Source organism: Pipistrellus kuhlii, unplaced genomic scaffold (assembly GCF_014108245.1).
Source record: "Pipistrellus kuhlii isolate mPipKuh1 unplaced genomic scaffold, mPipKuh1.p scaffold_m20_p_7, whole genome shotgun sequence".
Lineage (NCBI taxonomy): Eukaryota > Metazoa > Chordata > Mammalia > Chiroptera > Vespertilionidae > Pipistrellus > Pipistrellus kuhlii.
In genome coordinates this window covers 76624517-76696008 of record NW_023425573.1, presented here as the reverse complement: position 1 = coordinate 76696008, position 71492 = coordinate 76624517, and the positions used below count along the sequence as shown (strand labels likewise).

Here is a 71492-nt window from a genome sequence, read left to right as displayed (position 1 = left end):
TATGCCGAAAGACAGCCTTATTTGACTAGACTTGGGAAATTGTGAAAGCCTCTGTGGTCAGCTTGGATGAGGTGGAGTTTCAGGGTGGAGCCTACAGCCTTGGCTTTCTTTCAGCCCCGCCATATGAGATTCCTGGTCTCAGTGTTCCTCAGTGTCCTTTGGTACTCACTGCAAGCACCTCTGAGAGAAAGATGCCCTTGAGTTTCTCCCGCTGCCAGACAGTCTAGTCTCTCTCCCAATGAGCCCCAGAACTGGGGTTCAGGGAAGTTGGAAGTGGGATTGGAAGTGGGGTTCAGTGCATTCCGGAGCTTTTGTCTCCTTCCTGTTAAGACAATCCAGCAGCACAGTCAACAGTCTGTCCTCTGCATGACAAGTGCATGCCTCAGGGACTCTGCTTTTCGCTGCTCCCCTGTGTTTCTGCCTTACAGCCCAGATTCCCTCCGTATGAGCCTGGGTCCCCAGGGTCTGGCCTAGAATTGGGTTCAGTGCAGTCAGAACTGAGGCTCAACACAGTCCGGAGCTTTTGTCACCTTCCTGCTAGGGCAATCTAGCAGCAGAGTTAACAGACCATACTCTGTGTGCAATGTGTGCTCCTCAGGGACTCTGTCTTTCGCCGCTCCCCTGAGTTTCCATCTTATAGCCCAGATTCCCTCTGTATGAGCTTGGATCCCCAGGGTCTGGTCCAGAACTGGGGTTCAGTGCAGTCAGAACTGGGGTTCAGCACAGTCTGGAGCTTTTATCTTCTTCCTGCTAGGGAACTCCAGCCAGGCACTCAGCCTCCCCCTCCTCTCCAATTTCATCCTCTCCATGTGAGCACACCGTGTCTCTGTACCTTAGGCTTTTACAGCTCCTCTGATTTTCCTTCTGGTTTTCTCTTTCCTCTAGTTGTAGAATTTCCCATCAGTCAACTTTCCTGTAGTTCTGGATAATGTCCATTTAGTATTTTAGTTGTATTTTTTATATTGTTGTGTGAGGCTGCAGTTAGGTGTTTACCTATGCTGCCATCTTGGTTTCTCTGCTTTAGGTTTATTATAGCACTGTGACATGATGTCTTTTGTCATTTGGGGAAAATTGCTGACCATAATTTTCCAGTGTCCTTTCTACCCAATGGAGCCTCCTCTCCCTCAGGGAGTCCTATTGTGACTCTTAATTTGCTTTCACCAGGCTCCAAATGTCTCATATATAGTCACTGTATTTTGCATCTTTTTCTCGCCATGCTTCAGTCTAATCATTTTTATCTATCTGATTTCCAGTTAATGAATTCGGCTATGATTTTATTGTCTTTTATTTCTAGAATGTTCATAGAATCTTTGTAATCATTTCCTGATAATAGTCTCCTTTTTTCCAGCTAACTCCTTGAACATATTATTATAGAGTTTATGCCTAATAAATCCAATACCTGTATTTTCTAGGGGTCTGTTTGTGTTGTTTGATTATCTATTTTTAAAATGTTTAACATAAAGTGCACAAATATTGACTATACAACTCAAAGGGTGTCTAGATATAACAGTGATTAATAATATATAAAGTTTTAACAAAGTAATAAAAATAGAAAGAATCACCCCAACAGAACACAGGCAAAGAATATAAACATGCAATTTAAAAAAAAACAAACAAACAAACAAAAAAAAAAAACATGCTATACAAGAATGGGTCTGATAGATGTGCAGGCCCACATTTAATCAAGAAAAATGCAAATTAAAATAGCAATAAGATGCTATTTTTATACATTGCATTAAAAATTACAAATTGATAAACATCATTGATCTATGATAGTGAAAAAGACTTTCATTACCTATGGAAGTAGGAATGAAAAATTTTAATTGGCATGTATCTCTTGTATTTCCAATTTATCTACTTTTTGATTCAGTGATTTCATTTTAGGACTGTCATTCAAAAATTTTCACAAAAGCAAAGATATATTAGCTAATAATAACATTAACATTTGTTGACAACTTAGTATATGCTGATACTGTTCTTAGTGCTTTATATATATGAACTCAAATAATTCTCAAAATAACATTGACTCAATAAATATAGCCCAGTCTGAATAATAGCTGAAGTTGGCAACTAAAGATTAAATGGTGCATAGTGCTTGTTTCTGCCTCAAACACTAGGTAAAATAAGCTTTTTTAAAAATGGCTAAATGGAGGCTACCAGGCATAGATCAGAAAATGTTGCCCAGGTGGTTTAAGGAGGTGTGACATGAAACAAGTGGATAAAAGCCACGGGCTAGACAGGCCTGGCTCCTACAATTTGATAACCATGTGGGAAAGATTTTGCTTCCTTCATAACATTATTTTCAGTCACCTGCCATCTCTGTGTGCTCTCCACTGTGCCTACTGCTACAGGCTGAGGGAGAACTACAAGAACTAGACTTAGTCTGTCTCTCAGAGATATTGGGTAGGAACACTGTGCACTCTTCTCCAGTTGCTCAGAAAAGGAGCCCTGCCCAAATATCGAGGCAGCACCTACAGCACTCTGCAGGGACTTCCTGTCCAGTGTTCCTCTCCTGTGCACATCTCTGCTCTTCTTGATGGCGATTCTATATCTAATTCGTCTCTGCATCCTCCGTGCCTAGTACAGTGTCTGGCTCACAATGGACAACTAGTGAGTGGCTGTGAAATAAATGAAAGATTGGATCCATGAATGGATAAATGAAGGTAAGTGCATGGTGGATGGGAGGGTAAGTGAATATCTCAGATATAGGGCTAAACCTTTCCTGTTATATATAGACTAGGGGCCCAGTGCATGAATTCATGCACCTTGAAAGAAACTCTGGGCTGTGAGGCTGAGGTGGGCACAGCGGTGGATCTTGGCCTCTCCTACATGACCCCACTCGGCCCCTCCCTCAAGGGCCCCCAGACCCCTGCCTGCCAGCAGCCCCATTTCCGCCAGCCCTGCTTATACCTGCTGATGGCACAGAGTGAAAGAGGCTGGCACCAACAGTGGCTGTGAGTGGGGCCAGTGCGAGTGGCAGTTGTTGCCCCAATTATCCCTCAGGAGCAAGGGAAGGTGGAGATGCCCTCAGGGCGATCAGGGCCAGCAACCACCACTCGCACTCACTGACAGCACCGAGTGATCAGGACAGGTGCCGGGCACTGGCAGTGGGTGCAAGTGAGACCAGCACTGGCAGCAGGTGCGAGCACAAGGCAGGACCCCAGTGCAGGAGCAAAGAATTTTTAGTAACCACCAGAGCCTCGCCCCCTCACCTGCTCCACCGTCCCGTGTTCCACGTTCTGCCACCTGCTGCCAACACTCACCATGTTCCCTGCGCACCCTCTCATGGTCAGCGCACATCATAGTGACTGGTTGTTCAGTTGTTCAGTTGTTCCGCTGTTCGGTCTATTTGCATAATAATGTTTTATATACATAGATAAGAGAGTTGCACTAGAGAATATCTAAAGTGTATTGTCCTGCAACCGTTTCTATATTCTGATCTAGCTATTTTCCATCCTTTAGATTTCAGTTTTGTGGAATTTATTTCTACTCTTTAAGCTTCACCAATACAAAGAAAGCTATAATTAAAATGGTAATGTTTTCCTTAACTGCTTTTTCTCCTTTCAAAGCAGACAGATCTTTTGTACTTCCTGTTTCATGTTTCTGAGAAAGCAAACACTAACAGACTCAGAGATGAATACAGAATATCTGTTTATTGTCCTATTACATCTTATCTGAAAATAAAATCTATTTCATGTTTATCATTTAGTATTGTTGCCATAGTCAATGAAATCATGATATGTTTCAGACTGTCATTGCCAGCAATTTTAAACACTCAATCAAAGCTTCGAGGTGGAACAGTGAGAGCCAATGACGCGTCTAGCAGTGTGGCTCCCCGGAGCATGCTCTCCCCACAGCGGAGGGCTAGAGGCCAAGAAGCTGAGCCAAACCATGCAAACACATTCCAAGCCTCTGCTGCGGTGGGGCTAAGGTCATGACCACTCACATTCCACCGGCCAAAACACATCCCATGGCCAAGTCCGTCCACAGAGCAGGGCCCTGCTGGGGAAGGGAAGGATAAGCATTTGTGGGATGATAACACAAGTTATCATAGGGGGTCATTCCGAGTGAATCCTCAGACGTTAACCCCTGATGGGTAACAATAATAAGAAAATGAGTCGTCACTTATTGAGTTCCTCCTATGCCCCAGGCACTCCTATTTTTTTAAATGTATCTTTACTGTTGAAAGTATTATAGGATCCAGAACATGGCAGCAGGCAGGACTGGAGTGAGGGTGAGTGTGTGTGGGTGCGAGAGTGGGAAGGCATCTGTTTGTGGGAGTAGGTACCAGGGCTGACCAGCAGACCCTGAGTGATGGATGAACAGATTACTCCAACAAAGGTTTCTGTAAAAGAAAGGGCTAAGGGACTCTCTACTTCAGTCATAAAAGCAGTCCTGTTCACCTGCCTCACTGGCTTTTTACTGTAACAACAGCTGAACTCAAACTAACCTTTAGATACAATCAGCAGGGTAAGCATCCTTGAGAAAGTATATACTTCTACAAGGCCAGGTCTTTAAAGACTAAACATAAAGATTCTAGCAAAACACCAGGACTTGTTTGGAAAAGTCAAAGCAGGGGCTGCCGGCTTCAGCAAGGTCCCCTCAGAGGCCCCCGACCTTTCAGAGAATCCTCTTCACAGACCTTCCAACCAAGTCCTGTGCTTCCCCACAAGCAGGAGTTTAGGGCGGACAGGGGTGCTCCAGATGGAGGAACTGTCACTGCAGAGAGCTGCTCAGCCAGGCACTTCTCTCCATTACAGGGGAGAGTGCACTACCTTGAGGGAGCTGCAGGGTCCTCTGTGGAAGGAGGCTGTGGGGAGCAATCCTGCCCCAGCAACCCTTGGCCACTGGTAGACACTCACAGCCCCACTGCTGAGGCCCAGAGTCCCCAGACACACAGACAAGTCATACTGGCCCAGTTGGCCTGAACTGTGCTCCTTGGAGGACCTGCTCGCTATCTTGACTGGCAATGCACAGGGTCTGCCTTTGCTATGTTGGTGAATGGGGCACCTGTTTGGCCCTGCCTCCTCCATAGGGAAGTGACAAGCTGCCTCCTCCCATTTTGGCTAACAGGGCACCTGACCGGACACCTCCTCTGCAGCAGAGTGCCCAGCTTGCCCTAACACTTCAGTGAGCACAGTCAGTACCTGACTGGCCCTGCCTCCTCCACAGGAGAGAGACAGGTATTTCTGCTTCATCAGCAGCAAGTACTCAGTCTGCCCCAACCCCTCTGAGGACAGAGCAAATGGGGAACCAAGCCTGCTCCCTGCATCAGCAGAGCAATACCCAGCCTGAACCTCCTACCTCAACACTGGAGCAGCTGACCCGACCCATCACTCTAACACAGGCTACTCCTGGACACAGGGACCTGCCGTCTCAAAGCAGCACCCTGACCGAGTATCCCTGGACAGCAGGTCCCAATGCCTTAATGTGGTGCGCCCAGCTCTGCCACTACGAATTGATGCCCCCAAATGCATGGGCCTGTCATCATGGCCCACTGTGTATTACCCAGCAACCCTGGACAAATGGCCCCATTGCCTGACACTGCCCAGGAAATGTGACCTGATGCATGATCTTCCAGAGACCGGATGTGCCTAACCCAGTGCCAGAAGATCAGGTGCACTGCTGTGACCCAGTGGCACCAGTCACCTCTGAACACACAGAACCACCATCATGAATCTACCCATCTCAACTGACTCCTCAGACTACCAGACTAAAATGGGAAGACAAAGAAACAATCCCCAAATGAAAGAAAAGAAGGAATCACAAGAAAAGAAACTAAGCAAAATGGAGGCAATTAATCCATCAGATAAAGAATTCAAAATAATGGTTATAAGGATGCTCAAACATCTGAGTGAGAATAACAAGCAACTTAATGAGAATTCTAAGAAGCTGAATGAGAAATATACCAACATGAATAAAAATCAACTGTAATAAAGAACAATATGAAAGGATTCAGCAGTACACTAGAAGAAGGTGAGGACTGAATCAGCGTGTTAGAACTCAAGGAGAAAAAAAGCACCCAATCAGAGCAGCAACTGGGGAAAAAATTAAAAAGCAGGAGGAGAGTTTAAGGGAGATTTGGGACAACATGAAAGGAACCAACATCGACATAATAAGGGTGCCAGAAGGAGAAGAAGCTGAGAAAAGAATAGAAAACCTGTTTGAAGAAATAATGACAGAAAACTTCCTTGACTTGGTGAAGAAAAAGCCACACAAGTCCAGGAAGCACAGAGAGTCCAAATCAAGATGAACCAAAAAGGACCCCCACCAAGAAATATCATAATTAAAATGGCAAATGTTAAAAACAAAGAAAGAATCTTAAAAGCTGTCAGAAAGAGACAGAAAGTTACCTACAAAAAGAACTCCAATTAGACATCAACCGAATCCCAATAGAAACACTTCAGGCCAGAAAGGAGTGGCATGAAGTATACAAAGTAACAAACTCCAAGGGACTACTTGAATCCAAGACTACTCTACCCAACAAGAATACCATTTAAAATTAAAGGTGACAAAAAAAGACTAAAGGAGTTTATTACCATCAAACAACTGATACCAAAAAAATGCTAAAGAGACTGTCGTAAGAGGGAGAAATAAAAAAGAGGAAGTAACACAGGCATAAAGAATAAAAATGGCAATAAATAAGTACCTATTAATAATGACCTTAAATGAAAATGGATTAAATCTCCAATCAAAAGATATAGGGTAGCTGAATGGATAAGAAAATAAGAAACCCACATCAAAACAAAAGATTCAAACAGAATGAAAGAGAAGGTATAGAAAAACATTTTTCCATGTAAATGGAAATGAAGAGAAAAAAAAAAAAGCTGGGGTAGCAATACTCATACCTGACAAAATGAAGGCCATACCAAGAGACAATGAAGGCCATCTCACAATAGTACAAGAAGATATAACTCTGGTAAACATATGCACACTGAATATAGGAGCACATGAATACATAAATTTCTGGAGCATTTAAAGGGTGAGATTGACAGCAATACAGTCATATTAATAGTAGATGACTTTAAAACACCACTGACATCACTGGATAGATCTTCTAGACAAAAAATTAACAAGAAAACAGCAACCCTAAATGACACACTAGATCAAATGGATTTAATAGACATTTATGGAACATTTCACCACAAAGATACTGAATATACATTCTTCTCAAGTGCTCATGGGACATTTTCAAAGATAGACCACATGCTAGGGCAAGCCTCTACAAATTCAAGAAAATAGAAATCATATTAAACATCTCAGTTCACAATGGCATGAAACTAGATACCAAATACAATAAAAACACCCCAAAACATTCAAACACACAGAGGCTAAATAGCATGTTATTAAACAATGAATGGGCCACCAATGAAATCAAGGAAGAAATAAAAAACTTCCAGGAAACAAATGAAAATGAACACATAACAACCCAAAGTCTATGGAACATAGCAAAAGCAGTCCTGAGAAGGAAGTCCTGATAGGCACTGCAGGCCTATGTCAAGAAACAAGAGCAACTGCTAATAAAATATCTAAACTATGACTTAAAAAATTAAAAAGAGAACAACAAGAAAAGCCCACAGTAGAAGGAAGAAAATAATAAATATCAGAGCAGAAATAAATGACATGAAGACAAAAAAAAAAAATACAAACGATCAATGAAACCAAGAGCTAGTTCTTTGAAAAGATAAGATTGATGCACCTTTAAACTGATGCTCATCAAGAAACAAAGACAAAGAATTAAAAACAAATAGTCAGAAACGAAAGCAGTGAAACAACAATGGACACCACAGAAATTCAAAGAATTGTAAATAAATACTATGAACAACAATATTCCAACAAGCTGGATAATGTGCATGAAATGGACAAATTTTTAGAAAAATACAACATTCCAAAATTGAATCATGGAGAAGCAGAAAATCTGAATAGTCAGATAATTTCTGATTCAATATAACCAGTAATCAAAAAAACTTTCAGCAAACGAAAGCCCTAGCATAGAAGGCTTCAAAAGACAGTTTTAACAAACATCGAAAGAACTAATACCTACCCTCCTCAAACTATTTCAAAAAATCCAAGAAAATGAAATGCTTCAAGCTCTTTTTATGAGGCCAGCATTATCCTAATTCCAAAAACAGATAAAGACTACAAAGAAAGAAACTTACAAGCCAATATATATAATGAACATAGGTGCTAAAATCCTCAACAAAATATTAGCAAGTCAGATTCAGCAATACATGAAAAAGATCAGTTCTAGCTGGTTTGGCTCATTGGCTAGAGTGTCAGCCTGCGCACTGAAAGGTCAATTCAGGTCAAGGGCACATGCCTGGGTTGTGGGCTCGATCCCCAGTAAGGGGCGTGCAGGAGGCAGCCGATCAATAATTGAAGTCTCTCTCTCTCTCCTTTCTATTCTTCCTGTCTGAAATAAATATTAAATAAAAAAATCATACGCCATGAAGAAGTGGGATTTATTCCAGGGATGCAAGTTGGTACAATATTCACAAATCAATAAATATGATGCACCATATAAAGAAACTAAAAGTAAAAAAAAAAAAAAAAATCACATGTTCATATGAATAGATTCAGAAAAGGCATTTGACAACATCAAACATACTTTTTTTATGAAAACTCTCAGCCAAGTGGGAATAGAGGGGTCATATATCAACATATTAATAGCCAACATCATACTCAATGGGCAAAAAATAAAATCATTTCCTCTAAGAACAGAAACAAATGGTCTGCTTTCACCACTCTTATTCAACATAGCACTGGAAGTCCTAGCCATAGTGATCAAAAAAGAGGAAAACATAAAAGGCTTTCAAATTGGAAAAGAAGTTGTAAAACTATAAATATTCTCAAGTGACATTATATTGTACATAGAAAATGCTAAGGATTCAACCAAAAAACTGTTATATTTAATAAATGAATATGGCAATGTATCAGAATACAAAATCAACACCCAGAAATAATTGGCATTCTTATATACCAATAATGAACTCTCAGGAAGAGAAACTAAAATGTAATGCCATTTACCATTGCACACAAAAATTAAAATACTTAGGAATAAGCTTAACCAAGGACCTAAAAGACCTTCACTCAGAAAACTATAGAACATTGAAAAAAGAGATAGAAGGGGATATAAACAAGTGGAAGAATATAGTGTGTCAATGAATTGGTAGAAATAACGTCACTTAGATGCCCATACTAAAAGAGGCAAGAACATACAAGGAAGTAAAGACAGTCTCTTCAATAAACAGTGTTGGGAAAACTGGTCAGACACATACAAACACATGAAACTAGATCACCAACTTACACTACACACAAGAATAAACTCAAATGAATAAAATACTTAAATGTAAGTCATGAAACCATAAAAATCTTAGAGGAGAATATAGGCAGTAAAATCTCAGATTTCTCACATAGCAATATGTTTATGGATACATCTCCTAGGGCAAAGGAAACGAAGGAGAAAATAAATAAATGGGACTACATCTAAATAAAAAGTTTCTGAACAGCAAAAGAATCCATTAAGAAAATGAAAAAGGAACCCACTGAATGGGAGGACATATTTGCCAATGATGCATCTGATACAGGGATAATAACCAAAGATTATATATGTATGTATTCATACAAGTCAAAAAAAGGCAAACAAATAACCCGATGAAATAATGGGCAGAAGACCTGAATAAACATTTCTCCAAAATGGACATAGAGATGGTCAAGAGACATGAAAAAATGCTCACCATCCCAAATCATCAGAGAGATACAAACTAAAAGACAATGAGGTAACACCTCACACCTTCCAGAAAGGCTGCCATCAATAAATTAACAAATAGCAGAAACCGGTTTGGCTCAGTGGATAGAGCGCCAGCCTGCGGACTGAAAGTTCCTAGGTTCGACTCCGGTCAAGGGCATGTACCTTGGTTGTTGGCACATCCCCAGTAGGGGGTGTGCAGGAGGCAGCTGGTCGATGATACTCTCATCGATGTTTCTAACTCTCTATCCCTCTCTCTTCATCTCTATAAAAAATCAATAAAATATTTATTTAAAAAATAAATTAACAAACAAGTGCTGGTGAGGATGTGGAGAAAAGGAAACACTGCTGGTGGGAATGCAGACTGGTATAGACACTAGGGATTCAGTATAGAGTCTCCTCAAAAAATTGAAAATGGAACTGCTATTTGACCCAGTTTTTCTACTTTTAGGAATACATCCTGAGAAGTTTTTAACACAAATCAGAAAGAAAATATGCACCTCTGTGTTCATTACTTACAATAGCTAAGATTTGGAAACAGTTCAAGTGCCCAACAATACATGAATGGATAAAAACACTGTGAGAAACTTGCACTTTGAAATACTATTCAACTTTACAAAAGAGGGATCTCTTTCCCTTTGGGACAGCATGGATGGACCTGGAAAATATTATGCTAAGTGAAATAAGCTAATCTGAGAAAGACAAATATCAAATGATCTCACTTACTTGTATATTAGTTTAATGAGTAATTTAATGAGTAAAATAAATTAACCAACAAAACAAGACAGAAGTGAGGATGCATGGAACAGACTAACATACCTCCAAGGGGGTTTGGGGTGACGAGAAGAGATAAACCAAAGATCTTATATACTTGTAGGCATAGCCCATGGACACGGGCAGTAGGAAAGTGAAAACATGGGGTGGTGGGTAGAGGTTGGAAAGATGGAGGTAAAGAGGGGAGGAAAGGAGAGATATCTGTAATACTGTCTATACACAGATAGTCCTTGGGTTACATTGGACTCAACGTATGTTGTTTTATGGTTACGTCACCATCTCCCATTTATTTATTTAAAAAAAAAAAACACAAAAAAAGTTCTGTCATTTTGACATATGTCCATATGTGCTTTATATTTTTAATTATTTATTTACCACAAGTAAATGTCAGGAATTGTTATCTTTCTTTTAAGTTTTTTTACTGTTTCACTTCATTACTGCTGTGTATGTGCTCCATGTGAATGATAAGTGTTTATGTAGGTGGATTCCAACTTATGGCAAAAAATCTCTTTATGTTGTGCTATAAGAACGGATCTCCAACATAACAAGAGGACCTACTGTATATAAAAGTCCAAACAACCGAACAACCAAATGACCTGTTGACTGCCCGCTATGACTGCACTGACCACCAGGGGACAGATGCTCAACACATAGAATTGGGCTCTCTCCTGTCTGGATTGGCCCTGCAAGGATTAGGCCAAAACCAGCTATCCAACATCCCTCCAGGGGTCCCAGATTGTGAGAAGGTGCAGGTCAAGTAGAGGGACCCCAATGGTGCACAAATCTATTTGACCTCAAAGTATTTGAATTTTTTTTATTGTTTTTATTGTACTTTATTTCTAATATTATGCCATTGGGATCTGAAAAGATGCTTGATATGATTTCAATCTTCTTGAATTTGAAGAGACTGTGCCTGTGTCCCACAATACATGGTCTGTCTTTGAAAATGTCCCATGTGCACTTGAGAAGAATGTACATTCTATAGCGTTGGGGTGAAATGTTTTGAAGATGTCAATTAAGTCCATCTGATCTAGTTAGTCATTTAGTAGAGTATTAAAATCCCTTACTATGATTTTATTGCTGTAAATCTCTCCCTTGATATCTTCCATCAGTTTTTCTTTTATTTAGCTGCTCTTCCATTGGGTACATATGTTTACCAGAGTGATACCCTCTTGTTGTATCAATCCCTTTAGTATTAGAAAGTGGCCTTCCTTATCTCTTGTTATGGCCTTCACTTTGAGGTCTACTTTGTCAGATGTGAGTATTGCTACTCTAACTTTTTTCCCCCCCATTTCTGTTTGCCTGAAAAATATTTTTCTGTCCCTTCACTTTTAGTCTGAGGTGGCTCTCTTGTAGACAGCATATTTATGGGTCATCTCTTCTTATCCATTCAGCCACTCAATGTCTTTTGATTGGAGCATTTAGTCCATTAACACTTAAAGTTATTATTGATAGGCACTTGTTTGTGGCCATTTTTATTATTTATGCCTGTGTTCCTTCTTTCCTTTCTATTTCTTCTTTTTACAACAGTCCCTTTAGTATTTCTTGCATTGCTCTCTTGGTAATGATAAACTCCCTTAGCCTTTTCTTTGTCTGCAAAGCTCTTGATTTTCCCTTCAATTTTGAATGATAGCCTAGCTGGATAATGTTTTCTTGGATTTAGTCATTTGTTTTGCATCACTTTGTATACTTTGTTCCATTCTCTTCTGGCCTGATGTGTTTCTATTGAGAAATCATTTGGTAATCAAATGGGAGATCCTTTGTAGGTAACTCTCTGTCTCTATCTTGTAGCCTTTAAGATTCTCTCTTTGTCATTAATGTTTGCCATTGTAATTATGATGGTCTTGGTGTGGGTCTTTTTGGGTTAATCTTGTTTGGGGCTCTCGGTGTTCATGTGACATTTTCTTCCCCAAATCAGGGAAGTTTTCTGTCATTATTACTTCAAATAAATTTTCTAATCCTTGCTCCTCTTCTTGTCCTTCTGACACCCCTATTATATGTATGTTACTTCTTTTAATGCTGTCCCAAAGTTCCCTTAGGCTCTCCTCCTGCTTTCTAATTTTTTTTTCTCCAATTACTATTCAGATTGGGTGTGTTTTTCTGCCCTATCTTCTAACTCACTGATTCAGTCCACTGCTTCTTCTAGTCTATTGTTGAAACCTTCAATTGTGTTTTTTATTGTAGCACTATCACTTTTTATTTCCTCTTGATTCTTACATAAGTTTTTTTATTTTCTCATCCATCAGGTTTATGAACTGTAGTACCCTTACTCTGAATTATTTTTCTCACATACTACATGCCTCTGTTTTATTTAGTTTCTTTTCTGGTGATTCCTCCTTTTCTTTCTTCAGCGCGGCGCGGCGGGGGTAGGGGGGGGGGGCTTTTTTCTTTGTCTCCACATGTTTGCTGTCTCTTTTTGGCCCTGAGCACTCTGCTTGGGGTTTGAGAGATGGAAGATTCTATCAGGGCAATGGTCCAGAAATTGTTAGCCCAGAGGATGGGTCTGGCTTGAGTCTCATGCCTTTATCATCTCTGCTCTGAGTTATATCTCCTTATCCCATAAATCTGGTCCCTCAGTTGTCTGCTTCAGATGCTCAGGGTATTGGGAGCATGTGCATAATTCCTCTGGTGTACAACTTCCTGTGAGGACCCAAAGCCCTCTGGCATGCAATTCGCTGTGCGGCCCCAGTACTTGTGGAGGGTGACACCCTAGGTCCTTCTGGAAGTGCACTTGCAGCATGGTCCTGTGACCCCTGGCTGGGCCACCACTTGTTCCAGGTCACTCCTGGGTGACCATCCCATGGGCTGGGAAGAGGTGAGTGCAGGTTGTTCTGGGTTGCAAGTCAGAGCTCCCCTATGGCCTGAGAGGAGTGTGCACTGGGACACTCCAGGTTGCTCCAGCAGCAAGACCCTGGGCTAAGGGTGGAGTGGGCTCTGAGTCACACAGTCCTCACTTACTTATAGCCCAGAGTGAGATGTGCACTGGGTTGCTCCAATTTGCTCCTCCTCAGTGTGGAGCAGGGGCAGGTTGCTCTGGGTAGCTGAGAGTGAGGTGCACATTGGGTTGCTCTGGATGGCATGGCAGAACTCTTCCGGGGGCCAGTGGGAAGCAGGCACAGGTTGCTCTTGGTCACACAATCAGAGTTTCCTTGTGGCCCTGAGTGAGGCATGCACTGGGTCACCCCTTCAGGCTGGAGTCCAGTGGGCATGAATTGCTCCAGGTCACCCCAGCAGGGTTTTCCAGGGGACCAGGGAAGAGCAGACCCCAGTTGCTTTGGGTTGCATAGTCTGTGCTATCTGGGAGTGGGACGTGTTCTGGATTGCTCTGGGTTGCCCCAGCAGCAGGTCCTGGGGTTCAGGATGGAGTGGGCACTGGGTGGCTCTGAGTCATGTTGGCAGCACTGCTCTGGGTTCCAGGGTGGAGGTTGGAGCCCAGGGCTTGCACTCAGGGCGGGGGTCTTGGAGCTGGATTCTAGGATGCTGGGTCTCAGCAGGGTGGTGGGAGGCCTGGTGTAGGAGCTTGCTCTGTTGGCACATACTCCTGCAGACGTCTGGGAGCCTACCACTCACTGTCAGGGCATGGTGTTGGTTCCACGTGTGTTATGGCTGGTAAGCAGCAGTTCTCTAGGTGTCCTCTGCCCCTCCTTATTGAAAATTGTCTCCTCAGCTGTGTCTAATTTGCTAATTCAGGGTGGATGTTCTCCAATTTAGTTTTTTTTTTTTTTTAGCCTGGTCCTAAGAAGAGGTGCACTGCTGTCTATTCATGGCCATTTTCTCTTCCTGACCCTTCTTATTCTTTATGCCTGTGTTCCTCTTTTTTTAATTCTTTATTGTTTAAAGTATTACATATGCCTCCTTTTTTCCCCATTGACCTCTCCCCAGCTATTCCCACCCCTCTACCACATGCCCTCATCCTCTTACTGCCTATGTCCATGTGTTGTGCTTATATGAATGCATGCAAGTCCTTTGGTTGATCTCTCATACCCCCTACCCTGTGTCCTTCTCTTTCCCAAATTTCTTTCTCTTACAACAGTCCCTTTAGGCTTTCTTACAGGTCAGCTTTGGTGGTAACAAAGTATTTTAACTAAGGTTTTTTGTTCAGCAAACCACTTTATTTTACTTTCAATTTTGAATGATAGCCATGCTAGATAGAGTAGTCTTCAGTTCAGTCCTTTGGTTTGGTTTTCATTACTTTGTATTCTTCATGCCATTCCCTTGTGGCCTGAAGTGTTTCTACTGAGAAGTCAGCTGACAGTCTAATAGGAGTTGTCTTGTAAGTAACTTTCTCTCTCTTGCAGTCTTTAGGGTCATTTCTATGTCTTTATTGTTTGCCATTTTAAATATTATGTGTGTTGGTGTGGGTCTTTGGGGCTTCTTCTTGATTGGGGATCTCTGTGATTCCTGAACTAAGTGACTTTTTCCGTCACCAGGTTAGAGAATTTTTTGCCATTATTTCTACAAACAGATTCTCTATTTCTGTCTCAGTTTCAGCTCTTTCTGGTTCCCTTATAATGCAAGTGTTATTAACTTTCGCATTGTCCCAAAGCTCCCTTAGACTCTCCTGCTTTTTTTCTTTCCATTTGTTGCTCTGAATGGGTTTTTTTATACCTTGTCTTTTAATTCGCTAATTTAGTCCTCAGCTTCTTCTCATGTACTGTTGAATTCTTCCAGGGTGTTCTTTATTTCAGCTATGTCATTCCTCATTTCCAATTGATTCTTATTTATTGTTTCAAGCTCTCTTTTCATGTTGGTATAGCTCTCATTAAGTCCCTTATAATTCTCAGTAAGTTGCTTGTAGTTCTCACTGGTTTTTGAGTACCCTTATTATCATTACTCTGAATTCTTTGACAAATTGCTTGCCTCCATATCATGTATTTCCTTTTCTGACAATTCCTTTTATTTCATTTAGGGTTGTTTACTTGCCTTTCCATTTTTGCTGTCCCTTGTATTTGTATTTGATCAAACTGCTATGCCTCCGACTTTGTGGGGTGGGCTTATATAGTAGGTGTTTTATGGGACCCAGTGCTGCAGCCTCTTAGATCTCCTTGGCTGGGTGCCCTGGGAAAGCCCCTTACTTAAGGTTTTTTAGTTCTCCTGCTGAAGTTATTAGCTTGAATACTGTTGTCCCTCTGTGGGTGGAGCCTCCTCCCAGGCTGTCTGACTATGTGGCTCACACCCGACCACATCATGAGAGCTGTTGTGCAGGTGCTGACCAAACAGGACAAAATGCCACACAACAAAACATGAAACAAGCCGAAACCGGTTTGGCTCAATGGATAGAGCGTCGGCTTGGGGACTGAAAGGTCCCGGGTTCAATTCCAGTCAAGGGCATGTACCTTGGTTGTGGGCATATCCCCAGTAGGAGGTGTGCAAGAGGCAGCTGATCAATGACTCTCTCTCATCGATGTTTCTAACTCTCTATCCCTCTCTCTTCCTCTCTGTACAAAATTAATAAAATATATTTTAAAAAAAAACACATGAAACAAAAGAAACAGCACAAAAGCATACAAAGACCCTGATAGCACCACATAAGTAACCACCAGAGAAGAGAGAATTAGGAAAGAGAAAAGAGAGCAAGAATGATAGTAAAAGAAAGAAAAATATGTGAGGTGGGAACAAAACAATACAAACAGACAAACAAAAGCACAAACAAAAAAAGGGGGGGGGGGGTGAAATATGTAGACACAGATCAGAAATAAAGAAAATAATAAAGCAGTTGGGAAATATGAAAAGGAAATTATTTACAATAAAGGAGGAAGAAAAGAAAGGGAAAAAAACATTTTGAAAAATAAAATAGAGGAGAAAGCAGATAGACCTACAACAAGAAAAGGAAAAATATGGCAATGCAGGAGAGAAAGTAAAGTGGGGGGAGGGTGAGTGGTGAATGAGTATTGAAAAACAGAAAAAAGAGAAAAAATTCAGTAGGAAAAGGGAAGAGGAAAATCAGATATATGAACAAAACAACAGAGACTAGAATAGTAACAAATCAATAAAGTAGACAGATAAAGAAGATTCAAAAGGAGAAAAAGAAATGAAGGAGAAAAAAGGTTGTAATGGGGAAAAAGAAAGGAAAAGGGAGAAAAAGAGAAAGGGAAAAGTGAAGGTGTGTTCCTTTCTGAGTGTGCTTGCCCCAGGGCTTCTCTCTTTGGGACCTACTCTCCTGGGCTTCCTCAGAGTAACTTGCATGCTGACCACTGTCAGGCCCTGCCTTCCCTCTTCTGCAAGCTTTGCCTGTTAGCCAGCTGTCAATCTTCATCACCAAAAGTCTGTTTCTGAAAGGGCCTTAGTGGGGAGGGGCTGTTTGGCTTTCAGGGAATGTGGTGGGTGTGTTTTCCTGTCCCAGAGCTGCTCCTCTGCACGTGGGCAGAGGTCCTGGGTGGGGACCAGCGGGGCAGCTGGAGACATGGAGCTCCTCTCAGCTCCCCTTGTGGGGGAAGCACCAGCTGGTGCCCAGGACTGTGGGGCTGACAGCCCCGCCCCCGATCCAGGCACTGATGCTCCTGAGACCTTTCAACCCTTAGGCTTGGCCTCTGTGTCTGTTTTCTCTGAAAAGCTTCAGTGCAGGGTGAGGCATGAGGCCTCCTGAGGGTGGGTGGGCTGTATTCCCTAGAGAGAGGGTTTTTCCTTCTCCTGCCCTGTGGCTATGGGGAGCAGCCAGCCCCTCTCAGGAACAATGGCCATTTTGGTTTGGGGGCTGTGACTGCATCCTCCTGGCTGCTGCTTTTCCAGGTCTCCCTGCAATGCTCCCCACCCCAGTCTCTCCTCAGGCACCCAGTCCACATCTCCCTCCCTGCACCAAGGCCCTGGTGAGTAGCTGCCAATGAGGAAGCCTGTCCTCTGGGTTAAAAACAAACAAACAAAGACACAAACAGATGAAAGGAAACTGGCTTTCTCCCTGCCTGGCTCTGGCCTGCCTACTCCAGGCTCCTCCATGGCCAGCAGCCCTGCCTCTCTTGGTGGATATTATGGGGGCCATGGTCTCTTCTTTGTTCTGGTGCTCTGGGCTGTGAAGCCCAGCCTGCGTTCTGGGCCCTTCTCTGAGGGAGCAGACCCTCCCTTAGCCCAGTGCTCCTGCCTCACTCTGCACCTGAGACCTGTACCCTGGAAGCTGGGTAAGCTCCTCCCCAGACCTTGCCCATCTGTGTTCTCCAGGTGTTTTCTGTCCTTCTGGATATGTCTCCTCCTCAGCAGGAACCTAGCTAGTAATTCCAGGTGCATGTTCTCCAGTTTAGGTGTATTTCCAGCCTGTCTCCAAGAGGATGTGCACAGCAGCTCTGCCTAATCAACCACCATTTTTCTCCTTCTCCCTGTCACTATTATTTTGATTTTTCACCACAAATCTAAGGTGAGAGTTGGTATGCCCACGTTATATTTGAGAAGCTACAAATCAAAGAGAGAAAGTATCTAGTCCAATGTCACCAAGTTCAGACCAAGTTCAGACCAAGGCCTTTCCAGCAGCTCATCTAACTCCCCATGAGCACTTTGTAGTTTTTTAGAGTGTGCAGACAACTGTCATCTTATCGGATTTATTATTTATTTATTTATTTATTTATTCATGCCAATTAACAGCACAATGAAATGCTCTTCACAGCAGACAGAGTAAGTAAATTTGAAAGACTCCAAAATACCAAGTGATTGGCAGGTGTATAAAAAAAAACTCCACACCCCACTGGTGGCGATGGAATCTGGCACTTTGGAGAACAATTTGGCATCTTCTAAGTCGAATGCATGCTCTATTACTGCCCAGAGAGCCACCTCCTCCTGAGTAGTGTGTGATGTGCATAGATGTTGACCTCAATGTAGACATTGACATACAGACAAACAAGTAAAACCAAACAATCTCCACTAGAGAGGACTAAAGAGGAAGGAATGTCACTAGGGAAAACCAGGCTTTTGGAAGAGCAAGAACATGAAAGTAACATTTAGCAAAAAGGTCACGGAACACAGTCCTGCTGGTAGGACTGAGTTTTGGAGCACCTGTGGAAGGTTTTGGAAAGTCGGGGAGAATGGGTGATAGTCTTCCAGTAATGATTTAGGAGCTGAGTGGGATGAGGGAACTGGGAAGCTTGAACTTGGGTGGTGGCTGAAGAGAAAGGGGTGCCCACGGATAGTATTCTGTAAGGTAAACCAGGAGAAGGCAGGGTATCATTTGTACTCAGAGCTTCAGCTGGACTTGCCTGGATGCAGTGCTCAGAGCCAGCCATGAACTGATCACAGACACTGAGACACTCCGCCTTAAGTCACGCTGTGGGCAGAGCTGGGCTGAGACGGATCTCAGTATGTTTCTTTGGCACTGCCAATGTGTAGTTTTTTGAAACAAAGTCAGGGATATAAATGAATTGCTGCTAATTTCATCTTCTTAAGTCAAGCCCATTTTCTTAGCCAGCTATCTTCTTGATATTTTAGTTTTCGGCTTGCTAACAAAGTGTCCTGATTTCACCTGGTAAGGGCTCATCAGAAGAGCGTCCAGTTGGGTTAGAGTCTCCAGGTATTTTCTATCCTTCCTTGATATGTCTTGAACTTGGGTGGTGGCTGAAGAGAAAGGTCTAACCGTTAGACCAAAGAAGGCCCCAGTACCAGGCAGGAGGACAGAGAAGTCCGATAGCTGCTCCACAGCCTCCCCTTGCCACCTCCCTCTGTGGCTCTGTGAGGCCATGACCCTCCAACACAGCCACTGTCAGGAGGCCCCACACTGGGCCCTGCCCAGGCCCAGCCCTCATAACCTGTTCCTCCCCTGCACTCTAACCCTGAGCCTGGTGTTCATCCTAAGATACCAGACCAGCCCCTCTAAACTCTCTACAGTCATCCTTTTCTTTAAATCCTCACCTGAGGATATGTTTTTATTAGAGAGAGAGAGAAAGAGAGGCATTAATGTGAGAGATAAACATTGATCTGTTACCTCTTGTACACACACCCACCAAGGATCAAACTCGCAATCTTGGTATATGCCCTGACGGAGAATCAAACCTACAACCTGTACAGGATGATGCTCCTCCCAACCAGGCTGTTCATCATTGTCCCTCCAGGGTCCTGACTAACCTCGCTTTATAAGAAATGGTAGCACATTAGCATTGGGCACCAATTCCTTTCCCCTCCTTCTCCAAATGGTGAGTCGCATGATTGTCTTTGTAACTCAGCACGATCCTTAGGGCAGACAACCTTGATGCCATCGATATCTCAATGCCCTCTGTGTGAAGTGAGAATACCCACATTCTTCCCTTTTCTCAAGATCCCCCTTCCCCCTCTGTCAGCTAGGACTTGCGGACCAGGATCTGTAAAATGTCATTGTTATCAGAAGCTGCAGCCAGCAATCCTAGCTGTCATTGTTTGTTTTCTCAGGCTTGTTCAGAACAGGAATACCAGCTAGCCATGGGTTTGTGTGGTCGCTAAGGAACTGTTCCCATTGCAGAGCCCAGTGGTGTGGGAGGGTTGTGTTTCCTGTTCTTGGGGTCTCCATTTCCCAAAAGAAAGTGCGCCCCGACTTGTGGTGAAATGAATGATCGTTTCTCATACTAGTACTTCATCAGTAGCTCAAAATCGTGCTTCCTATTCAGACCATGACTTATTTGTGTAGTTTTTTGTTTGCTTTATTGGGCTTTTAGTCAACATTTCTTTTTTCCTGGAGGGGTAGCAAAGTGTGCATTCTCACCACATGTTCAGGAGTATCTAGTTCCTCAACCCTCTTGCCTCCTGCAACATATTATCCCTCCTGACAGCTTCCATCCTCCAGAACTGAGGGAAAGCCCTGGAACCTCCCTGTCTGCCCTACCACCGCACCCACCATCCCTGGACCCACGGCTCCTCTGGCTAGGCATCTGCCTTGTTCTGACAAATTTTTATTCTCCAACAGCTTTCTCCTCTGTAAGAAGTAAACATTTTTAGTCTTTACATATCCAAAGATATCTTTTTTTTCCCCTAAGACCATTGATTTTTTTTTATTTTATTTTTTTGCCAAGTACAAAATTTGAGGTTCAAAGTCACCCTCAGCCTGTTTCATAGGCTGTTTGACTTCATTCTTCTGGTGGAAGGCACCCTGCCGCCCACCCACCACCCACCAGGCTCTCAAAGCCTTTAAAAATCTTCACTTTACCATGTTGTTCTGAAGTTTCATAACATGTAAACACCGTTTTTAAGCCCTTCCAGTCCGCAGTCCTGTGGCCTTCGGCAGCTCTGCTGTTTCCTTCTCTTTGTTCCTCTTTTCTTCTTCATAAGATTTGTATGTGATTTTCTATTCCCTCTTTGAGAAGTTCATAGTAGTTGGCCTTTCTATATCATCCTTCGTTTTTCCCCTGTCTTGTTTTGCTCTTCTCTTGTAATTTCTTTAGCCTTAATTTTCAAGCTTTGGATTGAATTTTCATTTCAGCCACTGTATTGTTTCAGGAATTCTTTCTTATTCTTTTCTTTTTCATAGCACACTACTCTGATTTTATGGTTTTAATATTTTCTCAAGTCTCTAAGCATATTAAAGTTTTTCCTTGTCCCTTTGTTTCTTTTAAGTTCCCTTCTTAATTGTTTCTTTCACTGGGTTAGTGTGCCCTTTTCTCCCACGCTCTCCTTCTCCTGTCTGACTAGGTTGTCGTATACACTCATCTCTCCACGCCTGCTGATTATCCAAAGAAGCTAAGGGGCGTCCTCTTCTGCCGCCTAAACCCATGTCTCCAGGTGGCCCTTCACCTGGAGGAACTGGCTGAGGGGCCTGTGTTTCAGGGTGACGCTGTTTCTGCTTTAGGATGAGTGGGAGGGGCTTCCTGACAGCCAGATCCCAGCAAGAGGAGGGCTTTGCTGAAAGAGACTCGCCCAGCGTCAGCAGCCTTGATTCTCTTGCAGTTTCTTCATTACCTGAGAGACATCCACACATTTTTGTCCCTAGAGGCAACTTCTGTGGCCAGCTTGACATTTTGTACCCAAAGGTGGGTAAGTGGGGATGGGTTGTCCTCACCCCAAATGGGCCTTCATCCCCACCTTCAACCCCCGACCTCCCACCTGCCACCTCTGAGCCCAGGGCCCTGTGGCTCTGAGGGGTTTAGCCTTTCCACTCTCACCCTTCACCATCCTTCCTCCCCCCACCTTTACCCACCCCCACACACACACCAAGGCTACCCTGCAGCCGGCCTCGCCAGCCTTCCTCTAGGCTGGAGCCTCCATCTCTCTATTTCTTCCCTTTAACCTGCTCTCCCTCATCCAGCCTCCAGGAATTCTTGAACTATCCTGCATATAAGCCTCTTCACTCTGTGAGTTTTTCCTTTTATTACCTATCCATTTAAAATATCATTGTAACGGCCTGTTGAAAGGCAGAAAGTACAACATAGGCTAAGTCTATTTATTGTCTTGAGCTATACATTGGAAGAAACAGACACATGAGAACACTACATGAACACACTATGGTCCTGTGACCTGTGCATGGCCAGCCCCATCTGTAGGAGGGCAGTTACATCTGCTTGTGACCATGGCACACTGTGTGTGTGTGTGTGTGTGTGTGTGTGTGTGTGTGTGTGTGTGTGAGTGTGTGTGTGTGTGTGTGTGTGTGAGTGTGTGTGTGTGTGGTTCACAGCATAGTTTTGCAGTTTTCTGAGTGAGTGCTGGGAAGCCTTAGTCTTTGTCACCTTAACCAATGGGTGGGCCTCCCTGGCACCTGCGCCACCTGCAGAGCACATCTCCGTTGACCTCATTTGCACCTGAGACTAATGGAGGCAAAGTCCCTCAGCAAAGTGGCGAGTGGTGAGCCAGGAATAAGCATCCGTGTGGGCCACATTCCCACCCTGCTCTTTCCTTGCCCAGATTGTCCTGGGACTAAGTAAGATAAAACATGTGGGACTCACAGAAAGTCTGGCAGATGAATTACCGTTCCAGCTACCCCTTCTAGGTCACAGACCTACACACCCCTCTTCCTCTCTCCTCAGGGAAAGAGGACAAAAGCCACAGCAAAGCTCTCGGGAGGAAGTGGCCTCCTTCCTGTAGGGGACTCAGAGTTCAGTTGGTAGCAGCTGAAATGCGAATTTTAGTTCAGTTTCCACACCAACAACTTGTACCCAAAGGAGAAGGGCTGTGATCCAAACACACCTTCCGGGAAGTTGGCAATGCACTCGCTAATTAATGAGATTTCCATTTCTCTGCGCGTTGATGGGGACACGGGGCAAGGCTTTCTCCGCAGCTTCCTGCCTGCTCCCCTGTGCTCAGGGCCACCAGCCTGAGCAGCCCAGGCTGAGGGTGGCACCAGGGATGGCTCCAGGGCCTCCAGGCTGCTGGAGGGATGCGAGGAGAACTGGCAGAGATTTGGGTTTGGACAACCCGGGCTCATATTTGAGCTGTCACTGAGGAGCTGGGGAGCATGAGCCGTTCCCTCACCTCTCTGTTCCTCAGTTTCCTTTTTTACAAAATGAAGAAGGGAAAAAAGGAAAACCAGACAAGCAAAACAAAGCCCACTTCCCGGCAATGGAATGCCCTAACATCGCAGCAAGCACACAGGGTGGGCAGTGCGGGAGGCCTGGGTCCTTCTAGGTGCTCACTGCTAGGTGCTCGCTGTCTGTGCACTCCAACCCCTGCTGGGATGCCCACCTCACATGCCTCCTGAGGCTCAGAACAGCAAGCAGCATGGGCTGAGCAGTAAGCAGCGTCCTTCTTCAGACTCACTCCTCTTCTCTGCCTGAGATTCAAGCCAGCCCTCCCCTGACATTTGTCCTTTCTTGCTTCCTTCTTCCTTTTCTCCAGTCTGAGGCTTCCTCACTGTTCCAGTCCAGTCCACAGCAGGCCGGCTTCAGTGCTGTCCACCATGTGTGCCCCTTTGCCTATGTCACATCGGACCTTCCCAGAACCCTGCCGGGAGGTCCTACAGGTCCCCAGACTGCCCCTCTTTCCTCAGGGAGACAGTGGGTTATGAGATAGCCAGAGGCTAAAAGATGTACCCCCGAATGAGGTGTCCCTGGAAGTTAGGGCCCCCAGGAAGCTCTGGCTCTCACAACCTCATCAACTGGCCCTCCTCTGTGCCCCGCACACTGAGCACCAGCCTTTGGTAACAAGCAGAGGAGAGGGGCCGGCAGTTCAGTCCTGGCCGCAGCACTAGCCCTGCTGCCTCTCAGCCTCAGCCTCCTTACTCACAGCTTCTCCTCAGGGAGACCTGGTGCTGCGGGAAGGGAGGGCTCCAGGCCAAGGCTGCAGGGCCGGAGCCCCCAGCCCCTGGAGCCCAGGTCTCTGCTCTTGGCTTCCCTGGACCCGCCTCCCCATGCCCCTCGCACTCTCCGCACCCACAGCCTGTGACAGGCTGTTGCTTCTCTCCATGACTCTTAAAATATGCATAGCCACTTTTTGGTTTTCTTTTTTAAAATACATTTTTATTGATTTCAGAGAGGAAGGGAGAGAGAGAGAAACATCTATGATAAGAGAGAATCATTGATCGCTTCCTCCTGCGTGCTCCCCACTGTTGATGGAGCCCACAACCCGGACACGTGCCCTTTACCTCTTGACTGGAATTGAAACCAGGACCTTCAGTCCGCAGGATGATGCTCTATTCACTGAGCCAAACTGGCGAGGGCCACAATTTGATTTTCTTAAAAGAGCTGACTTGCCAATGGATAAGTCTAACTCGGCCTCTGTACTCACACACAAGAACAGGAAAATGTCCAAGGAAAATACATTCGCAATACACATGAAAAGGTGGTATTGTCTTTTGTGTATAAAGCGTTCAAATAAATTAATAAGAAAAACATTAACCATCTCTGACTGAGGAAACAGGAGGAACAAAATATTCACCTGAAAGAATTTGCAATTTATAAATGAGCCTGACAGTATACTCAACCTTGCTAGTAATCAAGAAAGTACAAACAAATAATTTCAAATGTTTGTCATCTACATAAATTATTTTTTACTTAAAATCTAATACTTAATTCTGACAAGAGGCTCTGAAGTGAGCATTGGTACATCTCATCACTGATTGCTGAGAATACAAACTGCTGCAGCCACAACCCAGGAATGCATCCAAGTTTGAAACACTCCTAACCTCTGACCCAGTAATTACATTGTTGGATCGCAGGCTAACAAAAAAACATGAAATACAGGTATTTACGTTCACATGCTTTATAATGCACAGTTTAACTGGCAAAGGAAAGGAAACAATTAGGTAATTACAACAAATTAAAGAGCTTCTACCCTTCCATGTGGGAGAATGGCTGTGGCATAATGTTTGGTAGCAAAAGCTCAGCACTCAAAAGCGTACATTTAGGAAAATCTCAGTTGCATGAAGCAAATTTCCCAAACACATACGCCAGCTTGAAATAAACATCCCTTATGGTGCTGGAGATTATGAGCAGTTGTTGGGTTTGTTTTTCTTCTCTTAATTTTCTGCACAGAGAGCACCTGCTACTTTGATGAAGAGCAAAAGTTTTAGCGATCCCACCCCCACCTGGAGAGCTCACAGTGGGAAGACAGAATCCCTCCCAAGAGGGGCAGCCCTGGGCGTGTTCCTTTGGGAGGAGAGAAGGCAGCTGAGACCCTCCCCGGGGCAGCACCTGCCGGCAGTGCTTGGGAGGAGCACACGGTTCCCTGGCTCCACCACCTCTCACCCCTCGGAGGGCTCCGCAGCTCATCCCCGCCTCCTGTGGCCCCACAAAGCGCCAGCGAGGCCTCAGCCCTCCCTGCAGCCTCGGCAGGCTGTCACTGCTGCCACTCAGGCCACTCACTTTTAACAATGGGCCTTGACAGTATCCTCTTGGTCTGTCTTTATGGGAATTAAATGAGACAAGAACCATTTTATTGTTACAAAATATAGCTGAGTTCTTTCTACTCCATTAATAAATACCCAACACAGAAACACACTAATGATGCATTTCAGATAAATATAATCTAGTTTTTCTTAGAATTATTTACCTCTTTAAAATAGCCTTCATTTCTGTAAAATTAGACACTTCCATGGTTAAATCTCCTAAAATATATCGAACATTTCCCTACTAGGTAAACTACTCCCTCGGTGGTATTTACCTTCTTTGCAGAATGGCCTGAGGTCCTTACTGTAACCCAAGGGCGTCCCTGGTGAAGAGGGGACCCACTGCATACTACCACGAGCCCCTGTGCCAGGGAAGACACTGTAGGATCCCGTTCATTAACTGCTATCTGATGTACTGCTACCCACCACAACCTCACCTCGCAGAAGGCTCCGGTTCCGTAGATGAGAAAATGGAGGCTCAGAGAGGTTCATGTTGAAGGGCACCCAGCTCCAAGGCAGCGAAGCTAAACCCAGACGGGGCTCCTGGAGCCCGACGCCCGGCTCCTGGCCTGCCCGCGCCATCACACCCGGTTCCTGGCTGGGCCCAGGGCTCTGGCTGGCAGAGAATGTCACTTGGCTCTTACCTCCCATCTCTACAGTTTGTCCAGCTTTAGACTGTGGTCAGTTAGTTGCTTTGGTTTTGGGCATCCTCTCTCTAAGGAATTCTTGTTATGTTTTGGTGTTTTTAACCTGTCCTAGTCTGAGAAATTAAATACTTCTTCTGGTTGTCAAAGGCCATGGGCCGTCAGTGAGCCTCTGAGATGTCCTCCCATGGTGAGCTGTGACCCCGGGGATTGTTCTGGGTCACCCCGTGGGTCTTTGCCTGGGTCACCCCGTGGGTCTTCCAGCTCCCCAGCGGTATTTCTGGTCACTGAAGTTGTTTAATGTAGGAACTCTGACCCAAGGGATATTATTACCCAGCAGCATGTGAAACTATTACAGTCATTGCTGCTGACTTCTTCAAGCGGCTTTCCTGCGCCGCCGTTTAGAGGCACTGTCTGTGAAACTCTGGAAGGAAAGGTTCTTGTCTCCATGCCACAGACAAGGAACGCAGACACCTCCAGGCACAAACCCATGGTGCCCACACCTGCCAGGGCGTTCTGCACGCAGTTCCCTGGAAGTCCGCATGGGCATGGCCCGCATGGAAGACTTAGCAGCCATTGCGGTGCTTCCTTATAGAACTAGAGACTTATGAACACGCTCCCACCGTCAGACAGTCCGCACAGGGAAGCTGGAGCTGGCCCGCCCGGGGGGTGCTGGGCAGGCACCTGGGCACCTCCAGGGTAGCCTGCGTGTCCCACAAGGACCCTCCCACGGACAGACGCACACCTGGTGCTGACAGTGGAACCGCCCGGGGTTGCCGTAGGGAAGGGGGTTCCCAGCGGTGCGTGGGGGACTGACTGCTGGGTAAACCGCACGGAAATCCCCTCCTCAGGGAGGCTCAGAGGTCAGAGGGGAGAAGTGCAGGGTGTCTCCTGGGGCTGCGACTTAATACCAGGGTGACAGTGTGAGGCCCCTTCCTTTCTCTGGGCGTGGAGAATGCCGCTACATTTAACACCACATTCTTTTCTTCCTTCCTTTCTTTCTTTCTTTCTTTCTTTCTTTCTTTCTTTCTTTTTTTTTTTTTTTTTTTTTTTTTTTTGCGGGACGGGGTGGGGGGGCGTGGGGGAGGGAATTATACCAACCGGTGTGCCGAAACCCAAGGGGAGTGTTTCGTTGTCTAAGTAAAATGGATTTTCCACAAACTTCCACTCTGCCCGGAAGCCCAGACGAACGCGATCCAATGAAAGCCCATGGCCTTTGCCGGCCATCCTTTCTGCTGTGAATCCTTCCCAAACGTTAGTGGTGCATTGGGACAGCGCCCCCTAGGGGCCACAGGCAAGAACGCCCCTGGCCCGGAACCATAGGCGCGAGGGGCCGCCCCCGGGGCAGAGCAGCCAAAATGCAGGCAGGTCTGTCCCTACTTGGTCACCGTCCGCCCAGGCCGGCAGCCCGTCCCATCGGGAGTGTCCCGTTCGAGGGGAGCCCTCAGCCCCAGCCCCGCGCCGCCGGAGCGGGGCACCTGGAGTCCGCGGGGGAAGAGTTCCCAAGTGGGCGGGAGCGCATTTTTTTTAAAAAGGGTGGAAACCCCACCAGCCGAGTGTGCAGAAAAAGTGAATGAAGTCTGCCTGTCTGGGCCGCAGCCCCTCCCCTCGGCCCGCGTAGAGCAGCCGACCCAGGGCCGCTTCCTCTGGCCGCGGAGGGTCCGCGCCGGCCCCGCGCCCCGCCCCGCCGGCCCCGGCCCCCGCCGCCGCCCCGGACCCCGGCCCGCCCATGAGCAGCCTCAACGCCACCACGCCCGGCCGCCCCGGTGAGTACCCGGCTCCGGCCCAACTCCGGCCCAACTCCGGCCCGGCTCCAGCCCGGCTCCAGCCCGGCCCGCACAGGGCGCAGCGGCCCAGGACTCGGGGCACGGCCGTCCCTGCCGGACTGGGGGACCCGGTGCCCGCCGGGCTCAGGCCGAGCCCCGCGCCGTCCCAAGGCTCGCAAAGCCCGGTCGCAGGGAGGAGCCCCCTGTCCCGCGCCCGGAGGGACCTGCCCCCCACCCCCACCTCCCCCTCCACCCCCACCCTGGAGGGGGACTCGGGGCTCCCGAACCCTTGCACGGGCTCTGCGCCCTCCGCTCCGCACCCCCCCCCCCCCCGCTGCACACACACACACACACACACACACACACACACACACACACACACACACACACACACACACACACCGGCGCGGGTCCTGCCTGCAGCCCCGGCCTTGGCGCGCACGGTGCGCCGGGGGCCTGGAGAGGCCTCCGCTCGCCCTGCCATCGCGCCCGCCCGTGTGTTCTGTGCGTGCAGGTCGGGGAGTGTCTGGCCAGAACTTTCCCCTAAAACAGTAAGTCGGTGCCTCCGAAGAAGCGCGGAGGTTAGGCACCGAGAGGAAGGCAGGCTGTTGCTGGGCCGCCCAGGCCGGACTGGGCTCCTTGGGAGAAACCCGGGTCAGCCCCCACCCCCATACTTGCTCTCAGGCCCTGTCCGGTTGGGGAGGGACTGAGATGGGGAGGGAGTGCTCCCTCCACCATGACTTAAGTGGTTGTCACTTCCCACGGCTGCTTCTTTGGGAAACCCGCGTGTTGTTGGGGACAGGAAATCATACCCCCTGCCAGTCACAGGGGCTGCCCAGAAACATTTCTGGGCTGTCCCACGCCTCCCCGGGCTGAGCAACAAAAACTAAGCATGTATTTATAAAAAAAAAGAATGAATGTGTAGCCCTCTTACCCCAATCCTAGCCCAGGCCTTAGAAATTGTGAGGGAATAACCTCCTGCGAATAACCTCCTGCGTCTATAATGTAACCATGTCAGTCATTAATATAGTAACAATACGGCTATTGGTGACACCTGTCCGTTGGCTGTGAAGGCTGAGGGGCCAGGTCTGTGTCTGTGCTGTGGCCTCTGTGCACGTGGTTGGCTCAGCAGGGCCTGGGCACGCACAGGGCGGGTCACAGTGGGAGCCTGGCCGCCTGTATCGCATCCTGTGTGCCACTCAGTAGCCACGACCGGCCCGAGGCAAGCACCTTCGTAGCCACAGTTTTATCGTCTGCCAAATGGGAACATAAGCCGTTCCTCATGGGGTTGTGAGAATGCAGTGTGTCCGTGGCTCAGCACAGAGACTGAGGCATGAGAAGTGAGATACATGTCCGGAATCTTTGTTCGTGTGGAGACTGTGGATCTGTTAGTTCATGTGTGTCAGCATGTTTATGTGTCTTAGAGTATGTGTGCATTGAAAAGTTCATACTGGGGGAGGGGGGCGCCGCGCTAGGATTTGGGGACAGAACGCCTGTAATCGTCCGGGTCAGGTGCTGAGGGAGTGCAGGCCTGCGGACAGGCCCTGTGGACAGAGGCCAGGCCGCCTGCCCCAGAGCTCCCCAGCCCCTCCCCCAGCAGTGTTCTGGAATTCAGGTTTCAGACCTTGACCAATGGCTGCAAACACTGCCCTCCTGGAACGGATGGGGATGCAGCCCCCACTTGCACACCATTCCAGATTTCCCTCGGGACTGGTTTTCTGGCAGGCTCTCCGCTGAGGGAGAACCCTGGGCCTATTGCTTGCTGCTAACTGGGGCAGGATGTCTCAGTTTACATCGCTGTTCCTCTGAACTGGAGGTCAGAATGGAGAGGACCCTCTACCCCCCACCACCCCGCCCCCCCCGCCCACTCCCCACCCCTCAGGCCGGGCCTGCCCTACCCAGCTAGGCTCCCAGCAGCTCAGAGGCCACAGTGATGGCAGTGAGTCTGTGCAGAACTCCACGGCCTTGCCCTTGGATGAAAGAGGCCGGCGCTCAGTAAGGAGAGGGCCAGGTTTGCAGCCCGTGGAGAATGTGCTGCCTCAGAGACAGAGCAGGAAGGATGGCAGCTAGTGCCAAAGGAATTCCATCTCAGCCATTGCTCTACCCTCCTGGCATCAGTGGAAGAGAGCCAATGCCAGGTGACCCTATTCCACTGGGCCTTTCCAAGGGCGCCATGCCTGGGCAGCTATTGGGGGCTGCAGGGGCCCCGGGAAACAGGTGTGGGGGAGTGAGCACTCCGGGTTTGCAGTGGGAGCACATCAGCCCATCTACAATGAGCAGGAAGAGGCCCCTTACCAGGCCAGGGGGAAGGTTGGCAAACCAAGTCACTTTGCCTCTTTGGGTGGCAAATGCTGTTGTGAGGCCCCAGCAAAACACCTTCTAGAAACTGAGCAGACACCATGGGCCAGCAAACACAAGCTCAAAGCAAAGCAAATCGAAACAGTGAATAGAGAGCGAATGCTGGGAAAAGGACACCTCTGCCCGCCTCCAGGCAGGCAGGCGCCTTACTGCTTTATCAGAACCCTAGGACCGCTGCGTGTGTATACAGTTACTCTTCATTCTACAAAATGAAACGTATTCTGTGTGTCCTGCTGCGTCTCGGTTTTTCTTAAGAATCGATGTGAAAGATTACACCAGTTCCTCCTCAATGCACCTTGGGGTTGTGTACAGTCTTAGGTTGACTTTTTTCTAACCAGGCACAGTTCTGCCATTCGGTTTGTAAGTAGAGTTGTACGTGCATGTGTTCGCATACGTTCAGGATAAATCCCCCCAGAATTTAATTTCTGGGACAAAGTGTGTGTAGCTTTAAAATGTTGATAGATATGGAAAATTGCCCTCTAAAAGATCACGTGATTGTGCCAATGAAAGTTGCCCTGACAGGTGAGGCTGGGCGGGGTTTTGTGCCCCTGGAGGACAGTGTCTTTCTTCTTCAGGGAAAGTGCCTCTTCATGGCCTTTCAGGTTCCTGTCAGGTTCCTGCCCCCGTGGGAAATGCCCCAGAGGTCAGTGAGGTGTCCTCCCTCCCGTGGCGAGCTGGTGGTAGAGCAGGGACCCGGGTCCCCCACATGCTGTGGAGTCGCCTGGGTTGACCCCACTCCCTCACTGGCTTTGGGGAGGTCCACAATGCCTCAGAGCCTTGGTGTCCTCTCTGTACATGGGAGCAGTAGCGGCCCTTCACAGGATCACGTGATGGGCAGGGAATAAAGCTTGGCCCCGAGCCCGGGAGCGTGGTATCTGTGGCTGTTGTTGGCTGACGTTATCACTGCAAACCCTGCCTGCAGGTGCTGGTAATCTCCGCCTGGCTGCGGACGCCGCTGTTTTGTTTTGATAAAGTAACAGCACCACATCACATGCCAAGTCCTGTGGCGGGCCTTGCCCCGGTCACCCCGCAGCCTGGTCTCCCCGGCCTTTTCTTACCTGTTTCTCTCGGAGCTCGGGGGTAAGGCTCCCCAGAACAGAGGCCTCAGCCAGGCTGGGGACACCAGAGTTTCCGAGGCCAACCTGAGGGGGCATGAGGGCACAGTGGGCCTGCTGACCCCGTCCCTGCTGCCCTCCACCTGGGAGCCCACCTGGCATCACGGCTTAGCTTTGCACCAGGGAGACTGTGGCACAGGCACTCAGAGCCTGCCAGGCAGCCATGCTCTTCCTCCAGGCCTGTGGTCCAGCCTCGGCTCACCACTGCCCGCCAGGCTCCCTGTCTGTGGTCAGGCCTGAGCCACACAAGGCCAGCTGCTCTCCACCTGCCGTGCCAGCCAGCTCAGGCTTCTCCGAGCCTCCTCCACGGCCCTCCTCGTGTCCAGGCCACCTGCCTCCAGGGCTGCATCCTCATAACTGCCTGCTTCAGCCCCACACCATTCTCTGGGCCCTCCCCCGCCCCGCCCCCGCACTCCCCACCCTACCCTCCACATACACAGGCAGCGCCTGCCCAGCTCATAGCTGCGTGTCACTTAGGCCACCTCCCGTGCCCTCCCAACACAGAACCACCCCCCCCCAGGGCCCTGGGGACACTTTTCAGCCCCGACAGACTCCGGGCCTGCCCGCCTACAGGATTCTGCCCTCCAGGGTCTCCAAGACTCACCTGCCGCCGAGGGGGCCTGGCACAGGCTGGCGCTCAGAGGGTGACATGGAAGTGAAAGGAGTGTCCATTCCACAGGCCGAGGCGCCTTTTGGAAACCGGACACGAGAGTTCCTAGTCCCGGCCTCAGCTCACCTAGGGAGTTCGTGAATAATACACTGAGATGCACAGAAAGTCAACCCAGAACAGATTCTACAACATGCAGATGGGCCCCAGCACTCCCCCCCTCAGGGGGCCCACCCTCACCAGGTTTAACGCTCTGTTGTCACCGTCTTAAAATGCTTAAGTTTGGAAAGGGGACTCACATTTTCATTTTGCATCGGCCCCAGAAATTCTAGCTTTTCTTCTTTGGGTAAACGGGTAATAACCATTTCTGCCTCAGGGTGTGTCTGAGGACCGGAGGGGTCACCCTGGGTCAAGTCCCCAGCACAGTGCCCCGTACACCTTCCTCACTGGACTCGCTATGCCTCGAGGGCACCCAGAATGAGAGCCGGTGCCCTCCCACTGCCCCGTTCCCTTGTTCCCAGGCCTTCCCTCTGGCAGCCCATTTGAACCCAGAGAATAGCACCCAGCAACAGCATGGCACAGTCTGCCCAGGTCCTGAGGCGGGACCAGGCCTCAGTCCCGCAGGGGAGGCAGCCAGCAATGGCTGCGGGAAGCTGCTCCCCCCTGAGCCCTGAGCTGCCTCCAACCCGCCTGCCCCTCATGTTTCTATCAAAGAAGGGCTGCAGTGAGTGCGAGCAGCCAGGGAGCGCGTGAGGCCCAGCAGCTCAGTCTCCTTTTTGTGACTGTCTCCTGCTCCACGGGGAAGAGAAGACACTTTAAAGACAGAAGAGAGTGAGGGATGGAGGGAGGAAGGGAGGGAGGGAGGGAGGAAAGGAAGAGAAGGAAGTTCCAAGCTGTGCAGACAAAGCCTCATCTCCACAGAGAGCCATGTGGGTCCAGGATTCACTGAATCCCCTCCCGCTCAGGGAAGGACCCTGCCACTCAGTGGCCTGTGTGATAGAGCTCCCTGGATCAGCCCAGGGCCTTCCCCTCCAGGGCCTGTCCCTGCACACGGGGCCTTCCCCTCCAGGCCCTGTCCCTGCACACGGGGCCTTCCCCTCCAGGCCCTGTCCCTGCACAGGGAGCCTTCCCCTCCAGGGCCTGTCCCTACACACAGAGCCTTCCCCTCCAGGGCCTGTCCCTACACACGGGGCCTTCCCCTCCAGGCCCTGTCCCTGCACACGGGGCCTTCCCCTCCAGGCCCTGTCCCTGCACACGGGGCCTTCCCCTCCAGGCCCTGTCCCTGCACACAGGGGCCTTCCCCTCCAGGGCCTGTCCCTACACACGGAGCCTTCCCCTCCAGGCCCTGTCCCTGCACACGGGGGCCTTCCCCTCCAGGGACTGCACACAGAGCCTTCCCCTCCAGGCCCTGTCCCTACACACGGGGCCTTCCCCTCCAGGCCCTGTCCCTGCACACAGCCTTCCCCTCCAGGGCCTGTCCCTGCACATGGAGCCTTCCCCTCCAGGCCCTGTCCCTGCGCACGGGGCCTTCCCCTCCAGGCCCTGTCCCTGCACATGGAGCCTTCCCCTCCAGGCCCTGTCCCTGCACAGGGAGCCTTCCCCTCCAGGGCCTGTCCCTACACACAGAGCCTTCCCCTCCAGGGCCTGTCCCTACACACGGGGCCTTCCCCTCCAGGCCCTGTCCCTGCACACGGGGCCTTCCCCTCCAGGCCCTGTCCCTGCACACAGGGGCCTTCCCCTCCAGGGCCTGTCCCTACACACGGAGCCTTCCCCTCCAGGCCCTGTCCCTGCACACGGGGGCCTTCCCCTCCAGGGACTGCACACAGAGCCTTCCCCTCCAGGCCCTGTCCCTACACACGGGGCCTTCCCCTCCAGGCCCTGTCCCTGCACACAGCCTTCCCCTCCAGGCCCTGTCCCTGCACATGGAGCCTTCCCCTCCAGGCCCTGTCCCTGCACACGGGGCCTTCCCCTCCAGGCCCTGTCCCTGCACACGGGGCCTTCCCCTCCAGGGCCTGTCCCTGCACACGGGGCCTTCCCCTCCAGGCCCTGTCCCTGCACACGGGGCCTTCCCCTCCAGGCCCTGTCCCTGCACACGGAGCCTTCCCCTCCAGGCCCTGTCCCTGCACACGGAGCCTTCCCCTCCAGGGCCTGTCCCTACACAGGGTGCCTTCCCCTCCAGGCCCTGTCCCTGCACAGGGAGCCACTGGCCACAGCCCATAGGTGCTCCCCCTTCCTGTCTCTCCCTCAGTCCCACTTTCCTTCCCCCTGGGACTGCCATTGAGCTCACAGCGGCCTCTCCCAGAAGAGCCTCCTCTCCCCTCCCAGCCACCCTCCTGAGCTCCATGGTGGCTGGGCTGCTGGCAGGCCCTGGGGCGCCTGCCGTTTGAGTTGTCACCCTGAAGGTCCCCATTTTAGTGAATTAATTTTAGTTATGGCCGGAAACCCAGAGGAGTCCATTTTTTATTTCCTTCAATTTCACAATCTCTTTTCCCCCTTTTCTACACATTCCATAAAGTGTCCTGACCCCTCTCCTCCTCTGGTGACACCTCTCCACTCTCGCTGACTCAAAGCTCCATTTCGACTAAGTTATCTCACTTCACCCTGAGCAGCATGGGAGGCATTCTTATCTCCGTTCTGCACGTGAGGACCGAGCCTGAGGGTGAAGGTTCCTAGGAACCAGGCCGGCAACCAGAGCTGCTCGCAGAGGCGGGTCTCCGGGGAGGCCCCGGCCGGCTCTACCTGCACTCCAGGCGCCTGGCTGGGCCTACGGTGCTAGAGACCCACAAAAGCATGTGCTTCCTTTAAATTCGGAAAGGAAAAGTGAACCTTTAGGACTAAGCGTTATGTTTTTTACACCAGTGCCACTGTAAGAAACAACTTTTAATAACTGGGGAGAGAAGGGACCGGTGAAGGCCAAGCACCAGGCCAGTGAAGGTCACACTGCGGCCCATCCAGGCCACAGAGCCTGAGGCCTGCTGGTCCCCACACTGTGGCTCTTCCACCGGACCCTGCCTGCTCCCCGGCTCCGCTGCCTCCGAGGCTGCCCCTGCTCCAGCCCCCACACTCCTTCCCCGGCTCACACTCCTTCCCTGCTCACACTCCTTTCCCTGCTCACACTCCTTCCCCAGCTCACACTCCTTTCCCTGCTCACAATCCTTCCCCAGCAGCCCTTCCTGCTCACACTCCTTCCCTGGCAGCACTTCCTGCTCACACTCCTTCCTGCTCACACTCCTTCCTGCTCACACTCCTTCCCCTGCTCACACTCCTTCCCCTGCTCACACTCCTTTCCCTGCTCACACTCCTTTCCCTGCTCACAATTCTTCCCCAGCTCACACTCCTTCCCCGGCAGTCCTTCCTGCTCACACTCCTTCCTGCTCACACTCCTTCCTGCTCACACTCCTTCCTGCTCACACTCCTTCCCCAGCAGTCCTTCCTGCTCACACTCCTTCTCCAGCAGGCCTGCCCAGTGTGTGTGACCCCTGGACTGGCCAGACATCTCTCTCTTTCTTTCTTTCTTTCTTTCTTTCTTTCTTTCTTTCTTTCTTTCTTTTTCTATCTTTCTCTTTTTTTCTCTTACTCTCTTGGCTTTTAAATTCATATTCCTTGTAGAAAGATGTACCCAGACAAGGGGAAGGATGAGGGGGATGCTTTCTCTGGATCAGGGTGATTTCGGGGACCCCCAGGTGAGGGTGTGGAGACCACACAGAGGGAGGCCAGGCAGAGACAGAGACGGGGCCTCAGTGGGAAGAGGCCCCGCCCAGGGAACAGTGTGGAGCTGCTGGAGCGGCCGTGGTCGCTCTGGATTGGGGTGCAGGGCCGTGTGTGGGTCCTCGCCCAGGCCCAGGCAGCCTGGTGAGTGGTGTGGGGCTACTCCACACCCACGGGATGCACATGGGACAGGGATGTGATATGTTAATGCCGTGGCAATACTGAAACTGCCACTCACAGCTCATTCCCCAGGGCCTCTCTGCACACTGGCACTGCCAGCCCTGAGCTGGCCCTCCACAACCGGGACAGGCCCACCATGACGCAGGGGCTGGCCATGACCCGGCCCTCTGCCCACTCCATGCAGCCTGAGGTCACTCTCCTGGCCTCAAAGAAACAACCTTTCTCTGTTCCCTCGCCTCTGCCCCTTGTGCTGCCTCTGCCTCTGCCTCCGCCACCCCCACCTGTCGGCCCAGCAGCTGCTATTGAAATGCTCAGAGGCTGGGGGCCGCTGGGCCTGCAGGTCCTCAGCTGAGGCCAGCCCCCACGCAGTTCCTGTCCGCTGGGCAGGCGCACACAGGGCACCGCGGGGAATAATGCCCCACAGTCTGGGACCGCCTCCACAGAGCGGCAGCTGTCTGTTGCTGAGATCTCCCATGCGGGGCCTGGGACCGTAGGCGTTACACTTCGCTGGCACTTTCAAGTCGGTTTCCTGCCTTCGCTCAGGGCTACCACCCCCTCTGACAGGGAAGTGAAGTGAAGCTCAGACAAGGAACGTGACGGGTGAGAATCACACAGCCGGCGTCGGAGGCGGGAAGACGGGACGAGGCCTCTGGTAACCGTGGGTGAGTCTGTGCCACAGCAGCTCAGTCTCAGGCTGTCAGTGGGGTTCAGGACGGAGTGATGCTGAGGTGCTGGGACTGCCTGTCACCCAAGTGAAGGAACTGTGGCATTAACCCCACGTTACCCATACCTCCCTGCCCTGCACACACCCACATGTGTGCACAGGTACCCACACATACAGACACACACACAGACACACAGACATTCACACACACACGCACATACACACATGTGCAAGGCACTCACACACACATACACACAGACATTCACACACACATGTGCAAGACACTCACACATACAGACACACACAGACATTCACACACATGTGCACAGGTACCCACACATACAGACACACACAGAGACAGACATTCACACACACACATGTGCACAGGTACCCACACATACAGACACACACATACACATAGACATTCACACACACATGGGCAAGGCACTCACACATACAGACACACAGACACACAGACATTCACACACACACATGTGCAAGGCACTCACACATACAGACACACACATACACAGACATTCACACACATGTGCAAGGCACTCACACGCATACACACAGACATTCACACACACACACATGTGCAAGGCACTCACACATACAGACACACACATACACACAGACATTCACACACATGTGCAAGGCACTCACACTCACAGACACACACACATACACACAGACATTCACACACACACATGCAAGGCACTCACACACACAGGCACATACACATACACTCAGGCACTCACACACACCACACACATGTGCAAGGCACTCACACATACAGACATACACAGAGGCACTCATACACATATAGGCATGGACACACACATGCATGCAAGGCACTCACATACATGCACAGACACGCATTGCATGGACACATGTACATGCATACAGTTTTGGACACATACATGCATGTGCACAGGCACTCACACAGGCACACTGGCACTCATACATACGCCCGTGTGTGTGCGCACATGCATTGGCACATGCATGTCCATGGGCACTCACACATACACACCCGGACACACATGTATGTGCACAGGCACTCACACATATATACAGGTATGGATACATACACGTGTGGAGACATGTCACACACGTACATGTGTGTGCATACATGTGGGTATGTGCACATACATCCATCCACACAGTCACTCACATGCACACATGCACACACACACACACATATACACACACACACACACATAGGAACGCACACCCATATGCCCCTTACGACTTCCTTGCATTTCTCAGTGACAGACTGTGAGCCCAGGTTCAAGGCAGAGCAGTGCTCTCTGGGAGTCTAGTTTGGTCTGGAGCACAGCAGGCAGGTCTGTGGGGCTTACTGACCACTCTCCCCACACCCCACCCTCAGAGGTAACGGAAGCCATGGAGGGACTGCCGCCTATTGCATCACTGGCCTTAGGTGTGTGTTCCAGCTCCTCTCTGCACCGTCATTTCCCAGGCTCCACCGTCTCTCCACTTCATCCGGGGTGTCCGCAGTGTGCCGGCTGTCGGCGCTGCGTTCTCAAAGCCCCTCTGTCCCATTTCACCCGAGCCAGACCCCACAGCCGGTGGCAGATGGGGTGGGGGGTTCAGCGAGGTAGTCTGGGTTATTTTAGGGTGGGGCTCAGCATTGCCTCTCCCTTGCATTCCCCCCTCAAACCCACCCCAAGTCTGTTCGCGAAGACAGTGATCCCTAACCAGGCCGGCCTTCCCTCTGGCAGGGAACCCCGCGCACGATCTGGTGCCAGGAGTTAAATTCTGGGGCACTTTCCAGATTTGACCTATGCACACCTCTCTTCACTCCCAGCCCATCACTCCACAGGGGTCCTTTCATAAGTCCCAAGTTCCCAGTGACCCCTTGGGTAGCAGGTGACACAGCCAGGAGCCCGCAGCTCTCGTCCACTTCTGGGGAACCCACACCCAGGCCGGTGCCTCTGAGTGGAACCAGAGGGTGCCACCTCCGAGCAGGGCAGCAGGGAGACCCGGGCACAGGCTGTGCCTTCACAGGGGCTGAGCCTCAGGGGGTGGGAGCAAAGCCTGCAACATCGGAGGCGAAGTGGTGTCGACACCAACCCCAACACTGTGTCCTCCGGACCAGCGGCCACCCCTGGCTCATCCCCTCAGGAATGAAGGCACCTCCAGGAGAATGGCTTGCCTCCGGGGGTCCCCACGCCACCAAAAAGGTGTCACAGCCACAGGTTTCCACTGCAGGGATTTTAATCGGAAATGACATTTCCACAAAATAAAGTCTCAGATGAAGTGTGAACATACAGGTGACAGAAACCCCTCTGACGCAGCTGTGTGGGAGTGAGTGGCCTGGTGACCGCACTCCAAGGCCCCCGTCCTGGTTCCCCTTTCTGTCATCTCTGGACACTGCGGGTTTCATGGCACCTTCTGGAATGGCTGCCCAAGGCCCCCTCACTCTGTTCTGCTGCCAAGATGGTGCTCTGGGGGTTGGACCTCAAGACCCTCAGTACGGGACATTCCATCCTGTGAGGCACTACGTGCTCTCTCCTTGGGGGGAAGCGTGTGCCATAGCCAGCTGGCAGTGTGCACCCCGCTGCCCACGTTTACCAGCTGATCCCATGAGAATAGCTCTTTCCAAACCCTGGGAACCCCAAGGCTCCGGGAAGGTCATCTGAGAAGTTGGAAAGGAAACTGGATGGAAATTTTACCATGAAACCATCTCCTCACAGATGCTTACTGTCCACCATGAACCTCCCTGGCCCGCCAGTGGACACGCAGAGTTACAGTGTGCCCCATCCTCTGCCCAGGCTGGAGGAGGGGACAGCGGACCACAGGAGCCCGCCTTCGAAGCTTCGCTGGGCTCTTGGGCACCGAGGCGCACACCATCGCAGGGATCAAAAGCACCCAGACCTCTGGGTTCTGGATTTCCTATCGAATGAGTTCAGCTTCCAGATCGAAATGTCCGAGTGTTGCGATTATTCACTGAAAAGAGCTAAAGAGATAATCCGTGTCTTTAAAGAATGAGTTCAGATAATGTAACCCCAAATACAAACCGAGACCTACTGCCAGCTGATTCTGACGGCTAGTGTTAAATGGTGGTGGGCTTCTCCTCCGCTAATGGAGTTTTCTCTTGTTGGGCTGAGATTCTGTGCAGAAGGAGCAGGACCAGGGCTGCTGCTGTGGAGAACGGCCTAACACCAGGGAATGACTTAAGTAGAGCAAGTGGCAAGGATGTAAAAATAGGACAGACTGTGGGCATGCACGGTGCCCGCTACGGACGGGCTGGGCTGGCCTGTCACACGTGCCAGGAAATGTGAGCCGGGCAGTCCCTGGCAGCCAGCCTTCCCTGCCTGTCCTGCCTGGGAGCTGGATCTGCAGGCCACGCCTCTGCCTCAGGACTCAGGACTGGATTGTGAATGGCAGGGCTGTGACTTGAGCCCAAGTGGTCAACCCCTTAGCCATCTCTGACCCCCTTCACGTGGGCAGGAAACGGGGAGTTTCACCGTGGAGCAGTTTCCTGTCACAGGAGGAGTAAGAGAACATGGGCTCCAGGGGCGTTTTAACTCCTTCCATTCAACACCAGGCTGTGGGGATCGCCCCAGGCCATGGCCTGTTAAGACTCGTGGAGCTTCTGAAAGACCTTCTAGAACATGTTATTTTAAAGCAACTGTTTGTGTGAAAAGGTGTTGGTCCCTCACTGAGAAAGCAAACAGTGCTGAGAAAGTCCAAGCACATCTTTAAGACATTTCAGTCCAAGGCTGATGAGATCCATGGTTTCCTTCAGAGTCCAGGGCCCTTGAGGCTGCTTTCCATTCAGGGTTAGGGTTAGGGTTAGGGTTAGGGCCTGTCCGCAGGTCTGCACTTCCTCAGCACCTGACCGGGATGATTACTCATGGGACAGGTTCTCCCTGGCCTTCAGCTAGAGAGCCAGCCCCTCACCATGCCTTCCAAGAGCCGGGCCTCTCACCCAGGGTCCAGGCAAGGGATATCCCACCCCACATGGCGCTGTCCACCATACCTACGTATTTTCCGGCGTATAAGACGACCCCCCTAATTTTACAGTTAAAACATAGGTTTAGGCCTACATTCGCTGTATAAGACTACCCCCCACTTCTGAGGCAACACCAGTTCTTTTTTTAATAGACCACCTCTCTGACTCTGGCCAATCTGAGCAGGCTTTTTTTCGTTTCAAAAGTCGTCTTATACACTGGAAAATACGGTAACCCTCCCCCCTCTTCTCGGTTTGGAGATGGAGCCTCCGGGAAGAAGTGTGTCCAATTTGACCAGTTATAAAAGGCTGCCCCTGAGTCCAACCCTGGTGTGTCTGCATCTGTGCCCTGTGCTTTTCCTCTGCCCCTGGCACCAGCAAGCTTGTGGCCCAGGAGTAACAGCCCATGCACATCTACTGAGCACCAACTGTGTGTCAGTCCCGGTTGAGGTCCCTAAGGGGAGCTCACAGCCTGGCGGGAGGGACAGATGGACACAAGAGAAGTGGGTGTGGTATGCAGTTGTCAGCTGGTGCTAATCAAGCGAGGGAGGGAGGCAGAGGAGGCCACAGGGGCGAGGGGCCTCATTTTCAGGCACGGCCACCGAAGTCTCCATTCGGGGAGGTGATGTTTCAGAAAAACGGAAGAAAGCAGGGAGTCTCTGAGAGGAGACAGGGAGGCGGAGAGCACAGTAGCGCACAGGCCCTGAGGCAGAGGAGGCTGTGGCCGGGAGGAGGGTGGAAAGAGGAAACCAGGAGATGAAGTCAGACACTGAGCTGGCAGGGAGCTCCTTCAGCTGTTGAGGCTGCTGGGATTCCAACCTCCTCCTGCATGTGGGTCCTCCCCGCCCCTGTCCATGACCTCTGGGCGGCCCGTGACCCCGAGAGAGAAGCCCCTAGTCACCTGAGTGGACTCTAGCGAGGGGCTGCGAGCTGGGTCCTGGGCCAGCCTGTGGAGAGAGCTTACAGGGGGAGGAAGAGATGGAGGACTCCTGAGGAGCGCCTGAGAGATGCCTTGGCCACGGGTATGGACACACACACGCACACACACACACACACACAGGCACCCCAATGTCAGCGCCCTTAGAGAGCCAGCCCTCACTTTCAGCTCAGCTGTGCCCGGAGGCCCACGTGGGGGTCTCCACGTGCGGGGGGCAGGGGGGGGGCGTGTTGTGCATGGGTGCCTGCCCTGACCACTGGCTGCAGACAGCCCTTGGCCTCACAGGCGGCTGCCCGCCCGGCAGCCCTCCTCGAGTGACTGTCCCGATGCAAGGGCGTTACTTTTCTTCCCTCCCCTTCTTTCTGGATGGAGATGGCTTTCCCCAGGCTGGCCGCTGATAAGGCCCCGGAGGGACAAGGGCAGAGCGAAACTCTTATCTGGCAGCTGCAGGGGGGCCCTGTCCGCACGGGCAGGGCGGGTGCTGATAAGGGGTCCAGGCCTGGCCGCTCAGAGCTGATTTCTGAGGCCACACCTGGAGCCCAGCCCTCAGAACAGGGACCCGGAGACCAGGGCGCTTCCCTGCCCGGGACACCGAGGCAGGCTGCTGGCGGCCATAGCGATGGGACTGCGGAGCCATGGGGACAGTGGCTTGGCAAGGAGGGCTGCTGGGACAGCCGTCTCTACAGGGGCCTTCTGCTAGGAGCATGGCGGGCGCTGAGCCTCCCACCCACCGTGTATCCGACTCCCTGTGGGATCTGCACCCGCTCAGCTGCCCCGAGGCACCCACTGCGTTTTATGGGCAGGGCGCTGCAGCTCAGAAGTGGAAGGGCTTCGGGCATTCTGTCTGACGTGTGACCAGGTTTGCAGCCAGGTTTGCTGCCAGGTTTGCTGGCCCCTTGGCTGCCTCCCTCCTTCCTGGGAGCTCTGGTTAGAAGGAGAACAAAGAACTGATCCCCCACTCTCCATGCACACCGCGCACCCCACTTAATGGCAGAAATCCTACCTTCAAAAGTGAACTTCTTTTCCTCTAGGCTTAGGTCACTGTGAACTTCCTACCCTTAGGGGAGGGCAGACTGGGTTAGTGAGCTGTCTTTGAGCTTCGTTATCCAATCTGTACAATGGGCCTCTCTGACCTTAGTTATCCAATCTGTACAATGGGCCTCTCTGACCTTAGTTATCCAATCTGTACAATGGGCCTCTCTGGCCTTAGCTATCCAGTCTGTACAATGGGCCTCTCTGACCTTAGTTATCCAATCTGTACAATGGGCCTCTCTGGCCTTAGTTATCCAATCTGTACAATGGGCCTCTCTGACCTTAGTTATCCAATCTGTACAATGGGCCTCTCTGGCCTTAGCTATCCAGTCTGTACAATGGGCCTCTCTGGCCTTAGCTATCCAATCTGCAGGGCAGGCAGGGCCGCAGGGCACCCTGGCCAGTGACTGCAGCCTTTCCTGGAAGGTGCTGCCACCCAGAGGTGACCACATGATGGTGCCGGGAATGAGTCCTGCCTTCAGAGGACCTTGGCGGGGGCAGGGGTGGGGGGGGCCAGCGGAATGCCAGGGCGGCATCTCTGACTCAAACCCCTAAGCAGCACCACGCAGGCAGTCTGCCCTGAGAAAGAGACTGGTCTCCAGGCCTGGGATTGCAACTGAAATATGGAGAAATGCGACTCTCCCTGGCACCAAGGCTGGCAAATGCGGAAGCCAGAGGAAGGGCCAACTGGGGGGGAAGAGGCCAGCCGGGGCTGCTCAGGTGAGCTGGTGCCTGGGGAAGGCAGAGGGGCCCCCCACATCCCTCCCCTGAAATCAGTGAGAGTGTCTCTGAGTCACTAGAGCCACAGGAGTGGCGCATGTAACACAACCAGTGTGGGAGGTAAGCTCCGGAGGTGGTTTTGACCACCCAGCACCTAGTGGGTGCTCAAGTGCATTGGTCTAGCGATGGCGGCAGATGTCTGGATGACTTTTCTGCTGCATGTTACTGAACTGAGGGAGCTTTCGCTCAGTAAGCTTTTGATGACTACCTATTATGTGCCGGCCACACCGCAAAATGCTGGGGCATCCGGAGGAAGATGCCACTGCCTTTCCCGCGATGACAAGAGTCCGTTCTGACATGTGTTCACATAAAAAAACAACAACATTGAAACCTGTGAAGAATTTTTGTGAGTTTATTTGAGCCTAACTGTCATATGCCGGGAAGCAGAACCTCAATGAATTGAAGTAATGCTCCGGTGAATGAAGGGTTACATTGCAATTAAAAAAAAAAAGAGATGTAGGTGAGTTACATGAAATTCATTAGTGCTAGATTAGGGAGGTGGGACAGAGCAAATTGGGGAAACCTCTAGGATAGGGTAAAAGGTTAAATGATGGACATGAGCTTCTTTTACAGAGATGGATACATGATACTCTAACTTAATTAACAGTTGACAATTACCTTTATAACAATAACGATGAGGGAATGTCTGGAGCCCATTTGTTGTGCCCTGAGGGGTCGAGGTAAAAAGGAAGTTACAAGTTACCCAGACATCTCACAGATATATTATCTTAAGGGCCAGAAGGCAGATGGGCTCAGTAAAGAAGATCTAAGTTGATCTTTGTCAGGTGAAATATCTAGGACATGACTGCCCAGTATAACCTATTTGTAGTTAAAGATTTAATTTTCAGACCACCTTTTGTGGTTACTTTAGGTCTCTGAGTTTACAAGACTGCCACACAGGCCTCCCCTGAGCTTGTGAGATCAGCATGTGGCTCCTTTCGTCCACACAGGTTTGATGAGTGTCTGCAGTGACAGGAGGTCACTCCTCCTGGAAGGTCAGAACAAATCCCCCTGTGGGTGGAGTGGGCCAATGTGGGATGATGTGTGTGCGTCCACCAGACAGACCAGGAGTGGGCATTTCAGGCCAGGGGAACAGCATGAGCCAGCACCCAAGAACATGAAATAGAGGGAGTCCATGTGATCTACATGGGTGTGACCCACAGGGGCTCTAGGGCAGGTGGAATGGGAACATGTGAGATGACAATGTGGGAATCAGACTGGCTGTGCCTGTGGCTTTGGCTCTGGGTGTGTCCCTAACGGAAACTCGGAGTCTATCTGGATAGTTGACAAAAGGACTGAACAGTCTGTGGAGTTGGCATGTAATTTTTAGGACATATTTATACTAAAAAATAAATAAATTTTAAAAATGTTGTTTTTCTCCACCTCAAATAGAACTGGGTCCCTGCATTTTATCTGGTAGCACTAGGAAGAGGGCCCTGGGCATGGGTGTTCTCAAAGGGTCCCATGTGATGTGAATGGCTAGCCGGAGCAGGAGCACGTGGCTCTGGCTGCCGTAGCCAGCCCACCCCCAAGTCCCACGCAGGCTCCAGTGGCAAAAACTAGTGTGTGGGTGGAGCATCGCTATTCTCACAAAGCCTTCCCGGGAAGCCTGTGTGGCTCCCTGCTCACTCATCCCTTCCACCCTCTCACCCAGGTCTCCCACGGTGGTTGAAAACCGATTTTTACATAAATTTTAAAATCTGAAACAATTTTTAAATGGTTTGAAAAATACTTTAATGTGTGTGATTTAATAACTGAATATATTTAAATACAAAATAATAAATCATTATTCCTAACCCTTCTATCTCTCCTATCACACTGAGATGACTCTTTCATCAACTTGTAATTATACACTTGTCAGAACCTCGAATTCCCTAAACCTCAAGACTCCCAGCCTTAGCAGGTGTGCCTTCCTGGAGCCCCAGCCTCACGCCATACTTCCCTCGCCACGTCCACTATCCGCAGTTCTGTTGGTCTCTCATTCTTGGCAGCTCTCAAATGATTTTTTTTTTAATCTTGGAAGAGAGAAGCCTTCCTTCTTTTCATCCCTGAATTACTGCAGAACTTCTAGAAAATTCTTTTTTTCCCCCCTGTAATCTCTCACTTGCTCACTTCCCACGGGAGAAGACCCAGCTTCCCTAACCTGATCTCTAAGACTCTCCATTGCCATTACTCACCAAGCAGATAAATAGTAAAGTTTATTAATGATATTGAATGAGGTAGTGATGGTAGGAGAAGTAATAAGACAAGGGAAAAAAAAGAGAGGGAAATAAACTCAATATAGCTACTAGGATTAGTTATTCTTTGTTTTTCTTCCTTTAACTGAAACTGTAGTTTTTCTATTTCCCAAAACACAATTCAAACTAGTTCTCTGAAAGGTGTAAAATTAAAAGAAAACCTGCATTTGTTTTAATATAAAAGCATCCATACTAAAAATAATAAGATTATTTGAAATCTACTACTATCAGGTTTATCTGGCAGACCTTAATCCTGATATTCAAATGGAACCAACCCTCCAGCTGACAAATGTCTATTTGTCCACTCTGTTTTCACTCTGTTACTTGACCTGCTTAAGAAATTAGATGCCAGTCTGACAGAATAGAAAGCCGTGTTTGCTCTTACCCTCCTGCCCCTGAAATGGTGTGTTAGGTTTCAGACCTGCTCTGAAGTGCTGAGATCACGATGAGGAAGGTGGGCAAAGCCTCCTGGGTATAGGTCTCCCCAAACCTCAGGCGTGAACCAGTTCACCATCCTGCTGGTCACTTACACCCACCACTGTCCAGCTTCAACCACGCCCTACAGAATTCCATATCTGAGCTTGCTGGCTTTTTCTGATTAGTCTCCGGGGCGTTTGTCATGTTCGATGAAAGAAACATTTAATTTAGATGGCAATTGATTTGCATCAAGGGATTTCAAACTGGCAGAAGAAGAGTTATGAATGTGTTCATGGCATCTTTGCTTTTGAAATATTAATGTGGGGGAAGTACCCCTCACTAGACCTGAGCTGGGGGCTGGGGGCTGGGGTCGGGGTGGGGAGATGGAGCAGTAGTGTGCTGGGTGATGTGGGACATGGGTATCACAGAGAAGCTGCCGTCCAGGAAAACAGGGAGGGTGGGGTCAGGGGTCCTGGGGCAGAACAGTGAAGAGAAATGGCTTTTCCTCCCCAAGCCCAGAGGCAGCTCAGGGCCTGGCACCAGGGTCAGACCACTTCCTGGTCTGTTGTCTGATGCAAGATGAGGTGAATCCGTGACTTCCTGGCGCTCCTTCCCTGTGCTGACACTCAGAGAACGGGGAGCCTAACACACAAGGGGCACTCAGGAAGTCTGACTGCCCAGCAACGAGCAAGCACTTCCTGCGCCCAAGTCCCAGGAGCTGGCTCAGGCACCTCCCCCCCAGCGGCCCTGTGTGAGCAAAGGTGGTGTGACGGTGGGGTGTGCCATATATGTGTGTGGTGTGTGGTGATGTTGGTGTGTGTAGTGTATGTGTGTGGTATGTGGTATGTGGTGTGGATGTGTGGGATGTGTGGGATGTATGGGTGGGTATGGTGTGTATGTGTTTAGTGTGTGATATGTGTGTGTGTGGTGTATGGTGTGGGGTGTGTGGTATGTATGTGTGTGGTTTATGGTTTGTGGTATTTGGTGTGTATGTGTGTGGTGTGTGGTGTGGGGTGTGTGGAGGGGGTTAGGGAACGCCAGGACTCGCACTGTCTGTGACACAGCCGCGGCTCCCTGAGCTGCACAGCAGGGCGCCCTGGAGCGGGCTAAGATGATTTCCATCAAGAGCAGCTGGTTGATGTGCATCTGCCCTTCTTCTCACCACCCCCCAGCAATATACCCCAATATTTATTTTTTTAAATATATTTTATTGATTTTTTTACAGAGAGGAAGGGAGAGAGATAGAAAGATAGAAACATCAATGAGAGAGAAACATCGACCAGCTGCCTCTTGCACACCCCCTACCAGGAATGTGCCCGCAACCAATGTACATGCCCTTGACCGGAATCGAACCTGGGACCTTTCAGTCTGCAGACCTACGCTCTACCACTAAGCCAAACCGGTTTCGGCCTACCCCAATATTTAAATCTCTTTGCTAGCACCCTTTCCAAACACGACTCCTACCACAAAGCCAAGGCATAGTAGTACCTCACAGTGTCAGCTCTCACGTGGTGTGTGTGACCTGCTGCCCTACCTCTAGCGTCCTCCCATGTCATCCTCACAGCCTCCCGTGCCTGGGCCCCTGGGGTCCCTGCACGGCAGGAATAGTGAAGCTCAGCGCCCTGCCCCCGGGGGGAGACGGCAGCATCCCTGTGGCCCCGCTCTGGCTCCTTGCCCGGTGGCTCTCCTCCCGGCCAGGCCTTCCCGTCCTTCCTAAACAGGAGGTGCCATTGTCTCGGGTCACGGCCTCCCCTGGGCATGCCCTGCTGCTGTGTCTTCAGGATGCAAACGTTCTGGGCTCCCGGAGGCTCCGAACCCTCCGCTCCCTCACCACCACGCTGGCCTCGCAGCAGGACACGGGGCTCTGCGGAGCCTGCCTGTCAAACTTGAAGGAAGGCGAAAACATTTTCTGCCTCCTGTTTGCCAACTGATGAGCCTTCTGGAAATCCAATAACAGAGCGTGGCTAATTAAATCATCATTATTTACACGTGAGCCTGATCGAGGACAGTTAGTCATGTAATTAGGTACCTAATGGTGCTGAAAATGCAATTATATGATTGTTCAAGTGAATTCCCGCCTCCAGAGCAGTGGTCAGGCTTTACCCACGTGATCCCGCTGGAGAGCAGGGACCACAGAAGGCATGGCAGTGAGACCCTGGCTACACAGAGGTCGAGTGGTGTGCACTTGAATCACATGTATGAGCACACATGCACAGGCTTGTATGCATGCATACACATTTGTATGCATGCACACATACACACAACACACACATGATGTCAGCTTTACTTCTGTGTCCTTGGGATTCTAAGTAGACCTGCTGCATATGAGGCTTGATGAGTGAGAGCCATTGACTTCACTGGGAGCTGTGTACCTCTGAGACGTGACCATATAATGGATGACTTGGAAAGTCGTGGGGCGGTGATTTATTTAACTTGAGAGATGGAGGTGTCTAGAAAAGAATAATGCTGAAAGAGTTAATTGGGACATGTCCGAGGTCTTTTATCCCGCATCACTAGCTCATGCCCCTAGCATCGTGTCAGGTGTTGAGGCATAAAGTTCAGTCCCTGTCCTGTAGGAGCTAAAAAATCAATGTGCAAAGCATTTTAATGGTGATTTGAACAACTTGCTCAGCAAACTGCAGCCTGCAGACTAAATCTTAGCTAGCTGGCTTTGGTACAGTCAATTAGCGAAGAATGTTGTTTACATTTCTAAAGGGTTGTATAAGATAAACCATCAGTTAAACGAAGAACAATATACAGCAGAGACCATATGTGATCTGTAAAGCCTACATTATTTGTGAAAAACTTGCTGCTCCTGAAAGAATATGGGAAGAACCTTTGCACAAGTCAGGGAAGGCCTCTTGGAGGAGGTGATGTCACTACAACTCGATGGCTGATGGGGAGTTGCAAAGGCCCAGAGCCCTGGGGCAGGGCGAAGCGCCACTGCCTGCCCGGAGCTTCCTCCAGCTGCCCACACGTGAGAAACGCCAGAGCAGCTTAGAGGAGGCCTGAGATGACAGCTGCGAGAGTCCCGAGCTTCTGGAACTTGGACTAGGTCTTTAGCAGAAGGACCAACAGCCCTGCGGCCAGAGTGGCTGCCCTGCCCCGAAACACGGAGGCAGTGGGAAGGGACAGACAACTCACATGTCAGGCTCCGGTGGCCTCGATGTCGGTGACTTTAGCCCTGCAATAAGCAGGTGGCCTGTTCTGTGAACTGGATGTGGAAGAGAAGAGCACACAGACAGCTCGCACAGCGCCCACCACAGTCCCTGTGTCTGAGCGCTGTCCAGAGCCGCACAGCTCAGGGGTCTCTCCTTCCGTTGTCACCTGCAGGAGGACCAGCGTGCAGCTCTTTGTTTTCTGCGATGTCCCCAGTGTGTGTGTGTGTGGGTGTGTGTGTGTGTGTGAGAGAGAGAGAGAGAGAGAGAGAGAGAGAGAGAGAGAGTAGTTGAACTCAACCATTTCTCCTTCTCTCCTTATGTCCCAGGCTTGGATAAGCAAATGCATCTCTCTCCTCCTATGCACCTTTATCCAAACAGCTGACTGTGGCTGGAAACACACCCCACGCACACTCACGTGCACACACTCACACACACTAGTGCGCGCACACACATGTTTCCAGGCCATTTTGATGCCACCAAGTTGGAGCACAGTGCCTTCAGGGCTAGCCCTTGGGGACCCTGCGAGGCTGGAGGCTTCTTTCTCTGTTTGCACAGGAGGAGAGGGGGCTCCAGAGTGGAGGTAACTTGCCCGAGAAGTTCCCGACACCAGAGACGTAATTCACCTCGAGCTGGGGAAGGTGGAGCTCGTGCCACCTGAGGAGGCCGCTCAGGGCATTTAAGGCAAATCCGTTCATCTGTTCTTCCTTAGCCGTAGTTCAGCACAAGCTTCAAATGTTGCCCGGCCCCACTGTTTCATACTCTGGACAAGAATGGAGACCAAGCATTCCTTCCTTTACTTCCTATTAGACCCTGTGGCTAAACTGAGGCAGTCTGCTCCCTGTGTTTAAATAAGGCTCAGTTTAAAAAACAAAAAATGTTCAGGACAAAAGCAGGGAGATGTAGGTGCAGAAACCTGGACCCTGACACTCGGGCTGTGACCACACATCCTCACCTTTCTTTCCAGTTCCCCTCCCCCAGCCCCATGCCCAGAACAAACGCCCTGATGTGCAAACCCCCTGAGCAGGGCCCAGGTGCGGGCGGGGAAGAGGTTCCCTCGCTGGCACTGCCCACAGTCCACTCCTCAGTGCCGAGTGCCCACCTCCCCCACTGCCCACGCCGGATGCTCTCTGCCCCAGAGCGGAGAGGCACGTCTCCTGCCACCTGGCCTCGCGGCCTCGGCGTGGGGTGGGTGGTAGCCTGCCAGACACCGGTACTGCTCGCACAGTAGCTGCAGGCATGGCGGCAGGGAAGACGGGGCGGCCAGGGAGGGCTCTGCATGGTGTCAGAGCAGCATTGCATTGCGTAGCACAGCACTGGGGCGGTCCTGGAGACCGGAAGGTGGGTTACAAAGTGACACAGAGTGATGATGAGGACAAGCATTTGACCTTGAGACTGGAAGGCACACACTGCCCAAGGCGGTCCAATTCCCCTGGCCCTCCCTGTGAATTCAGTCAGCAAACCAGGTAGCAGCACACGCTTTCACAGAACAGAGGGTGGGTGGCCGTGCGGGAGGTGCACATGGGTAAGCTCCCCAGCGCCCAGCCAGCCCGGCCTGGAGCCCAGCCCCACAGAGGTGACCAGGCACACGTCAGTGAGGCCCAGAGCCCTGCCCACCACTCCCCTAAGGGCTCCTCCACGTCCTCTGAACAGGCTTCCCGGCTCTCCTGCTGGCATTGCTGACCCCAGCCCTCAGCAGGCAGCCTGGGACCTCCTCCTCCGAGAAGCCTTCCTCTCCTGAGAACATCGGAGAACCCCCCTCTGAGCTTCCCCACAGATATCCGGTGCTCTGTCTGCCTCACAGTGAGCTCCCGAAGGCAGGGTTGTTCCTGACCATGGGCACACATTGCTGGGCGGAGAAGGTGCTGAGAAGCCGCCGGACACCGGACACACACGATGGGGAGCCTCCTCACTGCCCAGAGCCCGGGCCTGCTGAGCCCAGGCTGGTGGTGAGACCCCGCAACCCAGGTAGCTCTGTCAGATCCTTGGGCATCTTATCACACAGGGAGGGCGTGCTGGCAGTTCAGCCGTCCACAGAAACACGCTGGGTCCCTTCCACTGTCATAGCTGCCTGAGGACAGAACATCCTCTCCCTGTCCCAGAGCCTGGGGCGGGCACGTGAGCCCTGCTTGTTCCGGGAGAGGTGGCGGGCTGGACGATAGCCTTTTGCCTCTCTCTTTGGGACCATTATAGCCTGAGGCCGATTTCCCCAGTTGCAGCTTGAATGCTACCTCTTTTCCGAGCGTGCTAACAACAAACCATGCAAGAAAAGAAAATGAACTTGACCTTTTATCTACCAAGAAGAAAAGCCAGTTAATAAACTTCAAATGTCAAGTGATTTCTACTTCACTTTCATAAGAACTTCAAGGCCAAAATCAAGAGCAGGAAGGAGAAACTCCGTGAGAGCCCAGGAGGACTTTCCCGGCCCGGCCCCTCAGAGCCGTGCTCCTCCCGAGCCACACAGACCCCCAGGCGTCGCCAGCTGCGGGCCCTTCCTCCCAGACCCCCTCGGACAGGTGGCCGTCCACAGCCTTCCTGGACACCGTCATGGCGGGCACTCTCCGGGGGCTCACCACAGCCCTGCGTTTCCCTTCATGGTTTCCAGGCTAGTAGGTGTCTTCGCCCCAGGACACCCACACCTCTTCACTGAGGCCTCCTCACTCTCACCCCCAGGCCCTCGCTGCAGAACCTCCGCCCTGGCTCAGGACCCGGGGCTGGGAAAGGGGAGTGGGTGCTTTCTCCACCGGCCCTGAGGCCCAAGGAAAGCCATTTGCAGGGGGCGGTGAGGGTAGAAACACAAGGGAAGGGTCAGCCTGTGTCCTTGGGGCCAGGCCTGACCACTGCTCTCTGTCAGCACCTGAGAAACAGCGACCCCTCCCCCAGGATCCTGCGCCCAGGCTGCCCGCTGGAGCCACAGTCCCGGCTGCCACTGGACGAACTGTGCAAGCATGGGCAGGTCACTTTCTGAGCCTCGGTGTCCTTCCTGGGAGATGGGTTCATAGGACCACATGTGCGTGGGACTGCAGTGAGGAGCACGTTATATACAAACAGAAAGCAGCTCAAGGGCCCCGGTGCAGGCGAGCTGTCCACGGGCGGACACTCCACAGATGGTCTGGTTTGACCTCATTGTGAGAATAGCTGAGGTGGTGAAGTGCCGAATTCAGCAGGGGCCAACCTCCGTGCCCTGAGATGAGCACTGAGCATGGGCAGGCTCAGGCACCCTTGCAGTGAGAGACACAACCTCACACACAGGTACCCTCCCTGGGTCTGGCTCAATGGCTCCTGCTGTGCTGATCAGCCCCATCAGTGGCCAAGCAGGCTCCGGGCCTCCCTGGCCAGAGGCCCGTGCAACATGCTGTCTCCAGTCCGCTCGGCCATTCACAGAGCTGTGGGCAGAGGGTGCGGCTGGGCTGAGACGCCGCTGGTGGGGGGACCTTCCTCTCTCAATTTGGGCTCCTCTGTTCTGTTCACAGGGCCCGGGCCCAGTTTGGCGTGGACTAAAATGGACATAGCCATCATGGCAGGTGAGTGGCCCCGGCCCTCCGGCTGAGGGTTTGGGCCAGTGCTCTCCCTCTCCCTGGGGCTCTGCGGGGGGGGCTGGGAGAGCCTGGCCCATCAGAAAGTGTCCAACTGGTGTCCAGTGGCGAGGAGGAGAGGAGGGCATGGTGGCAGGGTGCTCACAGGGCCCTGGAGTCACGGAGATCAGGGGCTGGACACAGCTAGTCTAGGGGGGGTGCTGGTGGACAGGGCTCCCCGAACTCTTCTCTGTGCCCTCATCTCCCCCGGTTCCTGTCCTGGGTCCACACCCCGACCCTCCATCCTTAAAAAGGTGACCCACTGGGCACGGTTGTGACCCCAAACCGCTCAGGAGGGCCTGGGTTTGGGAGGCAGCCTGCTGTTTCCTCCTGACACTCCATCTCCCGCTCGGAACAGCTCAGGTGGTTGACTAGGTAGGCAGACGGGAAGGCCGCCCTCGAACTGCTCTCAGTTCCAGTAGCCTCTGGCCCCGGCCCTCCCGCTCCGCTGACGGCACTGTCAGCACCACACACAGCAGTGCTGTCCGCAGCGGCAGAACGGTTAGGATGCTGTTCCTCAGGTGGAAACCTCCCGTAGCCTCTAACATCCAAGATGCACGGGTGAACCTGCCTCTGAGGCCAAGCAGAGGCTTGCTCTGTGGCCTCGGAACAAAAGCCTGACTCATAGCCCCAGGGCCCCATAGCCCCATAGCCCTGCTCACCAGTCACCTCGCGCCCCCCTGTGACCTGGCTCTGCTGACCAGCCCTCAAACCTCATCTCTCCCCTCCTGGTTCCAAATGAGGTCCACACCCTGCATGTCCCCCAAGATCCCGCCCCTTCTGGCTTTTGCTTAGACAGCCCCTGCTCCCTGCAGACTCTTCCCAGATCCCACCTCCCAGGGGCTCAGGGGATGTGGGCGGGGCCTGGAGCACTGAAACCCCACTTCCCCCAAGTGTCCCGGAGACCCAGCCCACACGGTCCATCCCCTTGGCCATACCCCTCGCCCATGGTGCACGGCAGGCAGCCAGCTCCACGGTTTCAGTGCCTCTAAGCCTCAGACCCAGAAGCCCTGGTTTAAAATGGAAAGTTCTGATCCCCTGAACCGCTCCGCTCCAGGCAAACCCGCTGAGTTGCTTTACACGAATTACAAACCATGCCCCCAGGTCTGCAAAGTGCTCAGAAGGGGCGGGTGAGGGAGGAGAGAGGGGCAACTCAGATGGGCACAGGGGAGGGGTGAGCGCACAGGGCAGGGAGGAGAGTGGCGGGAACGGCCAGCTCGGTCCTGCCCGGACCCTGTGTCAGGACCTCAGCGCTGCTCTAACAGCTGTGTCCGCCCTGCAGGAGTGATCACCGCCGTGGCCGTCTTCCTGGTGGGCCTGCTCCTGCTCATCCTGCACTACGCGTACCGGCACAAGGGCACGTACCGCACGCACGAGGACAAGGGCACTGAGTTTGCTGAGAGCGCGGACGCGGCCCTGCAGGGCGACCCGTCGCTGCAGGACGCTGGGGACAGCAGCAGAAAGGAGTACTTCATCTGAGGCACCACACTCCCCTCCCCCACCCTCCTCCTGCTCCGGACCTCACGCCGCCATCTGTGCCTCCAAGCAGACCACCGAGCAGCCCCTGAGAACCCTGGGCTGGGGCGCTGGGAGGAGGGGAAGAGCCAGCAGGGAGGCCCCTCCCGGGGGGACCTCCAGATGCCAGCCTGTGTCTATAGGGGACATTCGGGTCCTCTGGGCAGTGCCATTGTCATCAGGGCACATCCCTGCTGGGTGTGAGTGGGGTGGGGGCTGGGGAAGAGAGAAGAGTCAGGCCGTGCTAACGGGGACAATGGCATCCGATGTCAGTCCTTGGCATTTGGGGGAGCAGCAGGTGACTGAGCTGAAGCACCTTTGTCTCCCATTGATCCACCTCTCAGTGATAGGAAATAAATTTGAGACGTACCTGAGCTTCCAGAGTCACACAGCATGAGCATCACTGTCTGGGGAAGCGAGATGCCACCCGTGGTGGCTTTTCACTGCGTGACTGTGCCTCTGTCAGAGCCTGAGTGCCAGTGGGTACACAGGGCTGGGCACTCTCTCCCAGCTGCTCTGCAGCCCCAGCACACACAGACCCAGGTCCTGGGCCACAGGCGGGAGGGGCCAGTCACCTGATCCTTTCCTGAGGGGCCCCAGCGGGCCTAGGAAACACGGTGTAGCACTGAGCGAACCGTCCTCCCAGCACAAGCTCCTGGGTTTGCGCCCCGCTCCCCTTTCCTGGCCCTGGAACGTGGTCGGCTTGCTTGACCTCTGGCCTCACCGTTCTTGTCCCTCCAGGGGCTGAGGACTGTGACAGACATGCCACGTGCTGGGTGCGGGGTCCTGGCCCCCGTGGTGCCGGGTGTGATATGTACAGACAAGTTAAGTAAAGTGCCACCTTGCACCGCCTCTAAATGCTCCTGAACAGCAATCATAGCTTACAATGGGCACGGGAAAGGAAGTGAATCCTAACCACCCTCTCCCACAGGAATCCCTCTGAGACCCCAGCAGCTCGGCAGTCACCCTGAACCCAACAGTTCCGCCTTAGACTGCCCCCTGGCTACCGGGAGCTCCGGGGCCGAGGGCGGCACCAGGGCAGCTGAGGTCCCAGGCACTCTCCCCAGCAGCTAATGGGGAGCGGCCACCACAAACGGAGCTGAAGCTAGGGCTGTCGGGGAGAGGCAGAGAAGAGAGGACCCTGGCCCCCGGTGCAACCTGGCCCTCCACCGCCTCAGCTGTGACAGGAGGGTTGGCTAGTTCTCTGTCCCAAACTGTGCCCCATAGAACACCATGGCATCGGGTGCCAGACGGCCACACAGAAGGTATGCCCGGGCACACAGGTTTGGGAAATGGCATATTGAGCCGAGTGAAGCTGCCGGCATGTTTAATGCCCACACATTCAGTGCCCACACATTTGGTGCCCACACATTCAGTGCCCACACGTTTAGTGCCCACACATTCAGTGCCCACACGTTTAGTGCCCACACGTTCAGTGCCCACACATTTAACGACCACACATTCAGTGCCCACATGTTTAGTGCCCACACGTTCAGTGCCCACACGTTCAGTGCCCACACATTTAATGGCCACACGTTCAGTGCCCACATGTTTAGTGCCCACATGTTCAGTGTCCACACTTTCAGTGCCCACATGTTCAGTGCCCAGATGTTCAGTGCCCACGTTTAGTGCCCACACGTTCAGTGCCCACATGTTTAGTGCCCACATTCAGTGCCCACATGTTTAATGCCCACACGTTCGGTGCCCACATGTTTAATGCCCACACGTTCAGTGCCCACATGTTCAGTGCCCACACGTTCAGTGCCCACACATTCAGTGCCCACATGCTCAGTGTTCATGTTGTGGGGTTGAATCCTGGGTTCAAAATAAGACCACCGGAGGCTGATGATTTATTTTAAAAAGCAGGCAAAGATTTATTGAAATATCTGGCCAGGACAGCCGCAAGAGCACCACACACAGGTGGACTGCACACAACTGCGGGGCTTCAGGGGCAGGTAGTTCTTTTTAAAGGTTCTGAGAAGGAAAACCCCTATTTTGTAACAAACTGTTGTCTGGAATATTCTGCTGTTCTTCCTAGATAAAATGTTGCTTTAGCCCGTTTGAAGAATGATGAAGATAAACCCAGCCATCTGACCTTGTAGGCCAGAGACCAAATATGCCCATAATCTCAATACCATGCCAGGTGCACTTTTTCAATTGGATAGAACTGTATTGTTTTCAAGGCCAGCATCGAGATAACCACTAAGTGCACATAGGGCTGGCTCTTTAATAAAAAATAAAAAAAAGTAAGTTCTGCCTGTAACCTTGCTTAGAATTTGAACTCATCCTCCCCAAGCCCATCATGCAATGAACAAAACAAGTCTCTCCAAACTCTCCCCCTGCACCGTCCGACCGCTCGGGAACTCTGCAACAGTTCAAACCACAGGAATTTTCCTTTGTTCTAAATTCTAAATCCTAAAGACTATATTCTAAAAACTGGGGTCAGCCCGCAGGGGCGTTCCCAGTCACATCCTGCTGGACATTGGAATGTGGCCCTATCTTGCAGAAGCAGAACTCAGTGGTTAATCTCCAAAGGTTATGGTACCAGGCACAGGAAAATTGCCTTAGCAGGTTTAAAATTCAAATAGCAGTCTTTACCAAAGTATGGTTGCCACTATATTTCAGTTCACATGTTCAGTGCCCACATGTTCAGTGCCCACATGTTTAGTGTCCACACATTCAGTACCCACACATTTAGTGACCACACATTCAGTGCCCACACGTTCAGTGCCCACACGTTCAGTGCCCGGTGTGTGCCGTGACCCAGGTGTGAGGGCAGGGAAGGGAACACAGTTTCCCCAAATGGGTTTGGCCAGAGACCCTATTTCTTCCCAGAATTCCTACTGCACTTTCATGCACCAACAGTTCCCAGAACATGTTTGGGAAGCACTGGACGACTTCTAACATTGCTTCCTCTGTGGCGTCTTTGGTTTGAAGAACATTGGGCCTGTGGCCTCGTCTTCAGGGTGTAAGCACAGTCACCGCCTAGTGCACTGGAACCCACGTGCAGGCGCGGCTGCTTCACAGAGGCTCTGGGGGAGGGGAGCCCGGAGCCCTGGCAGGTGCGTGTGAGGGAAGAGAAGCGCCGGCTACTCTCCCTCCCTCTGCTGGTCAGCAGCCTCTGCATTGGCTGCCGCTGAGCACCGGCCAGGAGGCGGGCTCTGTGCCCTCACCTCCTCCCTCACCTGCCCTGGTCCTCATCCCCTGGCCTGCCCTTAGTCCCAGAAAACCTAAGGAATAACAGCCAGCTCCAGCCAACTGGGTCCCGGGCCGCACCGTGGCAGACGCAGTGTGCCGTGGACACCACAGGGCTGGGCTGACCAGTCCCAGTGCCACAGGAGGGCGCTGGCCCTGCTGCTGCAGAGGTGAGGCCAGCACGCCAGCCAGGAAAGCAACTTAGTGACGTGTGCTCATTCCTACAGGAGCATGCATGCACACACACCACACATACCACACACACACAGGCACGCAGTACACACTAGTGTGCAAATAAATGGTGCCCCTCCCCTCAGGCCAGGAAGCACACTTTCCTCGTCTGAAATCTCCTGACGGTGCACTGAAGTCTTAGAGCAGCATGCCTGCAATGGATGTTGGGGGGCAGAGGGGGAACCTATGCATAACTAAGCACAAACCACACCTCCAAGCTCCAAGAACTCTGGGGAAGAATGAGGGGAGTGAGAGAAGAAGAAAGGAGGAGGGGAGTGAGAGGAGGGAGGAGGGACGGAGGCTGGAAGAAGGAAAGGGAACTGGCACACCCATGTGAAACCCAGCTTCCTGCACCTGGATGCCCTTTACCCTCTCAGTAGCCCTCACAGTGGCCGGCCTCGTCCTCCCTTCAGACCCGCAGAAACAGAGGCTCAGAAAGACGGTGGTTTTTGGAGGTCACACAGCTTCTCGGGACCAAGAGACCAGTAGGAAGAGCCTCTTCCTCCCCAGGTGCAGGTGAGTCGTGGGAGCCCTTCGTGGGAGCAGAGCAGGTGCCCCAGGACTCAGGGGTGCCGAACGACAATGCTGGCTCAGCACCCCAGGCTCGACCTCGGTGATCTGGATTCCCCCGCCAACACCCCAGTTCCCGGTGAGGGCCGGCTGGGGCAGAGCAGCCCTGAGTGGGCCCAGGTGGGGTCCTGGGCAGTTGGCCCTCAGGATGGTTAGCCGGTAAAATGCTTCCAGTTGGGTCACACCTCATCCACACTTCAAGCACCCACTCACTCTCACCAAAGAGGAAGAGGATTGGCTAGCTGACATGCTGACCCTTCTTGAGTGCTTTGTGCTTTAAAATTGCTCGACCCCAAATAAAAATGTTTAATGGCTAATTTTCAGATGCAGAGACAAATGTGTGTCTGGTTATCCAGGGATCAGGTACCTACCCCACAGTGGGGCAGCCTCACTGCCTAGAGCAGGCCCTGCCTAAAGGGGTCTGTGCTTGGTGGCAAAGGCACACATGCCAAGTTCACGGCCATAAAGGGGTGCAGGAGCAGTGAGAGAAGGGGCACAGATCAGTGGGGAATGCCAAGGAAGGAAAGGTGTCCCAGCTGGGGTGCGGTGGACTTAAGGCAAGGGAGGCCTGGGTCACCCCGCAGGGACTGGGGCATCCTCGAGGGTCTTAGGCCCCAGACTAAGAAATGGGACTTTGTCCCATGGGAGCCACCGGCCACAGGTCCATCTCCATCATAAAAGCATGCAACGGCCAAGTTAAAGAAGACACAGAGGAAATGCATGTGGAGATGGAGCAGGGGCTTCTAAAGGTTACAGTGGTAGAGACATTTCTGACCCTGGGGTGCAGAGACACCCCTCCCTGCCGCTTCCTCGCCCTTTAGACTGGATTTCCCACGACCCCGCCCTTCCTGCTTGCTGGAAGAGCCGCATCCTCTCCAGAAGGGAGGGCAGTAGGTCAGGCTCCCGCCGGCCGCTCTGTGAGTGTTGGAGAACTTTTCCTTCAGGGGAAGGAACTGCTGGTGAGTGTATCCTGTTTATGTTCCTTTGGAGGGGACACTGCTCAGCTGTTTCCATGTTTTGCCTGAGATTTTTTTATCATCATAGCAGCATGGAAGATTTATGGGCCAATAGGATTTTAACCAGCCCAGTTCCAAAAATAGAACAAACTACAGGCCCATTAATAGGTGATCGGATAAAGATGTGATACACAGACACAGTGAGTGTCATTTGGCCATAAATAAGAATAACATCTTACAATTTGCAGTAGCATAGATGGACCTAGAGGGTATTATGCTAGGTCAAGTAAGTCCAATAAAGACAAACCATGTATGATTTTACTTCCATGTGGAATCCAAAGGACAAAATAAATGAACAGACAAAACAGAAGCAGACTCATAGACACAGAGAGCAGACCGATGGGGTTGGAGGGCTGGGTAAAAAGGTAAGGATTAAGAAATACAAGTGGTCGTTACAAAAAGTCGTGGGGATGTGGAGTGCAGCCCAGGGAATAGAGTCGGAAACTGTATTAACTGTATGGCGCCAGGTGGCAGTGGAAATATTGGGGGAACACTTTGTTAAGTATGTGATTGTCTGACCACCGTGCTGTGCACCTGAAACTAACACAAAATTACATTGAATGTGAACTGTAATTGAAAAATAAAACTTATAAAGGCTCTGTTTTGAGGGATATTAACAGCACTCATGAAGCCTGGCTTGCAGCCCAGACGTGCTGGCTGCATTAGAAAGCCAATGGCGAAGGCGGACTTAAATGCTCCCCTTTTAACATACATAAGCTCCAATGAGCAGAAACCAAAGTGGAGGGCTAGGAGACAAGGGTGAGCTGGCACATGCCACAACTTAGGTGAGTGCAAAGGAGCGTGTGCCCTCTTTTAAAGAGAACTGCGGGCATCCCGTGCTCACGGTTAACACGTCCACGTTACAGAGAAGAATGGTCCTGGAGGCAGGCGGAGCTGAGCAGCTGCCTCTGCACTGGCTAGCTCTGTGCCAGGAGGACTTACTTACCTTCTCAGCTTCAGTCCCATCAACCAAATGAGATGAAATAGTTGAATTTTAGGGTGCTTTGAATATGAAATTTACCAAGGACACAAGCTGGTCAGGAACTGTGGGCCCCTGAGATGTTTCCTCTGAGAGGTAAATGCCAGCCTGTAACCCTGGGAGGGCATTACCACTCACAGCACAGAGGGCGGGGGGGAGAGAAGGGAGGGTCCCACCACTCACAGCAGTGAAACAGGGCCGGTGTCCAGACACGTGGCACCAGGGTCAATCTGTGCCCCTGTCCCCTCTGGCAGCGTAGTCATCTCTGGGCTGGCGCTGCCTCAGGCCCCAGCGGCTGCTGGGCCACCTGGCTGCTGCAGAGAGACCACCCAATGAACATAGATGGCGACTAGGGCCAGGCCTGTCACTCAGGGAGAGGGAAGTGAGTCCACTGTGAAGCTGATTACATTGCCTCAGGCTTCGGCCCCGTCAGGCACTTTTTCAGACTCCCATGGGCGCACCCCACCAGTCTACTTCCTAGACCCGTGGTAGGCAAACTGTGGCTCTCAAGCCACATGTGGCTCTTTAGCCCTTGAGTGTGGCTCTTCCACAAAACACCATGGCCTGGGCGAGTCTATTTTGAAGAAGGGGCATTAGAAGTTTAAGTTTAAAAATTTTGTCTCTCAAAAGAAATTTCAATCATTGTACTGTTGATATTTGGCTCTATTGACTAATGAGTTTGCCGACCACTATCCTAGACCTACTGAGGTTGTGTCTCTTACCCAATTGAATCCTTTCTCCAAGGCTAGGCCAGCAGGCCTCTGTGTCACCATCTTCGCTCCTACCGCGCATGCACCTGCCTGGCCCTTTATTGTTCTTTCCCTTCGCTGGGGTCTGCAGAGCATGGGCCGATGGGGCCCTGGAGTGTGTCCCATGGAGAGCTGCAGCTGCCGGGGGAGCAAGCAGCTCATGCTCCCCAGCTGATTATGCTTAATAACGCCTGCCTCTGTTTGCTCCCCCTCTTTGTTAATCACTGGATAACTGCCTCCACCCCACAGAAAGAGCATAGACTCTGGGGTCGCCTTACTAGTGGATGGCTGTGGGCAGACCACTTAATGTACCCAAGCCTCGGTTTCCTCCTAGGCAAGGCTGGAGGAGCGGGCAGCCGGACATTCAGCAAGGGCTTGCTCCCCTGCTTGATGGCTGGACCCTGAGTGTCAATCACCTCACCTTTAAGAAATACAGAGCAGCCTCATTTCTCAAACGTCTCACACCTCCAACACTTCGCTTCACAACCTGACACCATTCCATGCTGACACCTGTGTGATCAGTCACACGTCTCCCGGTGACAAACAAAGGAGAATCGTGAACCTGAGTCAGTTCACGGCTGTTACAATCTCAGGATACTGTGCTGTGAATATTTTCCTGTTTTCGTTGCTTTAGTTGCTGCTTATAATTATTGTAAATTTTTCACTTTTTACTGCACATTTCTTTTCTTTTTTGTTAAATTTTCATTTACATTTAATGTCCTCTTTGTTTTTAAAGTGTTTATTTATAGATTAACAGTACAATAGACATGTCCCTTATACAAGAAAGGTTAAAACAGGGAATCATTTGGGGGTCTGGAACAGGTTAATTTAATTTACATTGTTTCAAATGGGAATAAATGATTCGGTTTTCGAACAGCCCTCTGGAACAAATTAAGTTCAATAAACGAGGTTCTACTGCAGCGTTTTTCAACCGCTGTTCCGCAGCACACTAGTGTGCCGCGAGATGTTGCCTGGTGCAGACAAGACAAGAATTTTATAATTTTTCACTATTTTGTTTACTTAATATTTCATAATAAAGTAATTATAAAATACTTTCTTTGTGTTTATTTGATTCCTATTCAAGAGAATTACTTTATATATAGTCAATATAGGCACAGAGTTAAATTTTTTAACATTTTCTAATGGTGGTGTGCCTCGTGATTTTTTTCATGAAACAAGTGTGCCTTTGCCCAAAAAAGGTTGAAAAACACTGTTCTACTGTATCTCCAAAGGCTTCGAGTAAATGGGCAATTTTCCTACCGTTGGGGCGCGTTCTTCCGGGCCCTGCCCGGGACCAGCGGCTCTCAGAAGCAGGACCCGGGGGAAGTGCAGGGGAGTGGGAGGCAGGCGGCCGGCATGGCATGGGGGCGGGCCAGGCGCGCTGGCCCGGGTGGGCAGACCTCCCGCGTGGCCCATCCCCACGGTGATGAGGGTGACGACCCCAGGAGAGCAGCACCTGCTCCCGGCCTCACTGAGAGGAGTGAGGAGGTCAGAGCTTTGCCACCCCAAATGTGGGATATTGATTAAGGGGCAAAAGACTCCAAAAAAAAACCCAAAAACCTTTGACCCCTTCCTCCTACCACCACCACCTGCCTAAAGGGATTCGGGTCAGGCAGGGAGCAGCACCCGCATACCCCCCTCCGCACATGGGAACCAGCAGGCAGACGGGGAACCCAGTAGCGCCAGGTCCCCTCCCTGTCCCATGTGCCTGGCGGCCAGCGGGCTGTTGGCCACGTGGTGGCTCTGTCTCACCTCCTGGCATGGCCTGCTCTCCCTTTGGAGTCCCAGCCCTGCCCCCTCTTTAGTCCAGATGGCACTGAGCCTCCCGCCAGTGTGTGCTGGGGTCTCCTTTCCTCTTGGAACCCCGTGTGCACATACACAGTAACTTCGAACATTTCCTCCTGTTAAGCCGTCTCGTGTTAATGATTGTTAGTCCAGCCAAAAATTGTTACGAGGCAGGAAAAGCGTTCGTTTCTGACCCACACCTCCTGCAATCAGGGCTGTAATACCCGCTCTGCTGTGCAAGGCAGCAAATTACAATATTCACTGAGACGCTGATCGTGCCAGGCGTTTGCGTGGATTACCACTTAATCCTCAGAAACACCTGCGGATGGAGATACTGTCTTTATCCCGACTGGCTGGCTTTTCCCGGGCTTGTGCTGGGCCCACCTCCCATCCATTCCCTTTCTTGAACCTTCTGGGGATCTGTCCCCTTATGCAATCCAGTTGTTTTTCCAGATTCTCCCAGGCTAGACGCCACCCCTTTATGTCACTGCTTTGGCTCCTGCTGCACAAGACTCCAAGTGTTGTCTCCTCATCTGGCTTGTACTGTGCATGCGTCTGGCGAGGGGATTTCCACACCTTTTTATTGCTCCTCCCTATGCTGCTGCTGATGCTCGTGTCCCTGGGAGACTGGACAGCCCATCCTTCCTGTCCCCTCAGGGACTGCCGGAGACCAAGTTCCTCAGGCGGAGGACAGCTGTCTCTGGGAGCCTGGGAATGCTGCCCCTTCCGAGTGGTCAGGCTTCCTGTCCTGCTCAGCTCCTGGGTGTATGAGGCGTGATGCCTGGTTCCCCTCGCTCCCTCCCATTACTAATAACTCGCTGTGACATGGTGACATGGTGAGCACTAGTCCCCGAAGTGTGACTTTGACCTCTGGCGCTGGAAGTGTCTGGAAAGTGTGGTGCCGCCTCTCGGACCGGCCGTCCGGGTGAGCGGTGTGGACATCCCAGGGCGCCACAGGGCTTCATGTTGCGATGTAAGAGCACATTTCCTAAATGCCCTAACCTTCTCTATCTGCCCATCCAGCCAGCATTCTGGAGCTGGCGCACCCCATATGACTTGTTTGTGATGCCTTTGCTGTCCGTCAGCACGATTCCCCATCAATTGTTTTGATTTAGAAGGCATTCCACACCACAGGAGGCCGGCAGGGGCACGGGGCTGGGGGAGGCTGGCGCAGAGGCTCACAAGCTATTTGTGTTCCTGTGGAAGGTGGGAGGGGCCGCTCTCCAGGCTGAGCTATGGGGTCAGCACTAGGCAGGAACTTGGAGAAACACAAAAGGTTGGTGCTTCTGGGTGTTACCACTGTCCCAGCTCCCAGCCAGTCGGTTGATACTTTGAAAGAACACCTGCTCCTTCCAGGAGACCTAGAAAATACCTGAAGGGTTACCAGGGATCTCAGAACAGTTGCTGCTAGAACCTGCCCACTCTGCAGCTCAGAGAGTGTATTATCTCTCTCCACTTCGATAAGTCTGGCTGCTGTGCTTAAACTCCCCCCACGCATGTGTCCTTGGAAATTCCTTTCTCACACACCACAAGAGCCCCTTTTCACCAGCAGCACAACCGACCAATTCTCAGACCAGCCAAGTGACAGGGCCAGAACCGCTCGAATGAAGGAGAGGCCGGGTCCCCTTGAGGAAGGGCTTCACTTTACTCCCCCAAATGTATGCGATTGCTTTTCCTCCGTGCCCCCCTCAAAGACACCTGTGGCCATTTCCAGGGGAACTGTGAACTGGGGAGTGAAATAATCAGACTTTGGGGGGATTCCTGGATACTGGCCCTGGCCTGGCACTAATTCCCGGAGGCCCAAGATGTCACTGTGGCTCACCAGACAGAGTAGGTGACTCATGAAGTTTTAGCTCAGGTCCATCCCACAGTGGGTCCCCTCATCTCCCCAGTTCTACAATGCATACTTGGAATAGGCACATTCAGGAAGTGACAGCATCCCCACATTGCTGCTCTGACCTGTGCAGGGCAGGCATTAGAAGTGACTTTACCTAGGAAAATGCCACATCCTTGGGGTATTGTAGAGGTTGGTGCCATCGCTGACTTGAAGTGTGCAGGCACATTGACCCTCACCGTACCCTGGTCTAGGCAGCCTGTGGAGAGGACAGATGGGGCTCGGAGAACAGCAGCAGATTGTCACAAGCTAACCAAGTGATAACTGTAGTCTCTGAGCCAGATGAGGTTCCATTTATGGAGCAAATTAGCACGCCCTGTGGTGCTGGGTGTGCAGCCACTGTTCTGGCCCCGGCCTTTACCCCATGCCCGCTAACAAAGGCCACCGGAGGCAGTGTGCTTTCAGCCGGCAAGTCCCACAAGACACGTCACAGTCCTATCTCTGGGGCATGTCAGCTCCCCAATCCTACACTCTAGTGCAGTCTACAGGATCTTGATCACCTTCCTGTTCCATGGGATACACATTAGTGACATGGACCCAGTGATCATGAAGTAGCAATGACTCTAGACACATTGGTAAAACATGTATGTGTTAGGGCGTGAGAAGTCCCACACAAATTCAGAGTCCTTCCACTTCAGTAAGACTGGAGGGACCCAGTGGCCTAGGGCATGGTAAGCCAGCCCTGCTAACGTGAGGGGCACATGCTGCTCTGCTACTCCTACTGCCAGGAAGGGGGCATCCACCTCATGGACCACCTTGAATTTTGGAGACAACGTACCCTTCATGAGGGTGAGTTAACCCAGTTCATGTACTGAGTGACCCCAAACTGCCTGTTTTCAGTGTGTCTCTGAACAAAGAAGGCTCTGCCCAAGTCCACTCTGCCACTTGGGCCTCATCACCCAGCGGGACCCATGGTGCCTGGAGTGTCGGTGACAGGCAAGGATGCTGAATGCAGCCTTAGGCAGGGTCCTATAGCAGAATTACCAGCACAGACCCTTAAGATTTTGAAGCAAAGCCTGCTGTCATCTACAGATCACTACCCTACGTTTGAGATACTCTTTGGCTTGCCTCTGGGTCTTCGTGGAAATGGAATGCTTAACCATGGGCTACCAGCTACCACGCAGCCTTAGCCACACATCATGAACCAGGTGTTGTCTGACCGCCAACCCGTTAGGCTGGGAGTGCATAGCAGAATCCCATTACCAAATGGAAGTGGTTGGGAACCTCCCTTGCTTACCCTGGCCCAGCCCTGATCAAACCCAAGCCTTGCCCAGTCTGAACGTAAAAGATCAATTTTTAAAATGCTTCCTGCCACCAATGACCATGGCTACGGGCATATCAGTTCAGCCCCACTGTGCCAGTCCTGCCCCCACAACCGCCCCTCCCTGAACCCAGACCGGGCTCTGGACTTGAAAGATTTAGCACCCATCTCCGAGGCTCTGAGGAGAGGACAGCTGTGCAGAAGTCAAGGGCACAGGGGCCGGATTTATTCTCAGCAAAGTAGCCTTGGCTGTGAGGCCCCTTTAATGCCAGATTAATACAGGAAGCTGGAATGCTGGAGTTCCAGGGGTTTGCCGACTTCTGCGTGCACTCCCCACAAAGTGGATTAATGCTGTGGCTGGCGGCCCTCGGCATGATATATTAATTTATTGGCATTTAGATTTATGGGCTTCAAGACATGCTAACTGAATACAGTTAAAATTAGCCAGCCTGACCCTGCTGTCCTCAAGCCTGCGAGACAGTTGGAGGATTTATGTTTCTCTGCAATCACGGGAGTGCTCTGGAATCAACCCAGTGCCGAGCCACCGCTCTGCTCCTCTCAGCAGGGGTGGGGGTGGGGGGAGAACAGAAGAGCATGTATTAGCCACATTTTAAAGCCCTTATTCAAGTTCAGAGGCACTTTTCTGGCTTGCTCCATAGGTTTGATAATGTAATGGTCTTTTAAAGATGCTGGGAGGCTGTGACAAAAAGGGGAAAGATTAATCAAAAAGCAGTTGAGTTTCCAGTTGATCTGGCTGAGAGAGAGACTGCATCACAGAACTGCCCTGCCCGGGCCCTCCCCATGTCACAACACCTAATGGAAGCATCAATTCAAGTCCACGTTGTGCCAACAGCAACCAAAGGAGGAGTGGGGCATGCCCTACTGCACTGCAGCCCCAAACGGGAAACTGAGGCCAGCGGCAGAAGAGGGAGCCCCCTTGCCCCACTCTGAGCACACACCAGTGAGGCTGCGGGGCCCTGAGGCTTCTCCCCCACACTCTCCCACCGGAGTGAAGGGACGGGGCTGGGCTGAGGAGAAGTGGGGGAGGTTGCTGATGCTGAGGAGAAGTGGGTGGAGTGGGATAGACACTCCCTGTGGGAAGCAGATGCCTGCCGGGAGGGGAGGAAGATTGGGAGCCATCTCACAGGGATGTGCACACGCTCCAGAGCAAACACCGGCAGTCTGAACAGAGCACTGGCAGGTGTCCTCAGAGAGACCGCACTCCCATCATGCCCTGGGCTACGAAAACCAATAAAACTCCTAATACCAGGAAGCTCCGAGGGGCATATTGAAGAAAGGGCAGCACAGTGCTGACCAAAGCAGGTAGGGGCCTGGACACACTGCTCGGCAGAAGCCAAGGTGAAATGACCCGATCACACAAGCATACATCACACACACACACACACACACACACACACGCACACACAACACACATACACACACCCTTCACAGGGAAAGGTGCACACACATGAGAACAGGTATGAGCCCAACCGAAAGAAATCTTAGCTCAGTAAATACCCCATCACTGCTCTAAATTAAAAAGCAGCCTAAAAGGGCCTACAGTGAGAATTCAGACTGAATGATAAAACCAAGGAAATGGAAAAGAGATTAGAGGCATATGGAAGCAAGTGAATAACAAAACAATATTTCAGATCTAATAACACTTTGGAAACAGCAAGAAACAGAGTAAAAACCACTGAGAACAATTGCTTATCTGCAGGAAACACTTGAGAAGGTATTTCTTTAACAACACGTACAGCACTTACTATGTGCCAGCACTGTTCTGAGCACTTTACTAATACCAGCTATTAATCCTCATATAATCTTAGGAGGTCGGAATCACTGTCTCCATCTCACAAAGGAGGAAAATGAGGCTGAGAGGTTATCTTACCCAGCCTACACAGCTAATGTGTGGCAGTCTGGATCTAGAATTCTTGAAATTAACCAATTCACTATAACTAATAATAACAATAAAAATAATAATCACTACTACCCATATGTTTATGGCTGCTCTGGGTTGAGTACTGTTGTTGTTTTTAATATATTTTTATTGACTTCAGAGAGGAAGAGAGAGGGAGAAAGAGATAGGAACATCAATAATGAGAGAATCATTGATTGGCTGGGTCCTGCTACTGGGGATTGAACCCAAAATCCAGGCATGTGCACTTGTTTGGAATTGAACTGGGACCCTTCCATCTATAGGCTGATGCTCTATGCACTGAGCCAAACTGGCAAGGGCAGTTGGGTAGCATTTTAAGAGCTTTACATATATATATTAACTCTGTTAACCCTGGGCACTGCCCTGTGAGATAGGCATGTCATTCTGACTTTATTGTGAGGAAACTAGGTTAAGTGACTGGATAGTGAACACAGGTGAAAAAGAAAAAGACAGAAGAAGAAATAGTGAGGGAAAATGCACACAGCAATTAAAATGTGGAACAGATAATAGCTGAAAACATCTCTGAAACTGAGGAAAGATATTTATATAAAGAAATCTTTATATAAAACTGATAGTGTTAAAACATTTTATTTTCTGGTTGATTATTACAATTAAAGGATGAAGAAGAAATTTTTCAGAAATCCTGATAATCAATAACTTAGAAAGGTAAAGAAAAAATTATATCTATATCTATACTAGAGGCTCAATACACGAAATTCATGCAAGAGTAAGCCTTCCTTCCCCTGGCTGCTGGCACCAGCTTCCCTCTGACACTCGGGACCCAGGCTTCCCTCGCAGCCCTGGTTTCATCAGAAAGGTCTTCTGGAAGGTTGTCAGGAAGAACGTCAGGTCTAATTAGCCTATTATTATTATTTTATTATTATAGATATTTATATCTGGCTTCAAATTTCTCCACAGCAATGTCAAAACACAGTAGAGCAGGGGGGGTCAAGATGATGGCATAAGTAAATGTGGAACTCCAATCCTCCCACAACCACATCAAAATTTCAACTAAACTACAGAACAATCATCATTCGGAACCACCTGAAGTCTAGGTGAACAGACTTCAGGTGGTTCTGAAATCCTATATGTAAGGATTTACAGAAGAAGCCACATTGAGACTAGTAGGAGGGGCAGAGACACAGAATGGGCTGGTCCCACACCTGCAGGTGTCAGATAAAAATCCAGAGGGATATTCTCTGCTGCTGAGTTCCCTCTGAGAAGCAAGGGGCCTTAGCCCCACACCAGGCCCCCAGCCCTGGGTTCCAGTGCCAAAAAGAGAAGTCCCCATAATTTCTGGTTATTGAAACCAGTGGGTAGAATGAATGAGTAGCACAGGGACTTCTGGAGTCCCAGGCCAATCTTTTTTTTTTTTTTAATCAATCTTTATTGTTCATATTATTACAAAAGTTCCTCATTTCTTCCCCCCTCCACCAGGTTCCCACCCCACCCTCCGCCCCCTCTCCATCCCCCATTGTCCTCATCCATAGGTGCACAGTTTATGTCCAGTCTCTTCCTCCCTCCCTTTCCCCGATAGTAAATCCCTTTTCAGATAGTAAATCAGTTACTTAGCATTTTCTCATATCAATAATACCTCCACATGCCCAAGGATACACTTCACACAAAAGACATTTCCAAATAGGTCAACCAGCCTCATCCAGGCCCTACCCAAGGCACTCACAGATCAACACCCCAGCCCTATACTAACTCAACACATCCAGATCTAAGCCTTCATCACTTGATTCAGCAGACCCTCAAGTTCCCACAAAAGTTTCCAGCCATGTCTGAGAGGCAGTCATGGGGCAGGGGCAGGCGAGGAGCGAGCTGTTCTGGGCCTGGCTGCTTCGGGCCTGGCCTCTGTTGCTCTGGTCCGTTTCACAACCAGCTGCTCCGGGTCTGGTCACTGCCACTCCCGACCTAGTTGCTCTGGACTTGGCTGCTGCTGCTCCGGGCCTGGCCGCTCCCAGCCTGGCAGCCGCTGCTCCGGGCCTGGCCTCTCCCAGCCAGGCCAATCTTCTCACAGGGCACACATACAGACTTACTCAGCCTCATTCCCTGAGCTCCAGCACAGGAGCAACAGAAACATACAGGAAGAACTGAGCAGTCTGGCCCCAAGACAAGAGTGGGGAGGTGGGGGGACGGGGGAAGAATGCTTCCTCCCAGACAGAAATGCTGGCAGAGTCCGATGTTCCTTTTCCAAACCGTCCCCCCACAGAGTTGGCAGGCAGGCATCATATCTGAGTCTCCATCACTTTGACAAACAATTTCATACCTTCCTGATGATTCCCTGAGACCACACCCCACCCAACCTGCTGGCCCAATCTGAATCTTTTCCAGACAAACTGTATGTCTTGGCTCATGCTTCAGACTTTTGTAAAATCTCTCAAACAAGCAGCATCTGGCCTTAGCATGCTCCATACCTCTTGATAAGTGGCCTTAGGCCTGGCACCATAGGCAGATGGCCTTGGTTTGTAGCTTGGCCTCTTCTGGGCAGCTCCAAGCCCAGCACAACTAGCAGCAATCTGCAGATCACTTTATAGCTTATGCTGGGTAGTCCCAGGCAGGGCACAGGCAGCAGTTGATCTTAACCTGCAACTCCAGAAAGGCCTCAGAGACAGTGGACCTAGTGGACAGCTTTAGACCACACTAGGGCACCACCCAACCTCCCCCTCAGGGGACACACTCAAAAGCCAGACTCAGCAGGTCCCAGAGTCCCACTGAAATAAGTCCTGCTCTGTGAGATAGGCCCCTGAACAGCTCATTCTCCCTGGTGGTCATAGCCAGTCCAAATAACCAATGAGAAGGGTAGATCTCTCCCACTTAGGTACCAACAGCAATCAAGACTCAACTACAAGAGGATGAGCATACCCCACAAAAGGGAGGCCACACCTGGAGTGCCCAGTTTAGGTGATCAGAGAGGCTGTGCCAATGGGCTGTGCAGGACTCCTACTATATAAGGCCACTCTACCAACCCTGGAGATAAAGCAGCTCTACCTAATACTTAGAAACAAACACAGGGAGGTGGCCAAAATGAGGAGACAAAAAATCACGTCCCAAATGAAAAAAAAAACAAAAACAAAAAAACAGAACAAAACTCCAGAAAAAGAACTAAACCAAATAGAGACAAGCAAGCTACTAAATGAAGAGTTCAAAACACTGGTTATAAGGATATTCAATGAACTTAGTAAGAACATCAACAAAGAGATATAAAACATAAAAATGGAGTTAGAAAACAAAAAATAAACTATAAAATAAAGCTGAAATGAAGAATACATTACAATGAATCAATAGTTAAAAAGATGAAGCAGAGGATCATATCAGAGATTTTGAAGATAAGGAAGCAGAAAACTCCCAATCATGAGAGAAAAAAATTTTTTTTTCCAAAAAAATGAAGATACTATAAAGAGCCTCTGGGACAATTTCAAGTATAGCAACATTTGCATCATGGGGGTGCCATAAGGAGAAGAGAGCGTGCAAGGAATTGAAAACCTATGTAAAATAATAATAATAATAATAATAATAATAATAATGGGAAGCTTCCTTAACCTGGTGAAGGAAATAGATAGCATAAAGAGTCCCAAATAAGATGAACCCAAAGAGGCCCACACCAAGACACATCATAATTAAAATGCCAAAGGTGAAAGACAAAGAGAGAATCTTAAAAGCAATTAGTTACAAGGAAGCTCCCATAGACTGTCAGCTGATTTATCAACAGAAACCTTGCAGGCCAGAGGGATTGGCAAAAATATTCAACGTGATGAAAAGCAAGGATATGCAACCAAGACTACTTTACTCAATAAGGCAATCTACACTAATAAAAGAGTAACATGCTAATTGACCATACCTTTGTGATACCCACCAGCCAATCAGGAGTTAGTATGCAAATTAACACAAAATATAGCGGGTTAATTTGCATACACAGCTGCTGAGCAGCCATGGCAATGACAAAGACATTCCACACCACCCCAGCTGCTCCAGGTGGTGCTG

At 50.8% G+C, this 71492-nt stretch overlaps 1 protein-coding gene across 1 annotated transcript; it reads left to right on the top strand.

Annotated features, from left to right (window-relative positions):
* Window positions 1-27201: 27201 nt before the first annotated feature.
* On the top strand, window positions 27202-54261 carry GYPC (glycophorin C (Gerbich blood group)). The gene is made up of 3 exons (XM_036422125.2): window positions 27202-27627; window positions 52270-52320; window positions 53654-54261. Exons 1-3 carry the CDS (start codon window positions 27591-27593, stop codon window positions 53848-53850), a joined length of 285 nt encoding a protein of 94 aa, XP_036278018.1. The 5' UTR covers window positions 27202-27590; the 3' UTR covers window positions 53851-54261.
* The last annotated feature ends 17231 nt before the right edge of the window (window positions 54262-71492 follow it).

Bases quoted from the DNA above. Each gene is read 5' to 3' on its own strand.
- GYPC (XM_036422125.2), top strand. From the start codon at position 27,591: ATGAGCAGCCTCAACGCCACCACGCCCGGCCGCCCCG. The intron at 27,628-52,269 runs GTGAGTACCCGG...TTCTGTTCACAG, and splicing joins CACCACGCCCGGCCGCCCCG to GGCCCGGGCCCAGTTTGGCG. The intron at 52,321-53,653 runs GTGAGTGGCCCC...TCCGCCCTGCAG, and splicing joins GGACATAGCCATCATGGCAG to GAGTGATCACCGCCGTGGCC.